The sequence below is a fragment of the Coregonus clupeaformis genome, chromosome 31 (genome assembly GCF_020615455.1).
Source record: "Coregonus clupeaformis isolate EN_2021a chromosome 31, ASM2061545v1, whole genome shotgun sequence".
Taxonomy (NCBI): domain Eukaryota; kingdom Metazoa; phylum Chordata; class Actinopteri; order Salmoniformes; family Salmonidae; genus Coregonus; species Coregonus clupeaformis.
In genome coordinates, this window is record NC_059222.1 from 22,711,481 (window position 1) to 22,783,569 (window position 72,089).

Below are 72,089 nucleotides of genomic sequence, written 5' to 3' on the forward strand. Positions count from 1 at the left end.
CATATCATACTAAATGGAGTGTTTCGGATTTACATACAGAATAATATGAAATGCTCTGAGACCAGGTTGATGTAGGAGAGTGCACTTTTTGTAAAACACATAGGGCCTATAGAAAGACAGCAGTCACACACAGCATGATGTTAAAGCATAAGCAGCCAATTCACTCGACATAAAAGGCCAGTAGGTTCCAACCATAAGAATACAAAAACACAACCATTAGGCTAAGAAAATATATTTGTACAAGCTCAACAATCAAATATAATATTTTTCTTGATGTTGTTAATTATCAGGTATTCCAATTTCACACTCTTAATTGAAACAAGATAGTGGCGCAAGCCTGAACCCCTGTAGCTCAGTTGGTAGAGCATGGCGCTTGCAACGCCAGGGTTGTGGGTTCGTTTCCCACCGGGGGCCAGTATGAAAATGAAAATGTATGCACTCACTAACTGTAAGTCGCTCTGGATAAGAGCGTCTGCTAAATGACTAAAATGTAAATGTAATATATCTTAATGTCAGCATGTTGTTGAAGGCACAAGTTAGTATGCTTTGTAATGTCGAATAGCCCCCAGTTCACTCAGAGGTGAGGATTTCCTATTTTTGTCACAGGGGCATAATGTTTCATTAATATCTGGCCATTTCCATTCACACACATGGGCAGAAATACTGCACACTGGAAACAATTGAATAGAGGAAACCTTTTGACATGATCAAAATTATCCGTAATTCGATGTGTAGATCAAAGGCCCCAGAAGGACCATGGTAATGTAATTTATGCATGGAAATGAAGTCAATCTTTACAAAAACATTCTACAAAAACATTACATTAACAGCATTGCATTACATTATATTACGAAATAATAAAAAATCTCAGTTTGTCATCAATCTCGAAGTGTTCAGTGTTGGGGATTGGGAACGCAGTAAATCACATCACTCAACAGTAGAAGTAAGGCATAACACAAACGTAAACTATCATCAGAGCGTAACGTGTAACATACAGTTCCTGTAGTACAGTGCAGTATGATATGTTTTCTATGGCATATAGTTAATATCATTATGGACTCATTTTTCCCAATTCAATGACGATGTCAATGATGCTATAATTAAGCATTACTGAGCATATCAGTATCTATAAGACGGGTTAGCTGACAACGTCACAAAAACGATGTGCGCATGTTGATGAGGCAGAAGGCCGTGTGGTGTAATGATTCTGGATGGTCAGATAGCTAGCAACAATGAAAAGAAGCTGCCATGTGGGGAATCGTAGGTGGCTCGTTTCAGCTCATTGTATATTGCTATTGATACCATATCTTGTTTTGACTCATGACACATCTATGCTAATATGGCTAAAATTCACTAGCTAGCTAACCAACAACTGTAACTATGTATTTGAGAGACAACAAGTGCTCATTGTATTTACATTTTCAATAAACATTTAGAGACTAAATATAGTTTACATGCTGTCAACAATCCAAGCCAGCCCCATCTGTTTTGCCCCATAGTTGCGCACAGGTCGGTTTTGTTGCTTAACAACCAACCCATCTATAATGCTGATTCAATTTCACATGCAGTTCTACCTTCAGCCACCAGATGTCTTAAATGGCCGGTCAACCGCTGTGAATATACACCTCTCCTGCTCTCTCAATGTGTGTCAGGAGACCTGTTATGCTACATTAGTCCATTATATTGTATAATCATAACGATAAGAGAGTGATCCTGTACTTCTTGGAGGTCAGAGGATGTAGGCAGGGTGGAGGAAGTCTTTAGGGACGATACCGATGGTACCATTTAGCTCTCCGACCCACCAGCCATGGATGTTATATTCCTGGAACACAGAGAGACACAAGCAGGGTGAGGAGGAGGAACACGTACAACTATGCTCAGTAGACTATGTCATCATAGGTTTATAACAGAATTTAGCGTTGCCTCAAAATAGCTCTTGATACCTTGTTTTGTCATTATTGGGGTACAAGCAGATTGCGAATTACCGGGGGCCTATAGGGGTCTCAAAAAAATGCTAATTTAACAATTCTCTTATTTGTTTAAAATGCAATTTGTACTGCTACAGTGGTAAATATTAAAATAAAAGCTTATTCCAAATTAAACAAACACCACCACCTCTGTGTCATGGTAAAAATAAAAAAAATAAAAACATGTGGCTGCACTTGTCATCCCGTGACAGTCCCATATCTCAGCCTCTTTTCAGGTGTCCCAACTTTTCTTACCACAAAAAATATCATTTTGTCAATCAGCAAGGCGCATCAATTAAGTCAGGCTACAAGAGTGTAGACCCAATGACAATTGCCAAATGTCATTACACTTTTTGGTGTTTTGTAACAGATGTCTCTCTCCATTCATCAAATTGCGCGAGACTCCCGAATGTCACGGTATAATTCGCACTCTGGGTACAACATCTGATACCCAAAGGCCATCTCATATCTATCGATCAATCCATTTGTATGGGGTTTACGTGTAGAATGCATGTTTGTAGAACCTTTTCTCCCTCTCCTGGCTGTCTCTCTGGGCACTGCTGTGATAGATCCCACATCCTCAGTCAGCAGCCCATCCTATCATACAGAGAGTTCTGACACCTTACTATAAAGCCAGAGGAATGAAAAACAGACCTACTCCTAATGACTGGTGACTGGACAGAGATAACGTATGAGTTGTGACTGGACAGAGATTACGTATTGGCCGGTTAGAGCTCACAGAGCAGAGTGATGGCCCAGGCCTGAAGTGTTCTTAGAGCAGGTCATGATAAGCAGATCATCCATCTGGATGTGCAGAACAGAGAGAACATTATCATTCTGTCTGCTCGCCTACACAGAGCACTGAGAACTGACTGTTTCAATACAATTACAGAGTGATTGAAGGTGGAATACTCAATACATAAAATGGCAAATTGCTGACTTAAAGACAAGTGAAAAATGTATGCACTCACTAACTGTAAGTCGCTCTGGATAAGAGCGTCTGCTAAATGACTAAAATGTAAATGTAAATGAAGCAAGCACACACATTTTCTTCAGGAAGGTACCTTTTCTAGTCCCTGTGTGGATCTCCAACACATGGCCCTAATATCCGAAGTAATAAAAACCCATGTTTCTGTCTTAAAAACCAAAAACATACAGCGAAAATGTTTTGTTGCGGAAAGCTAGCTTGAATAGTACATTTAAAAAAAGGAGAGAAACAGACGGACTGGGGCATCAGAGAGTAGGAACGAAACAGTTTCTCTCCCCCGGGGCTGTCGCAGCTCCATTCCTCCAACCACAGTGACAGAAAGTTGTATTTATCTCCCCAGCCCATCTGTGCAGCCAGTCCCACGTCCTCCCTGAGAAAGCTCTTTTTGATTATAAACGCCACCATTTTAATACGCTTGCTACATCACCACAGTGTGCCAGTGGCAGCAAAGGTCTGTCAAGCATGCCAACTCCATCTTCCTCGCTGCTTACTACGGGTTCATACAGAGTACACCTGCTGGAAGGGGAGGTCTCGTAGAGAAGCATAGGGAGTAAATGTATTCTAATGACAATGCCTTAACTTCAATCTCTCTTACCTCCTACTGATTTTGCTCCTTTAATTTGGTGTAATGCATATCAGAATTTTGGATATGATGATATTTAAAGACGTCCTCCAGTGATTTTTTTTTTTTCTTTTTCTGTTGAAAAATAATTTAAATACAGTAAACACACTAAAGGGTAAAAAAATAAAATGTTTTGAGCAAAATAGTGTTTTTTCGACACAACTGATGGTTGGTCTGATGGTCACTTTGTGATGTCATCGGCCTCCCCCCTTGCTTGTGGAACAATAGAGGAGCAATAGAGAACAAAAGAGGAAAGGCCCACCCCGCCCCCACTTGTTTCATGTCATGGGGATACCAGTTGACCACCTATTGAGATGTGACTTTTGTTAAGTAAATCAGGTGTTAAATGAGGTGAAAAGGAGCCTGGATTGGGACTTTAAGTCTCAGGAGAAAATACAATGGATAACACCTTTCTGTGGGGGCCAAGGATGCCATGCCATTTCTATACCAAGACGTTCTCCTTCAATAAAAACATTATCAAGTGGCCCTTAGTGGCAGTCTGGAATGTTTTGTGTGGCCTGGATCATTTGTGTGGATCTGGATCATAACTGCTATTGTGTATGTTGGGAGGAGGTGGAATGAGGAGAGAACAGCGCCATGTTGTGGCGGTGCGTTGACTCGTTGACCTCCCCATGACTCCTCCATATAGAGGGTGCAAATGAACGTGAGCGGGGCTGGCACAGAGAAAGAGGGAGTGAGCGAGTTGCCATGACAACACCTGCAGTACACCAGTAGCATCGTTTATTTACCACTCAGGGGGCTGGCTAATGGTGACATTTGGATGGCCTCATCGCTCACTTTGGGCAGGAGGACAGATTGACAGCTAACGATGCCTGAAGAGGGAGGAGGTTGGCTTGACTGTCTCTCATATGGTGAATGACAGGAGCAGGATGCAGGAGAAGGAGCACTTTGTATGCCATGCCAGGTCACTGTGACGGCTGCTTTACCCTATTCCCACTCTCCTCCCCGAGCTATACATTCACTCCTTTTGTAGAACATCAAGTTCTGCTCAAGTTCCATAGTCATTCTTTGTATTTTTGCTTTCACTCTTGATGTATAAGCAATACATACACACGTAAACACATACATTCACACACACAGATGCACACAAAGACACACCTACATACACACACGTACGCACACAAACACACACCTACATACACACACGTACGCAGGAGGAGTGTTAATAAGACTGACCCATAAGGCATCTGCCCTCGGCAACCAGCTGACTAAGGCAGGCCTTGGGCGTGATGGAGCGCAGGAAGTCTCTCATTGCCCTGCCGCTGAACCCGCCGTCTGGGTGTTACAATCTCCTCATCTCCATCTTCCCCTCTTTCTCTCTAGCTACCTCTCCCTCTCTCTCTGTTTCGCTCTCATCCACAAGAGAGTCATCAGACACACACTGCAGCATTGCGTCTCTCTCCACTAGTCTTCCTAACAATGAAACATGGACACCTCTTACAAGCCGCAGCTCCTGGTCTATTTAACCCCAAATCTAGTCAAATAATTTTGCTCACACAGGTGGACTGGACTGCCTTAGCTGTTCTATAATAGTTTTGCACACGAACACATATCCGACCATTGCAAAACAAATGTCTACTTATTTTGCCAGCTATGAATATTTAAAAGAAATCCTAGCAATGCCTATTTAGAGATTTGGACACATTGGTTTCTTTAAATGGTTTAGATCCGTTTAATAAACAGACAATCTTTTAATTGAATCAACGAGATGGATTCAAAGTTGAGAGATGACTGAGAGCGGTCTAAATTATGAAGGAACAAATAAGATGAAAAGAAAAAAACACAATCCGCTTCTCTTTGAAAGCCGCCTTGGGATTATGGATGGTTCTTTAACTTAATAGCAATTTAAAGTGGATTTGTGTATGCCACTGAGTGTCTGTAATGATAGCTGTTTACACCGCCCCTCATTTATAATAATTAGGCAGAATGTTACCCAGGCACAGTTCTAGGCTATTGGCTGGGCCTGAATAATGAACTTACTGTAGCTGACCGGGAGATGACCACTGTCTCCTGGATGACCCCAAATCCCAGACTCACCCCCTACTACTTTGGGTGGTAAATAGGATGTCTTGCCCTGTCTATAGGGTCTTGGTGTCTATAGCCACAAAAGCAGCTTTAAAGGGGTATGTGACAAAGAAAAGGGGTGACAAAGAGGGGGCTAAAGGGTTCACACAAAGAGATAAAGGGATCTCCCTTTGTCTCTCTCTTGCTTGACTTTTCCCATCTGATTGTTCTTCCTCCCTTTCCCTTGTCTTTGGCCACATTCACATGGTGTGACCTATGGCAATGGGCCAAATGGGGTTGTCATGGATTTAAGGCAGTTGAGGACATGAGAATATGACCCTATGGAAATAAGATATATTTTCTATACTAATAAAATACAATTGAATACAAACTACATCTTTTTTTCAGTGACTTTGGCTAATTTTTCAGATGTAAGTGGTATATTTTCAAAAGTCATAGTACAACAGTAAAAACTGCTAACACTTGTAATGGCCCCTGTCTTTTATGTTCAGAACCTTTGATTGAGCGTTCATTGGAGTTCAACACATCTTTCACCCCTGAGTCATTCATGCAAAATCAAAGTTTTTCATGAAATACCATGAGCACATTTAGTTGAGTCAACAATACATCTGATAATGATGGGCTCACCGTTTAGTTTTAACTAAAATGTAATTCTATAGCAAAAAAGACATGATGCAATTTTCAAAACAGATCTTTTTGAAGTGCTGAATAGAAGGAATAATAAAGGTTAAATACAAATCTCCATTCAGTATTTTGCTACATACCAGTATGTACAATTTTTTCAAATTTACTGCAAATCATATTTTAAAAAACAAATGTTTGTTCCAATGTAAGGTTTGGAGCAAAATGTCAGTCTTACAGTTTCAGTATCCTTATAACGTACATACAGTGCATTCGGAAAGTATTCAGACCCCTTGACTTTTTCCACATTTTGTTACGTTAAAGCCTTATTCTAAAATTGATTTTTATATTTTTATAATCTTCATCAATCTACACTCAATACTCCATAATGACAAAGTGAAAACAGGTTTTTATAATTTTTTGCAAATGTATTAAAAATAAAAAACATAAATACCTTATTTACATACGCTACCAGTGAAAAGTTTGGACACACCTACGCATTCAAGGGTTTTTCTTTATTTGTATGATTTTTTACACTGTAGAATAATAGTGAAGACATCAAAACTATGAAATAACACATATGGAATCATGTAGTAACCAAAAAAGTGTTAAACAAATCTTCAAATAGCCACCCTTTGCCTTGATGACAGCTTTGCACACGCTTGGCATTCTCTTAACCAGCTTCATGGAGGTAGTCACCTGGAATGCATTTCAATTAGTTCATTTGTGGAATTTATTTCCTTCTTAATGCGTTTGAGCCAATCAGTTGTGTTGTGACAAGGTAGGGGGAGTATACAGAAGATAGCCCTATTTGGTAAAAGACCAAGTCCATATTATGGCAAGAACAGCTCAAATAAGAAAAGAGAAATGACAGTCCATTATTACTTTAAGACATGAAGGTCAGTCAATACGGAAAATGTCAAGAATTTTGAAAGTTTCTTCAAGTGCAGACGCAAAAACCATCAAGTGCTATGATGAAACTGGCTCTCATGAGAACCGCCACAGGAATGGAAGACCCAGAGTTCCCTCTGCTGCAGAGGATAAGTTCAGTAGAGTTACCAGCCTCAGAAATTGCAGCCCAAATAAATGCTTCACAGAGTTCAAGTAACAGACACATCTCAACATCAACTGTTCAGAGGGGACTGTGTGAATCAGACCTTCATGGTCGAATTGCTGCAAAGAAACCACTACTAAAGGACACCAATAATAAGAAGAGACCTGCTTGGGCCAAGAAACACGCGTAATGGACATTAGATTTTTGGTTCCAACCGCCGTGTCTTTGTGAGATGCAGTATGGGTGAACGGATGATCTCCGCATGTGTATTTCCCACCGTAAAGCATGGAGGAGGAGGTGTTATGGTGTGGGGTTGTTTTGCTGGTGACACTGTCTGTGATTTATTTAGAATTCAAAGCACACTTAACCAGCATTGCTACCACAGCATTCTGCAGCAATACGCCATCCCATCTGGTTTGGGCTTAGTGGGACTATCATTTGTTTTCAACAGGACAATGACCCAACACACCTCCAGGCTGTGTAAAGGGCTATCTACCAAGAAGGAGAGTGATGGAGTGCTGCATCAGATGACCTGGCCTCCACAATCCCCCGACCTCAACCCAATTGAGATGGTTTGGGATGAGTCAGATGGCAGAGTGAAGGAAAAGCAGCCAGCAAGTGCTCCGCATATGTGGGAACTCCCTCAAGACTGTTGGAAAAGCATTCCAGGTGAAGCTGGTTGAGAGAATGCCAAGAGTGTGCAAAGCTGTCATCAAGGCAAAGGGTGGCTATCTGAAGAATCTCAAATATAAAACATATTTTGATTTGTTTAACACTTTTTTGGTTACTACATGATTCCATATGTGATATTTCATAGTTTTAATGTCTTCACTATTATTCTACAATGTAGAAAATAGTAAAAATTAAGAAAAACCCTTGAATGAGTAGGCGTGTCCAAACTTTTGACTGGTACTGTAAGTATTCAGACCCTTTGCTATGAGTCTCAACATTGAGCTCAGGTGCATCCTGTTTCCATTGATCATCCTGGAGATGTTTTTACAACTTGATTGGAGTCCAACTGTGGTAAATTCAATTGATTGGACATGATTTGGAAAGGCACACACCTGTCTATATAAGATCCCACAGTTGACTGTATATGTCAGAGCAAATACCAAGCCATGAGGTTGAAGGAATTGTCCGTAGAGCGCCGAGATAGGATTGTGTCGAGGCACAAATCTGGGGAAGGGTACCAAAACATTTCTGCAGCATTGAAGGTCCCCAAGAACACAGTGGCCTCCATCATTCTTAAATGGAAGAAGTTTGGAACCACCAAGACTCTTCCTAGAGCTGACTGGGGGAGAAGGGCCTTGGTCAGGGAGGTGACAACGAACCCGATGGTCACTCTGACAGAGCTCCAGAGTTCCTCAGTGGAGATAGGAGAACCTTCCAGAAGGACAACCATCTCTGCAGCACTCCACCAATCAGGCCTTTACGGTAGAGTGGCCAGACGGAAGCCACTCCTCAGTTAAAGGCACATGACAGCCCGCTTCGAGTTTGCCAAAAGGCACCTAAAGGACTCTCAGACCATGAGAAACAAGATTCTCTGGTCTGATGAAACCAAGATTGAACTCTTTGGCCTGAATGCCAAGCGTCACGTCTGGAGGAGACCTGGCACCATCTCTACGGTGAAGCATGGTGGTGGCAGCATCATGCTGTGGGGATGTTTTTCAGCGGCAGGGACTGCGAGACTAGTCAGGATTGAGGGAAAGATGAATGGAGCAAAGTACAGAGAGATCCTTGATGAAAACCTGCTCCAGAGCACTCAGGACCTCAGACTGGGGCGACGGTTCACCTTCCAACAGGACAACGACCCTAAGCACACAGCCAAGACAATGCAGGAGTGGCTTCGGGGACAAGTCTCTGAATGTCCCTGAGTGGCCCAGCCAGAGCCCGGACTTGAACCCGATCAAACATCTCTGGCGAGACCTGAGAATAGCTGTGCAGCGACGCTTCCAACCTGACAGAGTTTGAGAGGATCTGCAGAGGTGAATGGGAGAAACTCCCCCAATACAGGTGTGCCAAGCTTGTAGCATCATACTCAAGAAGACTGAGTAAAGGGATATTTCAGTTTTTTAAATGCAAACATTTATAAAAACCTGTTTTTGCTTTGTCATTATGGGGTATTGTGTGTAGATTGATGACGATTCAATTTTAGAATAAGGCTGTAACGTAACAAAATGTGGAACAAATCCAGGGGTCTGAATACTTTTTCAATGCACTGTATGTAGAAGAAATCATCAGACATTGTGGCATGTATTGTAAAGCAGAAGCCTAAAGTAAAAAGGGATTGTGTAGCCTGGTATATGTATTCCATTTCTGCCCCGTGCATGCTACATTGCACAATATCAACTTTTCTATGTGACTTACAGTATTACTATAAACTGCTACAGTTTCATCAGCTAAAATTATCAGCTTACAGTGTATCAATGAAATCCAGATAATGAGTGGAATATATTGTTATATACAACCTAATTATTTCAGCAGTACCTTGCACACTACACTATAATTCCAAATGGTAGCACATATAGTTTCCACTATGTCCTATTGAAGCACACTGACTGATGGAGGATGATGATGTAGTTACAGCCTATATATGATTTGGTTCTACCTTCCAACATAAATTGATGTCAATTGATACATTTATGATGTAAAAATATAGAATGTGACATGTTTATCAGCATAATTTTTGTTGACGCTGTTAATCACGTCTCCATTTCTTCACCGCACGGAACCTTTTAAGCGCACCTTTTAAGTGCAGAACATAACACAGAACACATCTACAGTCAATGCTTGCGCCTCAGAGTGTGTGTGCTGTCAACCATGAAACATTCTCAGTATTAATGACTCAGCTATTGGCTGAGAAAGAATCGCACAGAAGTCAGCCACTAGGTGTCACCAGTGTCCATGTTCTGGAGGCCAGCATGGAACAGCAGTGTCTGGAGTTGGGTCACTGCCTACTTTACAACTGCTGCTGGATTGGTTGACTGGTCTCGCTCTCTGTCTCTGTCTCTCTCTATCACTCACACTCTCTCTCTCTCTCGCTCTCTCTCTATCACTCACACTCTCTTTCTCTCTCTCTTGCTCTCTAGCTCTGAGGTGCAGCCCTGGGTGGACAGAGCAGAGAGGAGATGCGAGATAGAGATAGATAGAGAGAGAGAGAGAGAGAGAGAGAGAGAGAGAGAGGGGGAGCAAAGAGATGGATGTGTTTGCAAGAGTTTAAAGGAGGCTGGATGGGTTGACATCGTAAATCTCTCCCCACTTCATTCCACCATTCTACATGAGTGCCTCTGGGAATATCGGAATGTGGCAGCTAACCTGTGGAACCCTGTCTTTTGATTCCGGCTACATAAATTACAGTCCTGGAATGCAGGACAACCCCACGGATTAGTGAGAACCATGCTTAGGAGTGAATATAAGCAATACAGATGTTAGGAGAGCAAAGATAGCATTTACTCATTTTAGACATTTTGTCAGCAAAAAAGATAGCATTTACTAATTTCAGACATTTTATCAGCAAATTCATATATACAGTGCCTAGTGAAAGTCTACACACCCCTTAGAGTCTTCATATTTTGCTGACCTTTCAAATGAAATCTAAAAATGGATTAAATTATATATTTTTCCGATGTACACAACCTACTCCACATTTCCAAAGTGAAAGAAAAATTACAGAACATGAATACTTGGTGAAAACACCTTTGGCAGCCATTTAGTCGGGAATCATTTTGAATAAGAATCTACCAACCTTGCACAACTCTTAGGGCAACACTTATCCATTGTTTTTGTCAAAATTGGTCAAGCTCAGTAAATTTGGTAGGGAGTCTTATTTTCATTTTCAATGCTAGTGTTTGTTATTTCCCCCATTTTTTTTTTTTTTTTTACATATTATTTATTTACACAGCATGAATATTAACACAGGGTAAGGTTAAAATCACTCCTCAGCACAGCACTTGTTGGCTTTAGCAATGAAGCTCTCCATAATTTCCTTTTAGCTTTAGGAGGCCCGTCTCGTCCTCCTGAAGGGCTTGCCTGTATACTCAAGCCACTATTGAATTGGTCGTCCATTAATTTCTCCACAATGGACAGACAGGTGGTTGACAGTCGTGGTGAGCACACTGGCTAGGTTGTTCGCCAGAGTCCGCCACTCCTCTTTGGTTTCTTGCAGAACAATCTGGTACTGTTGCTTGGCAGCTTTCAGCTCCTCCACGGCGTCGTCATATCCCAAGGTCACCTTCTTCTCCAGCAGCTTGCGGTGGTTCTCCGCATCCTCCATCTCAGCAGCAAACTTCTGATCCTCACCGGCCTTCTCCTGGATGTGGTGTTCAAGCTGCTCCTCCACCCTGCGAATTTGCTCTCTCAGTTGTTTGCCTTTTCTGAAATATTTGAATTAACCTTTTCCACAGACTCTTCCAGACCAAATGTAATGTTTGTTAGCCAAATACACTCTTCTTCCACATCATTGATCATTTTCCTAAGTGGATTTTGAATCTGTGTTCTGTATTGGACCGTAGTCGATGGTTTGTATTCTGTTGTGGTCCTGATATCAAAGTTTGCGGGCCAGCTTGTGGTACTCAGCTACCTTCACTTCAGCTGTCTCTTTGACCTTGGCCAGAGCGATCTCCTCTTTCCACATGTGCTACTCAGTCTGCTCCAGGCTTTTGCTCAGGCTGTTGATGGTCTGCTGCAGCCCACTCTTCTCCCAGTTGATCCTCTCGATGTTTGCTGGGGTGAATTTCTGGGTGGACAGGACGCATTGGACCCTCAACTGCTCCTTTTTCAGGGTCTTCACCTGCAGACCCGATGCTTCCAGCTCCTCAGACAGTCCTGAGGCTTTGTTATCCAAGTTGGCTTTGAACGATGTTAGCTCACTGTGATAGATCTGAAGCTTCTGCAGGTCCATGTGGCTTTTCACTTTCTCCACTCGTTTAGACTTTAAATCGGTCCGTTTGACTTTCTTTCTCCAGCCGCTCAACCGTATCACACAGGATTCCTCTTCTTGGACACCAGAAGAGCTTCGTCCACATTGTACAGTTTCTTTAAATAAGCAAGGCATTATTTGTCCTGCTCTTCAAATGTGTCTGCTCCTTGCATAAATTTGTGGTAGGTTTCAGCAGTGTAGTCTAGAAAGAGCTTATTGAAGTCAACACCATGCTGCCATCAGAAAAATCATAGATTAGCATATCCTGTTGTTCACTCAGCAGGCAAGAATTCTTACAAGTATCAATGAGCCAGGTCAGAGCCCCTAACACCTGTGGCCAGGTATGTGACGCTCCCACGGAGAACATGAAACTTTTAGAGAGTGCAAATGGATATCCCTAGTCTGAGAATCCTGGGGACCTCCTCCTCCACTTTGAACCTGTCAGTTCTGCAAATAAGAACTCGAAACAGTTAGCATTTACGTATGCATAAGTAGGATATAGCCGGTAGTTTATCCAAAAATGATTTTAAAATGGTAGAGAGTAAAATAGTATGATTTATTTATCAGAAGAATCTATTACAGCTAAAAAAAAATGCCATGCTCTAAAATGTCAATGCAAAGCCAAACGCTAAAGAAGACGGTGCAATAAAATGCCAGTACAAAGACATCAGATAGTTGGTATGTGTTTCTTCGTCGAGGGGAGACTGGAAACCAAGTTCAGCATCCGTGATGCCAGCTGCAGGCTCTGCCAGATTCATCTAGTAAAACTAATGGAATGCATACGAGTTGTGGCTTTACTAATTTATTTACTTTGTCAATGATACACACCAGCGCGCTCTCTCTCTCTCTCTCTCTCTCTCTCTCTCTCTCTCTCTCTCTCTCTCTCTCTCTCTCTCTCTCTCTCTCTCTCTCTCTCTCTCTCTCTCTCTCTCTCTCTCTCTCTCTCTCTCTCTCTCTCTCTCTCTCTCTCTCTCTCTCTCTCTCTCTCTCTCTCTCTCTCTCTCTCTCTCTCTCTCTCTCTCTCTCTCTCTCTCTCTCTCTCTCACACACACACACACATACATACATACACACACACACACTTCCCCCTTATATACAAACACAGGAAAAAACCTATCCAATAAAACAAAAAAACACAAATACTGTAAAAATGCTCGTCTTTACAGTAATATCTCGCTAGATCAATAATGATTGATGGGGGCTCTTTGTATAATCGTCATGTACGACTCACTTCACAGCCATACGACACCGTGCCTGTGGCCAGCCCCTAGCCTGGTCTACACTCAGGCAGTCAATCAAATCACAGCTTCAAAATACGGAGTGGCTACGGATACAGAGTTTCTGTATCCCAATTTGGCCAGGAAAAAATGTCTGCGCATGTGCAGGATCTTTTTTCTCGTAGCTGAGTGCCCACTCTGCTGCCTAGGTATCGGCTGTGCTGAATGCTCCACTGCCCCTCCCCCTCCTTCATCGCTTTTGTTGTACACAAAACTGTTCAAACTATTGCATTCCATGCTTCAGTAAGCATAAACGCGATTTCATGTTATTTTTTCAGGAGGGGAGTAGGCTACATGGAGCTTACATATTTTACACAAAATACATTAGCGAAATCTTCATTCAAACTTTGTTGTCAGTATTGCAAACATAAGCACGTCACAAACAGGCAGTCTAACTATTTCATGTTTTTCTTAGCTGCATGTAAATCAGCAGCTAAGAAAAACATGAAATCGTTAGACTGCCTGTTTGTGTCGTGCTTATGTTTGCAATACTGACAACAAAGTTTGTACGAACATTTTGATAATGTATTTTGTGTAAAATATTTACTCGCCCCGATATCAGCATATATGGTATATCAGCATATACAGTGCATTTGGAAAGTATTCAGACCCTTTCCACATTTTGTTACGTTACAGCATTATTCTAAAATGGATTAAATAAAACATGTTCCTCATCAATCTACACACAATACCCCATATTGACAATGCAAAAACATGTTTTTATAAATTTTTGCAAATGTATAAAAAATTATTTAAAAAAAACGTATTTACATAATTATTCAGACCCTTTGCTATGAGACTCAAAATTGAGCTCAGCTGCATCCTGTGGTCCTGATGGTCACTCTGACAGAGAACCTTCCAGAAGGACAACCATCTCTGCAGCACTCTAGAGTGGCCAGGCGGAAGCCACTCCTCAGTAAAAGGCACACGACAGCCCGCTTGGAGTTTGCCAAGATTCTCTGGTCTGATGAAACCAAGATTGAACTCTTTGGCCTGAATGCCAAGTGTCTCGTCTGGAGGAAACCTGGCACCATTCCTACTGTGAAGCATGGTGGTGGCAGCATCATGTTGTGGGGATGTTTTTCAGCGGCAGGGACTGGGAGACTAGTCAGGATCGAGCGAAAGATGAACGGAGCAAAGTACAGAGAGATCCTTGATGAAAACCTGCTCCAGAGCGCTCAGGACCTCAGACTAGGGCGAAGGTTCACCTTCCAACAAGACAATGACCCTAAGCACACAGACAAGACAACATAGGAGTGGCTTCGGGACAAGTCTCTGAATGTCCTTGAGTGGCCCAGCCAGAGCCCGGACTTGAACCCGATCGAACATCTCTGGAGAGACCTGAGAATAGCTGTGCAGCGACGCTCCCCATCCAACCTGACAGCTTGAGAGGATCTGCAGAGAAGAATGGGAGAAACTCCACAAATACAGGTGTGCCAAGCTTGTAACGTCATACCCAGGAAGACTTGAGGCTGTAATCGCTGCCAAATGTGCTTCAACAAAGTACTGATTAAAGGATCTGAATACTTATGTAAATGTGATATTTCAGTTTTTTATTTTTGATAAATTAGCAAAAATATATCCAAACCTGTTTTTGCTCTGTCATTATGGGGTATTGTGTGTAGATTGATGAGGAAAAGAAACAATTGAATCCATATGAAAATAAGGCTGTAACGTAACAAAATGTGGAAAAAGTCAAGTGGTCTGAATACTTTCCGAATGCACTGTATGGTAAAACTATGGCACTGGGAGATGCAAAACAAACTCACTATTTTTACCGATCCGGATACACGCTCAGCTGCCTAGAACATTCAGCTGTAGCCTTCATAATATGTATGTTTTGGAATGTTCGTTCAAATCACCACAGGGTTTTTGATTCAGCTGTTCAGAAATATGAGGCAGAGACATAGGCTACGTCTTCATGGTTTAGAAGAGGGTGAGTAAAGAGCAAAACGTGAAGGGAGGGGGAGTGTGAGCAGCAGCTAAGTTAGAAAAATGAATGTGTGTGTAAAATAACACATGCGCAGAACGTGATCCGGATCTTTAGCTTTAAGAGAGAGGTTTCCGGAGGGGCGGGCAGGGAGTGGGGGAAAACTCAGTATCTGTAGCCTCGGCCTTAAAAATAACAGTTTGTTAGCACCATTGATTTAGCACTTAGAGCGTGTCCTTTATACTTTGTAATTATGGGCAGTGTTGACATAGAGCCCATACACCCAGCCTCCCCCAACACCCCAAGCCTCTGTTCAGGAGAATTGATGGGCCTTAGTTTTATTATGGCCATTTTATGTCTGTGTTCCCCAGTTAGAGTTGCAGCCAAGGGCCTGTATTTCATTCGTAGAGGTCAGGATTCCCAGGAAACCCCTGTTAAACTAAATCGACTGCTCTACTGACACACCAGAGAGGGAACAGGGATTGCCCTCCCTTAAGGCTCGTTAAAACAAACATTGCCACGTAGGGTCCTAAGCATGTAATTCATGTCATTCATGAGGAAAATGTAATACAAGGTTATGACTATGAATGGGACACGGGTGGACTAGTGTCACACTAAGCCAAAGGCTTCCATTCAGAAACAGACAGGAAGGAATCACCTCTAAATGAATTACAATGAGGCCCTCACTTTGAATCCATTAAGGGACTGTTAGAATGCTCTGTTGTAGTCTATTTTGTTATTTTGACGACTAACATTTACATTTTTACATTTTAGTCATTTAGCAGACGCTCTTATCCAGAGCGACTTACAGTTAGTGAATACAAATTTTTTTTTTTTTTTTTTTATACTGGCCCCCCGTGGGAATCAAACCCACAACCCTGGCGTTGCAAACGCCATGCTCTATCAACTGAGCTACATCCCTGCCGGCCATTCCCTCCCCTACCCTGGACGACGCTGGGCCAATTGTGCGCCGCCCATGAGTCTCCCGGTCGCGGCCGGCTGCGACAGAGCCTGGATTCGAACCAGGATCTCTAGTGGCACAGTTAGCACTGCGATGCAGTGCCTTAGACCACTGCGCCACTCAGGAGTAGATGACTAAGTGGAACGGCTTTACAAAACGAGTCATCTGTGTCATTAAAGCTGTGTACCAGACGGTACAGCTACAGCCACTAACAGTTGGTCTGTTACAGTGAAAGGTACAGTTGAAGTCGGAGGTTTACATACACCTTAGCCAAATACATTGACACTCAGTTTTTCACAATTCCTGACATTTAATCCTAGTAAAAATTCCCTGTCTTAGGTCAGTTAGGATCACCACTTTATTTTAAGAATGTGTAATGTCAGAATAATAGTAGAGAGAATGATTTGTTTCAGCTTTTATTTCTTTCATCACATTCCCAGTGGGTCAGAAGTTTACATACACTCAATTAGTATTTGGTAGCATTGCCTTGAAATTGTTTAACTTGGGTCAAATGTTTCGGGTAGCCTTCCACAAGCTTCCCACAATAAGTTGGGTGAATATTGGCCCATTCCTCCTGACAGAGCTAGTGTAACTGAGTCAGGTTTGTAGGCCTCCTTGCTCGCACACGCTTTTTCAGTTATTTTCACACATTTTCTATAGGATTGAGGTCAGGGCTTTGTGATGGCCACTCCAATACCTTGACTTTGTTGTCCTTAAGCCATTTTGCCACAACTTTGGAAGTATGCTTGGGGTCATTGTCCATTTGGAAGATCAATTTGCGACCAAGCTTTAACTTCCTGACTGATGTCTTGAGATGTTGCTTCAATATATCCATATAATTTTCCTTCCTCAAGATGCCATCTATTTTGTGAAGTGCACCAGTCCCTCCAGCAGCAAAGCACCCCCACAGCATGATGCTGCCACCCCCTGTGCCTCAAGGTTGGGATGGTGTTCTTCGTCTTGCAAGCACCCCCTTTTTCCTCCAAACATAACGATGGTCATTATGGCCAAACAGTTCTATTTTGTTTCATCAGACCAGAGGACATTTCTCCAAAAAGTAAGATCTTTGTCCCCATGTGCAGTTGCAAACCATAGTCTGGCTTTTTTATGGCAGTTTTGGAGCAGTGGCTTCTTCCTTGCTGAGCGGCCTTTCAGGTTATGTCGATATAGGACTCGTTTTTACTGTGGATATAGATGTTTTGTACCTGTTTCCTCCAGCATCTTCACAAGGTCCTTTGCTGTTGTTCTGGGATTGATTTGCACTTTTCGCCTTCCTGAGCGGTATGACAGCTGCGTGGTCCCATGGTGTTTATACTTGCGTACTATTGTTTGTACAGATGAACGTGGTACCTTCAGGCGTTTGGAAATTGCTCCCAAGGATGAATCAGACTTGTGGAGGTCTACCATTTTCTTTCTGAGGTCTTGGCTGATTTCTTTTGATTTTCCCATGATGTCAAGCAAAGAGGCACTGAGTTTGAAGGTAGGCCTTGAAATACATCCACAGGTACACCTCCAATTGACTCAAATGATGTCAATTAGCCTATCAGAAGCTTCTAAAGCCATTACATAATTTTCTGAAATTTTCAAAGCTGTTTAAAGGCACAGTCAACTTAGTGTATGTAAACTTCTGACCCACTGGAATTGTGATACAGTGAATTATAAGTGAAATAATCTGTCTGTAAACAATTGTTGGAAAAATTACTTGTGTCATGCACAAAGTAGATGTCCTAACCGACTTGCCAAAACTATAGTTTGTTAACAAGAAATTTGTGGAGTGGTTGAAAAACGAGTTTTAATGACTCCAACCTAAGTGTATGTAAACTTCCGACTTCAACTGTAGGTAAGCCAACACCTACACTGAAAAAGTTGTACTATAGAAATCCTAAAACACTGAAGGCTGGTAACGTCTTCTTGATCCACCTCCAACAGTTTCAGAGCAGGTGGCATTATTATGCTTCTATGAAAAATGGAATGGGTTGTTTTGACATTCCCCTATAAACTAGTACACATAGACACAGTCCTTTATCTGATACTGCAGAGGAAACCACTGTGTTCAACTAAAAGTTCATTAACTCTTCCATTGGAAGACTGGAAATGATTCTAAACTCTTCCTATAAAATGTTACATACTGTAAAAACAGGATATATGATGACACACAAATCCAAGCCTTCCAATATAGCTTCAATCTGCGAACAAGGTCCTGAAAAGCTTAGCGGGCGGAGGTGCCCAAATTACAACACATTGATTTCCACTACAGTGGCTGTAACAAGTAGATAGACTGCATGTTACTACACAATTGCCATAAAACGCAGGGAAATAGATTGAGGGAAAAAAGCTGAGATGCAGGATGCTTCACCTGCAGTTCGTGTTCAATACAGCAGGGTTTCGCATGGCTGCTCTGTCAATTAACCCCCATGATACAGATACAGACTCAATCCCATTACTGAACATCTGATGGGCATTTCCCCCCACTGGCCTTGGAATAGACAATGGATGGGTTGGAGTTTGACTAAAATAAGTGTTACAAAGAGAGATTGAAGCGTTTTTTGGAAAATATCAGAATAGAATAGAATTAGAATAGAATATACTGTATGTAGCATGTTGATAAAGTGTATGAAGGAACTGTAACTGGTGCTGACCTTACTGACGATATAGATGAGGTCACCTCTCTGGAAGGCCAGCTCATCAGGCTCATCTGCCTCACAGTCCCACAAGCCCTGGTAGTAGTTGGCATAGTCCATGGACCAGACTAAGGAAAAACACACAATGCTGTTACCTAAAATATTTCATTTGAACCAAAAGTCTACATATCAAAACACTTTGAATAACTTTAATAGTGACTAATACCCCTATCACTAATGATCTTTATCTCTATAAAAGTCACACCTAAACACCTCCTCTCTAGAACAGCAGCTTGCTGATATCTAATTTCCTTCATGCCCTCATCTATTTTGTATTAACATAAACTGCTGACAAATGCTGACAAAGAGGACCCTGTGGAAGACAAAAAGTTGATACAGATTGTTGAAAGGGTATATAACATTTATACATTCAGATTTTTTTTTTTTTACTTTCCTATTTTGCTGGTCAATGCGTGCTCTGAGTGGGGTTCAGACCTGGTTTGGTGCTCTTCTCACTGATCTCCTCAATGGGTTCTGGAAAGTCATCGTCTGGAAAACAGGATGAAAACAAAAGAGGTGAGAAATTCCAAGACCTTTCCTGAAAAAGATGATGCACTTTCTGTATTGTGGAGATGTGGGTACCACCTGTCTTCCACCACCTCCCTTGGCCCTGGACACCACTACATACTTCCACCAGGGCCGGTCCTTGCCGTTCTGTCGCCCTAGGCGAGACCAAAAAATGCCGCCCCCACGCAAAACTCGAATAGTCCCAGTAAGCAAAATGACGTTGAAAAGATATCAAAAATACATATTTTCCAGATGTTGAAGTTAGGTTCTGAATGAAAGGTGAAAGGGTATTTTCTGTATGTTTAAAATACATATTTTCAGGACGTTGAAATCTTGTTCATTTTTGGTTCTGAATGAAAGTGGAAAATAATGGGGTGTAGCCTACCATGTCGGCCCGCAATGGAATTTTATGAATGCCCATTCATGTGGTAGGCCCACCGTTTGTAAAACAGGCCATTGCGTTGGCTTTATTAGTCAAGATTCCTGTGACTAATCAATTTGGCTATTTAAGCTCTGAATATCAGCTGCCCAACTTTATCAGGAGTTATCGTGAGCCTATTTGCAATTTGTTAACACAGTGGGAAATGCAGAAGTATTTTCTTTTTCGCTATGATCAGCATGTCAAAAACAATTGACGGATACAAACTTGAAACCCCTGATCATGACAATGGGGTGAAACTCCTGGACAACAGTTGTGATTGTCCATTTTACGTTGACCTGTCCTGTTTTTAGGATATGTTGTTTGCTGACATGACAGTGCATTTTTTTATTTGCTTGAGCGCCATTTAGGTTAGGCTATTTGATCGGAGAAACCTACATGATGTAAAAAGTGTCTGTCTCATTACATTGTCATACATTTTATCTCCAGCCTGTAGGCTACAGAAAAGGCCACATACTCTTTCTACCATATCCTATATCTGCTACATTTACATTTACATTTACATTTTAGTCATTTAGCAGACGCTCTTATCCAGAGCGACTTACAGTTAGTGAATACATATTTTTTTATACTGGCCCCCCGTGGGTAACGAACCCACAACCCTGGCGTTGCAAACGCCATGCTCTATCAACTGAGCTACATCCCTGCCGGCCATTCCCTCCCCTACCCTGGACGACGCTGGGCCAATTGTGCGCCGCCCATGAGTCTCCCGGTCACGGCCGGCTGCGACAGAGCCTGGATTCGAACCAGGATCTCTAGTGGCACAGTTAGCACTGCGATGCAGTGCCTTAGACCACTGCACCACTCAGGAGGCCCATGATTTATGTTAGATGATTGTTTTGACGGAACGTTGGTGGAGCACCGCAGTGATGCGTCTCTCCAACAACACCCTGGAGAGGTGCGCTGGGAATGGACAAGCAAAATATTTTGCGTCCCTGCCTTTCACAACATGGGCACTGCTTATCACAGGGGGTCATCAGCGCTCACCTAAAAAGACCATATGCCACTGGTTGGGAGAAATTGTCATTGTTTTTGGGCAGAATTCTGTGATGTTTTATGTGTTGTTGTTGGAGGTGCGTCTTGTTCAGTTTAGCTCAGAAAATGCCGCCCCTGCCTAATGAGCTGGCTGGCCCTGCTTACATGCAGCCAATAGGGCACTTACTCTACCTTACGTTTTAACAGTGCTAATCAATTGCCCAGACAAGCAGGGATGTGCACTTCACCACATTCCAATGAACAACAGAGTTTAACATTTTTACCATATGCTACTGTTAATTTTGAATCACATGAACCAAATGTCTAAAGGGGACATTTCTCAACCTCCTTAGCCTTATAGAGGGAGATGTGACATTGATTACGGGCGTGGCACCTCGTGGTCTGAGAGGTGACAGTGATATCCCTGCTCTCTGTCTCCCACATCCATCGTCACGCTGTCAGTCTGACAGTAAAGCCACCAGCCAGCAACCCTATACACCCTCCAGAACAACCTGCCCTCTGCTTCCAGTAACAGCAGGGAAAAGACACACACACAAAGATGCACATGTGCACGCACACACACACACACACGCACACACGCACACGCACGCACACGCACACGACTGACCAATACACCTACTGCACCAACTTAACAGCCATGGTTACCCATTAAAAAGTTAACTTGTTACAATAATTATAATAATAGGAAAGTATATTTCTTGTCAGTCTTTAAAAGGAATATGTGAAAAGAACAAGGTTTGTAATCAATGCACGATGTCCAGTGCCTTTTAAGAAAATCTGAGAGCGACCAAAGAAGGAAAGAGAGATTGATAGGTGATAGGGTGAGAAAGTGAAAGAAAAAGACTGTCATTCGATACACCATCTGTGGTCAGGGTCTGTACCCAACCCAGATGTCTTTTTATGGTGAAAAGGCAAGACACATATCTCTCCAATCAATGATTTCGGCAAAGGGAAAACAGAATCTTGATGTATCTTAAATGGAGTGATGGATAATGACACTGAGAAGTCGCCCCCTATGGTCATTCTCAGGATCCCTTTAGCCACCCACCTGCCTGTGGGACAGTCCTGTATTTCTTCTGTAACAGCAGCCAGATCTCTGACACTCTTATTAGGATAACATGATTTATAATGTGTAATTAGTCTTTGAGTTACAGTGATAGTGTTGCATCTCTGAGGGGTTATGAGAATGTGTGTGTGTGTGTGTGTGTTCTCATACCTGGGAGCACCTCGTAGATATCATCCTCCTCTTCTTCCTCCTCCCCCTCTTGCCCCCCCTGCCTGGGCCTCCATTCCTCCTGGCTACTGAGAGAGGCTTTGGCCTGCTGGGGCAGGACGGGGACAGGGGCGGGGGTGGGCCGAGTGGGAGGGCTGGCCACCCCGGTCACCCCCTCAATGTCATCATAGGTCTCCTCCTCCTCTTCCTCTTCCTCTTCCTCATCGTCATCAAAGGGGATGAAGCTGGAACTCAAATCTGCATGGGACACAGACACGGCATAAAATAATGAGCAGTGTCTCTAAATCGAGCACAGCATGAGCTATAACCAATTGAGTATCCATAGGACCCAGAGTAGAAGATGGCGTCCACTGACTTCCCCATTTGCTGATATTAAAAAAATATATCTGTGAAACATCTAGCCATTCTATTGGACATTAGTGGACACCTTTGATGAACAGCTGGCGGGAAAAAGGAAAAATCTACCCAGCATAAATCCACAGCAAACAACAGAGAGCAAAATATTTGCCTGGAACTCCATGTATATCTGGGTCTTGTTTAGTAGTAAAAGAGGACAAGACAAATGATGGGGTGTCTGTTACTTCCCGCATCAGCCCCTTTAAGAGCAGCCGGTGCAGCCCGCCTCTCTCAGATGGAGCAGCGCTGTGATTGCTGGCGACTGGGCACTGCAACACAGGGTATCAGGTCCTCTGTGATGCACCATGGGCCAGGCAGAAATCAATGCCGCTAGAGGATAACCAGAACAACCACCAATCAATTTCCCGTAAGGGGGAAATCATTTGGGGGGGACGCATGACATGAATGCCTTGTGACGTGGCGGATGAGGAGGTTCGGAAGGCATCTGATTGGTTGTTTTGGGGATGGATATATTTGGGAATGGATATAAATGGTTTGTTTTCTGCCCTTTCAGGCCAAAAAGTCAGTGAGGCAATACCAATCTAACAGAGGACAAGAAAACGTACACAATTATCACTATATCATACTACTGTGTCTTTGAAATAGCTTTGGAAATATGTTGACATACCTTTCAGGACAAAGTTGATCTGGTCCACCCATTCCCTGGCCTCTCGCGGACTGCTAGCAGTGAACTGGGGAGGATAGTCACCATCATACAGTATGATCATTAGGTCAGACTGGTATGCTATGAAACATTACTGTCATTCAATCCCATTGTTAGGAGTCAGTCGTATCGTTATTGTACTGTACACCCACCTGGAAGGAGCGTCGGTCAGGGGCACTCAGCTCAAAGCAGGCATTCTTCTTAGAGTCTTTACGTAGGTTGGCCACCAGCTCTGCGCTGTAGCCATTGATATAGAAGGAGCCCTTCTGCTGCTTGTCTGAAGGAAGAAGTGTCAACTCAATCCCCTCACCCAAATGTTCACATGTATGAGTTCCAGGCATAAATAACTACATGGATAAATGGTCTGCTTTAGTGTGATGTGAGGGTTTCAAACCAACCTTTGTCACTCCCAAAGTAGTAGAATATTGTGTTATTAAGGACACACCATCGCTTTTGCCATTCTAAGCTGAAGAAGCTGTGATCTAAATGGAAAACGGAATGAAAAGAACAAATCATGTCATTCTTCCTACAAGTCTGTAAATGACTCAACATTCCATATGTCTATTATAATAGTCTAAATCATCTAAGTACCTCGTCGTTTCTTCTCCAGGTAGCCTTGTTTCAAGATGTTACTGAGATCCTGGGCTGCCACCATTTGGATCTCCTCAAAGTCTGTGGAAGATCACAAAGTAGGATACATGTAAGATGGCAGAACATTTTTGGTCTATTATTGTATTTGTCATGGACTCCATGTTGAAGATGGTTCTCTCCTACCCAGAGAGCAGCAACAGGCCACACTGCAGCAGTCCCCCAGGCCCTGGATCAAATACACCACTGCTAGCTTTGGGGAAACTGTGATCAATACATTTACAGTACTTCTGCAGCTGTTGTTGCTGTGCTGCAGATTAGCGATGCAGCAGGTCCAGTACATCTGCTCCCACTGCAATATCAGTGGGGAATGACTAGAAAGGGTTTCTGGATGACTCCCTCCTGGTCTGGAGCTTCAGTCATACAATGACTCTGCACCTCAGAGGCCGTTAGGTGTGTGTCATTAACTGACCCTTACACATGTAGAAGTGTAAAAGAATGGCAAGCTCAGGACCCTGAGACTTGACACCTCCCTCTGCTACTGGATCCTGGACTTCCTGATGGGGCGCCCCCAGGTGGTGAGGGTAGGCAACAACACATTCGCCACGCAGACCGTCAACACCGGGGTCCCTCAAGGGTGTGTGCTTAGTCTCCTCCTGTACTCCCTGTTCATGCATGACTGCATGGCTGCGCACGATTCCAACACCATCATCAAGTTTGCTGTTTGCTGACGACAGTGTTAGGACAGATTACCGATGACGATGAGGCAGACTATAGAGAGGAGGTCAGAGACCTGGCAGTGTCTTGCCAGCACAACAACCTCTCCCTCGACATCAGCAAGACAAAGGAGCTGATAGTGGACTACAGGAAACAGATGGGCTGTAGTGGAGCAGGTCGAGAGCTTCAAGTTCCTCGGAATTAACATGGCCCACACACACCCACACAGTTGTGAAGAGGGCACGACAGCACCTCTTCCCCCTCAGGAGGCTGAAAAGATTTGGCATGGGCCCTCAGATCCTCAAAAGGTTCTACAGCTGCACCATTGAGAGCATCTTGACTGGCTGCATCACCGCTTGGTACGACAACTGCAAGGCACCCGATGGCAAGGCGCTACAGAGGGTGGTGAGTATATCACTGGGGCCAAAGACTCCAACCAACCAAGCCATAGACTGTTCTCTCTGCTACCGCTCGGCAAGCCGGTACCAGTGCACCAAGTTTGGAACCAACAGGACCTTGAACAGCTTCTACCCCCAAGCCATAAGACTGCTAAACAAGACTGCTAAATAGCTAATCAAATGGCTACCCGGACTAACTGCAATGACCCTTCTTTGCACTAACTGTCTTGCACACACACTGGACTCTACTCACACACTCACAGAAAGTGCCTTCAGAAAGTATTCACACCCCTTGACTTTTTCCACATTTTGTTGTGTTACAGACAAAATTTTAAATTGATTACATTTATATTTGTGTCACTGGCCTACACACAATAACTCATAATGTCAAAGTGGAATTATGTTTTTTATTTATTTATTATATACAAATTAATTAAAAATGTAAACCTGAAACGTCTTGAGTCAATAAGTATTCAACCCCTTTTTTATGGCATGCCTAAATAAGTTCAGGAGTACAAATTTGCTTAAGAAGTCACATAATAAGTTGCATGGACTCACTCTGTGTGCAATAATAGTGTTTAACATGATTTTTTAATGACTACCTCATCTCTACACCCCACACATACAATTATCTGTAAGGTCCCTCAGTCGAGCAGAGAGTTTCAAACACAGATTCAACCATAAAGACCAGGGAGGTTTTCCAATACCTCGCAAAGAATAACACCTATTGGTAGATGGGTAGAAATAAAAAAAAGCAGACATTGAATATCCCTTTGAGCATAATGAAGTTATTAATTACACTTTGGATGATGTATCAATACACCCAGTCACTACAATGATACAGGCATCCTTCCTAACTCAGTTACCGGAGAGGAAGGAAACCCCTGAGGGATTTCACCATGAGGCCAATGGTGAATTTAAAACAGTTACAGAGTTTAAAAGGCTGTGATAGGAGAAAACTGAGGATGGATTAACAACATTGTACTTACTCCACAATACTAACCTAATTGACAGAGCGGAAAGAAGGAAGCCTGTACAGAAGAAAAATCCTGTTCGTGACATGGTACTAAAGTAATACTGCAAAAGTAGTCACTTTACCCCTACCTACAGTGAGGGAAAAAAGTATTTGATCCCCTGCTGATTTTGTACATTTGCCCACTGACAAAGACATGATCAGTCTATAATAGGTAGGTTTATAATAGTAGGTTTATTTGAACAGTGAGAGACAGAATAACAACAAAAAAATCCAGAAAAACGCATGTCAAAAATGTTATAAATTGATTTGCATTTTAATGAGGGAAATAAGTATTTGACCCCCTCTCAATCAGAAAGATTTCTGGCTCCCAGGTGTCTTTTATACAGGTAACAAGCTGAGATTAGGAGCACACTCTTAAAGGGAGTGCTCCTAATCTCAGCTTGTTACCTGTATAAAAGACACCTGTCCACAGAAGCAATCAATCAATCAGATTCCAAACTCTCCACCATGGCCAAGACCAAAGAGCTCTCCAAGGATTTTTTTGTTGTTATTCTGTCTCTCACTGTTCAAATAAACCTACCATTAAAATTATAGACTGATCATTTCTTTGTCAGTGGGCAAACGTACAAAATCAGCAGGGGATCAAATACTTTCTTCCCTCACTGTATATGTACAGAGCTACCTCAATTACCTCATACCCCTGCACATCGACTCGGCACTGGTACTCCCTGTATATAGCCATGTTATTTTTTACTCATAATTGTTATTCGTTATTCAATGTGTATTTATTCCTCGTGTCACTATTTATATATATTTTTTAAATCTTTATCTCTGCAATGTTGAAAAAGGACCCGTAAGCATTTTACTGTTTAGCCTACACCTGTTGTTTATGAAGCATGTGACAAATACAAGTTGATTTGATTTAAACATCCACTATGTCTTCATTTTGACTTTAAATGGCCATTATTTGTCTATCTTTACGACTCCATCTAGGATTCCACAGTTGAATGGAATTCAACCAAGGTGCCTGTCATCGGGCTTAAGCCTAGTTACCAAGGGGGGAGGATGGGGAAACAGGTGGACCCCTTTGGTTTGGGGTGCAGGAGTTATTTAAAGCCAATTTATACTAGTCTGGGTGACCTTTAATTCAATTCGGATCACTGATGACAGGGAAAGAGGCCTGGAATCCATCTCCTTTGAACCAGACCTTGACTTTCTACGAACAAAACCAGACACGCTGCGCCACAACTGAGTCTTCTTGTCCAAACAAAGTAGATGAAACCCCCCAACGTTCAGCGGAGTGGAGCCTCTCTCTCATTTATTACAAAATCTAAAGCACGAGAGAGGAAGAGACAGAGCTGGTAGCCTGCCCTAGCTAAAATGTCAGTGGCTATCTGCTCCTGTTGTTTTACTGTATGCAAATTAAATCAGGTCCAGAGTACAATGGAATCAAAGTAATATCTGAACTACATGCCGTATAAGGAACATAACAGAGATTTGCGTTATAAGCCCATCCTATGTGTGTGTGTGACATGGTAACGCTGCACTGTCCGCTGTACCCTCGCAGGTTCTACTGACAGATGAGGCGGTCACTGGCGGTCAGCTCAGAGTGTGGTCCCAGACACCTCATGACACTACCACACTCACATATCACCCTGCTTTGTGGATGACTGACTCGTGTCGCTATAAATACAGCAGCTAGCGCTACGCCGCTACAGACTATTTTGTTAAAGAGAACCTTTTCATAACACAATCCCAGTCATTAGGCTTCCCCCCTCATCCATCCAGTGCTCTGTTCATTTTTCTAGGCCTGCTTCCCTGTCATGGCACCTTTTAATCCCCTCATCCATCTACTTCCTTCCCTCTTCAAAGGTCATGCCCAGTTAATAGTTGAGGAGATATAAAGTCAACAAAGGGATGGTTAGGTCTGCTTGACAACAGAACAATGGCTTCTCATCCTCAAAGGGAGCTCTTTGACCAGGCCTCATGGTATAAACCAGGGAAGTGTTTCATACTGGATTTAAAAGATATCGGAACGGTCAAGGAATTGCTCTTACAGCTTGAGGACAAAATTCACCAACAATTAAGGGGCTGGGGATTTAGAACAATTCTTGATTGTTCCAGGGTTCTATCACAAGGTAGCAGTGTAACCTTAAAGTTCACATACTGTACATTCAGAAATCCTACTCCCCTGACATATTTTAATCCCACCCCTCTGTATGACAGATTCTGATTGGTTGAGAGCAAGCAATACCTTAGCTTATGAAAAAACGTATCAACAGCTATAACAATGTATCTACTCTTGGTTTGAGCCAAAAGTTGTAAATATTTATTAAAAACATGTATGATTCACACAAACCACAAATACAGAATCCAATATGTTTCAATTATGATGTTTCGTAAAACACAGACACATAAAGAAGCAATGAGATGATATTTTCCCCAAACTGAAGAGCACCAACTAATGAAGACTCCTTCCAAATCCCAGATGGAGGCTGTTCTTCTATCAATCGTAAATTGCATTATTAATTATTCAGCGCTATGCATCTACTTCAATTTCATTCTTTTCCTGTTTAAATTAGTGTCTTCATATACTTTATATTGTTATTAATTAAACAGATATACACCTCCAAAAACCCCATTTTAACCCCTAAACCAAAGTGATCTATGATGCATGTGAGCTGCCATAGCTGTGTCATGGCCACTCTCTCTCATTTGGTTATTCACCCTCAGTCTCAGCATGGTGTTATGAGCTCAGCAGTTGATCCAGCAAAAAAACTCTTGATTTATGTGATAATGACCAGAAGGAGTTAATGTATTCTCCCATTAAAATCCACTTTAGTTATGCTGCAAGTCAATCAGAGGCTGGCTAGAGAGTGAATCATAATGAAGGCAAATGGTAGGTGGGAGGACGAACACATTATATTATATCTATATTGCCATAATGCAACAAAGATGTTATAAAAACAATAAATGGTGTAAAGAGGCTGTCAGTTATTTACGTTGAGTAACATTAAAATCTGGAGGTGGCCTTGCCTGGTGTGCAGGGTGATGCCCAGACTCAGTGTGTTGGCTCAATTTGAAACTACCCTGGGTAGGTGTCAACATAACCTGGGTTAAATTACTCATCGCTACCTGGAGGGCCTTGCCATATACAGCTGCTAACCATCCTATCCAGGAATGGACTTTCTCCTAATCAGTTTTAGGTGAGCCAAAATGGGTGTGTCCTGGAACGGTTCAAGCTGGTTCAGGTGGGTTAGTAGAGCAGGTGAATTGATGAGACACCTCTTACAGGGGGAGGATTAGGATAGGAACCACACTGTTTCTCCTCAGTAGTCCTTGGATCCCTAGCACTAGCCTCTTCCCTGTGCCTTTTGCTGAGAAAGATACTGCACTGAGTCGGAGTAGAGATAAAACAGGGCCAAGACCTGACCTCTGTGTGAACCCTGGTGATGAGGTGAACCAGAAGGCAGAGGGTGGCTCCCCAGGCCTGGGGGACGGAGTGAGAGGGAGGAATGCTGCTTTGGAAGACAGAGCGACAGTGTGACCCCCTCCGACACTGTCCTTAATTAGGAAAAAGGATCCACTCAGTGCACCCTCACCCTGCCCAGCACTCCATCTGCACACAGTCCAGGCTAAATGGAGACATTTCTCCTCATTACAGTAGGAGAGCCTCCTTCCCTGTGTGTGTATCCCTCCACAAAGCCACCGTCAGTGGGAGGAGGAGAGACACAGAGAGGCTCTGAGGTTAAAGACCAAATGTCCTCCCTGCCCCCAACTCCAACCACTGATCTGATTAGGATTTCACTCATCGATATGCAGAGCATATAGAATCAATCTGGTAATGTACGCATCTGAGCAAAAGCATACATTACATTAGTAGAGGTCCATGTTTTAATTATGTAAATAGAATGTACAGTATGTTATGTATCGGTATTGTGATAGCAACAAGAGGTCAAATAATACAAAGCAGAAAAAAAATATTAGCCTCTGTGTAGGCCAATGGCTATGTAAGGGAGCAGATCTCTTGCCTTTCTGTGCCTCTGTGCAGGAGAAAAATATTGTGTCAGTCCTGCCAGGCTCTGCTGCTTTCACATTCCATGTGCCAGTGTTCAGGGGTAGAGGGAAAAATCTTACTGCGATGTGACATGGGGTTCCCACTGGGCAGCCATAAGGAGTGACTCCAGCGCCCTAAATGCCCTCTCATAGATTTAGAACCACTATTCAAATGCTTAACTGCAGATAAAATTATCCTCTAATCACAGGGGATGGCTTTCAGCTGCCTCACTGACACTTGGAAAAACTACAGTCGGGATATAAATACCAACAATGGAGGAGCACAGCCCACAGGAGAGTTTGTCCATCTGTGATAAAACACTGAATACAATAGCAAATCAATGAGGGAGTTTTGGGTGAAAATGTATAAATCTAGGTCACATTGAGTGGGAATAAATACAAAAATAGGGATTCAGATGGCATACATATTGGCAGTTGCCTCATTTACATCAGGAAGCAAAGTGCAATTGTTTTGCGCTAACATTGTGGGTAGCTGAGAAGTAGTAACAAAAAATTCAAAGTAAGCTAAACCTGGGATTAACGTATAATTGACCATAAAAAAATTACAATTAAAGCCATTTTGGATAAGATAATAATTGCCTTACTAATTGTATGTTTTGATAGAGGCTATTATAGCGAAATTGATTGAGTGATCTTATATATAAGACATAACCTACAGTCACTGCTTCCGAATGCAATACAATGTTTTTCTATGGAAATATAAAATAATATATTTTTTGTTGTTGTTTACATACAAATCTAAATTAAGATTTATCAGCCAGCCAATATGGGGGGACATGTCTAGAACTTTAATATTTCCTTGATCATGTCATCTGTCTAATGAAAACCTCAGTGATTCTTAAATTTGTGGGGAAATATTGATCATTATTAGCCATGATAATGTACCAATAAATGTTATTTGATGAGAAACAAGGGCTAAAACTAGTAGAAGATAATGTACATTGTTCTACATTAAATAAATAGCAAATAAACAATTGTTTTTTTTCACCAACAAGGAAAGGATGACCTTGCATTTAGACCGATTGATTAAAATCAATATCATAATTTGAAAACAAAATCGGCATTATATTATATTGAATCTAACATGTCAGTTTGTAAGTAGATTGTTGTAGTAGGCCAATACTGTATAAATTCAGAATGAGGGAATATTTATAGCATTTGCCAAAGGAAAATGTAATTAAAATATAGTAAAATAAAATCAAGATGTGTCCACTGTCAGAAATATGTAAATTATGGCCTAAACAATCATTCTTACCACAGAGCTGAAACCAGAGCCATATATACTGCTTTCAGAAAGCATAGATTTTTTCCACATTTTGTTGTGTTACAGCCTGAATTTAAAATGGATTAAAAATATATGTTTTAGTCACTGGCCTACACACAATACCCCATAATGTCAAAGTGGAATTATGTTTTTAGAAATGTTTGCAAATGAAAAACTGAAATGTCTTGAATCAATAAGTATTCAACCCCTTTTTTATGGCAAGCCTAAATAAGTTCAGGAGTCAAATGTGTTTAACAAGTCACATAATACGTTGCATGGACTCACTCTGTGTAATAACAGTGTTTAACATGATTTTTGAATGACTACCTCATCTCTGTACCCCACACATTCATTTAATCTGTAAGGTCCCTCAGCCAAGCAGGGAATTTCAAACACAGATTCAACCACAAAAGACCAGGGAGGTTTTCCAATGCCTCGCAAAGATCACCTATTGGTAGATGGGTAAACATGTAAAAAGCAGACATTAAATATCCCTTTGAGCATGTTGAAGTTATTAATTACACTTTGGATGGTGTATCAATACACCCAGTCACTACAAAGATACAGGCTTCCTTCCTAACTCAGTTGTCGGAGAAGAAGGAAACCGCTCAGGGATTTCACCATGAGGCCAATGGTGACTTTAAAACAGTTACAGAGTTTAATGGCTGTGATAGGAGAAAACTGAGGATGGATCAACAACATTGTATTTACTCCACAATACTAACCTAAATGACAGAGTGAAAAGAAGGAAGTCTGTACAGAAAAAAATATAATACTGCTGCCTTGCGGTTATGGTGGGTGATCAGTGACAGTTCGAAAATGTAATGTTTAAAGGATTTAGGGAATACTTTGCCACAGATGGAAACCACTGGCCTATCTTTGACTTCCCCATCTATTGTTATCTTCCATAAATTGCGAATCCGCCATAGAAATAATTAGAAAGAATAAGATGAAGCTCTGGTAATATGGATAACTATTGAAAGATAGCTGATATGAGTTTTTCTATATTGTAATGGACATGATGCAACCTTTGGTAGGTAGGCTACTTGCAGGCTTCGGCTGGAGTACAGCAAAGCCAAGTCATCCGCGCTCATGGTTCTCACAGGGGAAGTGAAAAGATTGGTTAAAATGACTTTGCTCATGATCATGCATGCCGCAAGACATGTAACTATAAGTTCCTTTAATTTTCTTTCGCGGGTGCCTTTTCATTATCTGGATAGACACTTGTGGTGTCTAGCTAACGTTACACCAATCAAAGCAGTAGAGTGTGTAGATAAACAAAACGTTAGTTGTCAAAACCATTCAACAAATTTGCACCACCTATTTTAATTTGCTCCATGGCTCAGGCGGCCAAGTGGACACAAGGCTGTTTGGCTCATCTCAGTCGCGAAGAAGAACAGCTTTGCAGCTGTTTCTGATTAATAAACAATGCTTGTGGGTGGTAACATTCAAATAAAACCCAGCCCTGAAACGAAACGTAGGCTGAAAATAATTTGGTTTGGGCGTTTAAATGCTAAATAGGAATGTGAAAATAATCAATGCATTTTATTTTCATGTCAGTGCAAATGATTCATGCCACAATTAAATTGCAAAGTTAAAATGAACATAGAAAATGGTTAAATTGGAAATGGTCAACAATTTTTTAATAAAAATAATAAATGGTAAAAGGAAAAAGAGAAATGCATTTTCTCTTTCAATTTCCATTTTAATGTTCAAAGTGTATGCAAATCTGTACATTGATTTTAAATTAGTGTAACCAACACACAGGGTGCGAACCGACCCAGGTCTCCTGCGCACTAGAAAAGCATAGACCTGCTAAGCTGAAGCCTAGCATTGATTCGGGGAGCGAATGCAACTCTTCAGATCTCAGGCAAGGTTAGGCCTACTAATCATGCATGTGTGGTCACTGAACCACCTCAGTTACAATTCACCATCCTTTGACCTCCTCCTCACAGAGACCCATCTGAGCCACATGACAAATATAACAAACAGGGTTTGAGCAACGGTCTTCTGCACATCAGAAGAGCACATTAGTCCACTAAACCAAAGCCTATAGCCAATGCAACTCTTCAGGTATGAGGCAAGGTTACTCATCATGCAAACAACTAACCAGGAAGAAGAGGTTCGGTGACTACCCACAACCCACATGTGATGAGTAACTTTGCCTTGTGTTGAGTAACTTTGCCTGAGACCAGAAAAATTGTATTGACTCCCCAAACTAAATTGTCTAGGCTTTGGCTTAGCAGGCTAATATGTTCTTCTGGTGTACAAAACACCAGATTCAACCCTGATGGTTACACTAGCCTAAAATCAATGCACAGCGAGCATGACATGGCTGGGATGTACAATTACATGGTGGTGTGGTGTTTCTCTCCTGGTTCACGCCTCCAGGAAGCAATTTGTATACACTTTGAAAGTGAAAATAGAAAAATTGGACAGTTGGAAAATGAAAACAGCCACTTTCCATTTCACTTTGCTCATTACATTTACGATTTTCTGTTAACATTTGCCATTTTCTGTTTACCATTAACGATTTTCGATTTTCATTTTAACGTTGCAATTTCATTGTGGCATGAATCATGTGCAGTTATATGAAAATATAAATGCATTTATAATTTTGAGCATTTCAATTCAACATATACAGTGAGGGAAAAAAGTATTTGATCCCCTGCTGATTTTGTACGTTTGCCCACTGATTGAGAGAATGCCAAGAGTTTGCAAAGCTGTCATCAAGGCAAAGGGTGGCTATTTGAAGAATCTCAAATATGCTGATTTTGTACATTTGCCCACTGACAAAGACATGATCAGTCTATACTTTTAATGGTAGGTTTATTTGAACAGTGAGAGACAGAATAACAACAAAAAAATCCAGAAAAACGCATGTCAAAAATGTTATAAATTGATTTGCATTTTAATGAGGGAAATAAGTATTTGACCCCTCTGCAAAACATTACTTAGTACTTGGTGGCAAAACCCTTGTTGGCAATCACAGAGGTCAGACGTTTCTTGTAGTTGGCCACCAGGTTTGCACACATCTCAGGAGGGATTTTGTTCCACTCCTCTTTGCAGATCTTCTCCAAGTCATTAAGGTTTTGATGCTGACGTTTGGCAACTCGAACCTTCAGCTCCCTCCACAGATTTTCTATGGGCTTAAGGTCTGGAGACTGGCTAGGAGACTGTGCTTCTTCTTGAGCCACTCCTTTGTTGCCTTGGCCGTGTGTTTTGGGTCATTGTCATGCTGGAATACCCATCCACGAGCCATTTTCAATGCCCTGGATGAGGGAAGGAGGTTCTCACCCAAGATTTGACGGTAAATGGCCCCATCCATCGTCCCTTTGATACAGTGAAGTTGTCCTGTCCCCTTAGCAGAAAAACACCCCCAAAGCATAATGTTTCCACCTCTATGTTTGACAGTGGGGATGGTGTTCTTGGGGTCATAGGCAGCATTCCTCCTCCTCCAAACACGGCGAGTTGAGTTGATGCCAAAGAGCTCGATTTGTATACAGTTGAAGTCAGAAGTTTACATACATTTAGGTTGGAGTCATTAAAACTTGTTTTTCAACCACTCCACAAATGTCTTGTTAACAAATTATAGTTTTGGCAAGTCTGTTAGGACATCTACTTTGTGCATGACACAAGTAATTTTTCCAACAATTGTTTACAGACAGATTATTTCACTTATAATTCACTGTATCACAATTCCATTGGGTCCGAAGTTTACATACACTAAGTTGACTGTGCCTTTTAAACAGCTTGGAAAATTCCAGAAAATGATGTCATGGCTTTAGAAGCTTCTGATAGGCTAATTGACATCATTTGAGTCAATTGGAGGTGTACCTGTGGATGTATTTCTAGGCCTACCTTCAAACTCAGTGCCTCTTTGCTTGACATCATGGGAAAATCAAAAGAAATCAGCCAAGACCTCAGAAAACAAATTGTAGACCTCCACAAGTCTGGTTCATCCTTGGGAGCAATTTCCAAATGCCTGAAGGTACCACGTTCATCTGTACAAACAATAGTATGCAAGTATAAACACCATGGGACCACGAAGCCGTCATACCGCTCAGGAAGGAGACGCGTTCTGTCTCCTAGAGATGAACGTACTTTGGTGCGAAAAGTGCAAATCAATCCAAGAACAACAGCAAAGGACCTTGTGAAGATGCTGGAAGAAACCGGTACAAAAGTATCTATATCCACAGTAAAACGAGTCCTATATCGACATAACCTGAATGGCCGCTCAGCAAGGAAGAAGCCACTGCTCCAAAACCGCCATAAAAAAGCCAGACTACAGTTTGCAACTGCACATGGGGACAAATATCTTACTTTTTGGAGAAATGTCCTCTGGTCTGATGAAACAAAAATAGAACTGTTTGGCCATAATGACCATCGTTATGTTTGGAGGAAAAAGGGGATGCTTGCAAGCAGAAGAACACCATACCAACCGTGAAGCACAGGGGTGGCATCATCATGCTGTGGGGGTGCTTTGCTGCAGGAGGGACTGGTGCACTTCACAAAATAGATGGCATCATGAGGAAGGAAAATTATGTGGATATATTGAAGCAACATCTCAAGACATCAGTCAGGAAGTTAAAGCTTGGTCGCAAATGGGTCTTCCAAATGGACAATGACCCCAAGCATACTTCCAAAGTTGTGGCAAAGTGGCTTAAGGACAACAAAGTCAAGGTTTTGGAGTGGCCATCACAAAGCTGTCACACCCTGACCTTAGATATCCCTTTTATTCTCTATTTAGTTAGGTCAGGGTGTGATTTGGGTGGGCATTCTAGTTTTTCTATTTCTTTGTTGGCTGGGTATGGTTCCCAATCAGAGGCAGCTGTCTATCGTTGTCTCTGATTGGGGATCATACTTAGGCAGCCTTTTTCCCACCTTAGTTTGTGGGATCTTGTTTTTGTATGGTTGCTTTGTAGCCTGCAGAACTTTACGTTTGTGTGTATTTTGTTGTTTTGTGTGTTTCATTTAATAAATTAATATGTTCGCCTACCACGCTGCACCTTGGTCCGAGCCTTCAATCAACAAACGTGACAAAAGCCCTGACCTCATTCCTATAGAAGATGAAAACAGAACTGAAAAAGTGTGTGCGAGCAAGGAGGCCTACCAACCTGACTGAGTTACACCAGCTCTGTCAGGAGGAATGGGCCAAAATTCACCCAACTTATTGTGGGAAGCTTGTGGAAGGATACCTGAAACGTTTGACCCAAGTTAAACAATTTCAAGGCAATGCTACCAAATACTAATTGAGTGTATGTAAACTTCTGACCCACTGGGAATGTGATGAAATAAATAAAAGCTAAAATAAATAATTATCTCTACTATTATTCTGACATTTCACATTCTTAAAATAAAGTGGTGATCCTAACTGACCTAAGACAGCAAAGTTTTACTAGGATTAAATGTCAGGAATTGTGAAAAACTGAGTTTAAATGTATTTGGCTATGGTGTATGTAAACTTCCGACTTCAACTGTATGTATGTATGTATGTATGTATGTATGTATGTATGTATGTATTAAAAATATATATATATATATTAACCACTGTGTTGTTCCAGGATTGGGTGTGTTCTTTTCCACACAGAGTGATCACACACTTTTTCCCTGAGATAAGGCTAAGTTACAATACAGGCTACAATAAATCATTGGAGATCATTTCCATTGGAGATAAGCAATCTGCTCACAAAGTACAGGCACATGTACAGGCAACCCTGTCACGCTGGCACACACAGTGCGATTGGCGATTGGTATCCCTGATGAACAAGAGGGATGCATCCAACTCAGCATCCTCAAATAACTCCACAAGGGCATGTTAATGACCTCAAAGTGCTACATTAAAGCTACAATTAAACAAAGTAATCCCAGAGGCCTTGGAAGCTGTCGTGTCACTGTCTTTGCACAGGCCAACACATCTCTCTACTCTCCATTTATTACCCTAAGAAATCAGCAGGCCACCTGGGCTTGGCATCAAAACTTGATTCATCTCCAGAAATGGATTCAAGTGGAGAGAAAAATCAAATTCTAATTTGCAAGACAGGAGGGGGGAGAGGCAAGGGGGTGAATGCAGGAGGTACCTGGGAAGGCTAACCTCTGGGTGAACCCAGCGCATGTGATTGCTTTTAATGTCACAGACAAATAGCAAAACTAAGGGGGAGATTAGAACCACCCAGCCCGCGCTTCCCACTCTGCATGCTGTCTATGTAGACCAGGGGTGTCAAACATATGGCCCGCGGCCCGGATCTGGCCCATGATGGGGTCCAAATCAGCCCACGGGGGGTTTGAGTAAAAAAATTAAAAACATGTGAGAGAAAAAAATTGCTGGGGGAAAACGAACTCAATATACTTTAAAATGACTAAAACCAAATCAAAACTGTGCAAAAATTATAATGGACCTACATTCATACAGTTTTTTTTACTGTGTCCAGTTCGCAAAAAAATCACTAAACAGTCAGGGAGCATGAAAAATTCCCAAAACTATGTATTTTGCTAATTTTGACAGCGAGGAAATATAACACATTTTCAGTGCTGCCTTCAGGACCTCGTCGAAGATTGAATGCGGCCCCCGGGGAAGAATGTGTTTGACACCCCTAATGTAGACTGTTACATGTCGACATTCTCACTGCCCTGTTTTCTCTGTGTGTTTTACCAAAGACTTACACCAGAAAAACATCTAAACAAAGGAAATTAAGGAGAAATCTGAAACAAAATAGCTTTTTACAGAAGGTGCCAGAAAACAACATGGCAGAGCTTGTAGTGTGGGCGAGGAGTGATGGATGCCCCTCAGTTAAAGACGTCCAAATCCCCCCTTCAAGCAGTCCTTTCCTCTTGCCAGGCAGCGTGAGTGAGAGAGAGTGTTGGAGATTAATAGTCAAAACAGGGAGAGACGGCGCAGAAGGAGAGCGAGTGAGAGAAAAGGAGCAGGGAGAGAAAGAAAAAACAATCAGCATCTGCAGCAGCACAGTAGCCCCAGGGGAATAGTGTGAACTTTTGAACCCTGATGGCAGGGCCAGCATCATGCCGAGCCTGTTCCAGTCTTGTAATGTGTCTCTTGACTACAGCAGAGGAGAAGAGCGAGGGAAAAGGAGAGAGTGAAGGAGAAAGGAAAAAATTAACATGTTCTGTGCATCCTGCAAATGAGTAGCATGAGTGGCTTGAAATCCATGCACCAATGAACACTGGAAAAGGAATCTCCCGGCAGCTCTGTATTCTGAAGGGTGGGTATTTCCAAGTCAAAAGAAACTTAGATCTGTGGAGTTACTATTGGCAGCCAGGTCAATATTATAGACGAGGCTAATGGTTTCTGACAGGTCACAGGTTGACCAGCCAAGAGGCCAGGGGTCAGAAGTTCATTGAGTGGATTGACAACATGACCACTCACACGGAGAGCCAGGTCTGTTTCTCACATAATTGCTAAGTACTGTAGCTGATTCAGTGAAGATAATCTGTATCTGAGGTATTTTTGTATTTGCATTTATTAGGGATCCCCATTAGCTGCTACTCTTCCTGGGGTCCAAACACATTAAGGCACTTACATTACACATAAACAAAAGATAAAACAGTACATCATATTACATTATTACACCACTACATATCTACAATACAAAATGTATAATACCACCATACAACAATATTACAATGTACGTGTGTAGAGTGTGTCTGCTAGCGTGTGTGTGCGTGTATGCGTGTCTGTACCTGTGTGTGTGTGTCTCTTTTCACAGTCCCCGCTATTCCATAAGATTTGTATCTGGGTTTTTTCAATCTGATTCTACTGCTTGCATCAGTTACCTGATGTGGAATAGAGTTCCATGTAGTCATGGCTCTATATAGTATTGTGCGACTCCCATAGTCTGTTCTGGACTTGGGGATTGTGAAGAGACCTCTGGTGGCTTGTCTTGTGGGGTATGCATGGGTGTCCAAGCTGTGTGCTAGTAGTTTAAACAGACAGTTCGGTGCATTCAACACTTCTTACAAAAACAAGTAGTGATGAAGTCAATCTCTCCTCCACTTTGAGCCATGAGAGATTGACATGCATATCATTCATGTTAGCTCCCCGTGTACATTTGTTCTGAGCCAATTGTCATTCTCCTAAATCCCTCTTTGTGGAACCTGACCACACGACTGAACAGTAGTCCAGGTGCGACAGAACTAGGGCCTGTAGGACCTGCCTTGTTGATAATGTTGTTAAGAAGGCAGAGCAGCGCTTTATGGACAGACTTCTCCCCATTTTAGCTACTGTTGTATCAATATGTTTTGACCATGACAGTTTACAATCCAGGGTTACTCCAAGCAGTTTAGTCACCTCAACTTGCTCAATTTCCACATTATTCATTGCAAGATTTAGTTGAGGTTTAGTGAATGATTTGTCCCAAATACAATGCTTTTAGTTTTAGAAATATCTTAGGACTAACTTATTCCTTGCCACCCATTCTAAAACTAACTGCAGCTCTTTGTTAAGTGTTGCAGTCATTTCAGTTGCTGTAGTAGCTGACGTGTATAGTGTTGAGTCATCCGCATACACAGACACACTGGCTTTACTCAAAGCGTTAGTAAAGATTGAAAAAAGTAAGGGGCCTAGACAGCTGCCCTGGAGAATTCCTGATTCTACCTGGATTATGTTGTAGAGGCTTCCATTAAAGAACACCCTCTGTGTTCTGATAGACAGGTAACTCTTTATCCACAATATAGCAGGGGGTGTAAAGCCATAACACATACGTTTTTCCAGCAGCAGAATATGATCGAATATGTCAAAAGCCGCACTGAATTCTAACAAAACAGCCCCCACAAACTTTTTATCATCAATTTCTCTAAGCCAATCATCAGTCATTTGTGTAAATGCTGTGCTTGTTGAATGTCCTTCCCTATAAGCCTGCTGAAAGTCTGTTGTCAATTTGTTTACTGTAAAATAGCATTGTATCTGGTCAACACTATTTTTTCCCCAAAGTTTACTAAGGGTTGGTAACAGGCTGATTGGTCGGCTATTTGAGCCAATAAAGGGGGCTTTACTATTCTTAGGTAGCGGAAGGACTTTTGCTTCCCTCCAGGCCTGAGGGCACATACTTTCTAGTAGGCTTAAATTGAAGACATGGCAAAAATGAGTGGCAATATCATCCACTATTATCCTCAGTAATTTTCCATCCAAGTTTAGGTTTAACAGCTTCCTCCACTAAAAGCACTTAGTACACAGAGGCCATTCAAGGTCTAGCCACAACCCCACAAATCTCTTTATTTATTTAGTCCTGCGTTATCTTTGACTGGGGCAGGTGCATCTTTAGATACTGTATACTACCCACTAACCTTTTTCCTCCATGTAATTTTGTTCTCGATAGCATAGTTATAATTGATAGCATAATATCATTGAAAGCACACCTTTTGAACTCTTTCCGAACTAAATTATACCAATCAAAACACAAAAATTTTACTTTAGCACACTCTTTGGCAATTCAAATTCTAGATTTACATTATATTGACCCAATGTAAGAAACATTTGATACAATTGAACTAAAATGACTATTTCAAATCCAAAATGTTTATCTTGGCCTTTTTCCTATTGGCCGAAAATTGATGCAGGAAATAGTGTTGGCACTGGCAGAGCTGTGGCCTGCTGCCCATTGTCTCTGATATCTATCAGTCAGCAGACACAAGGGCCCAGGCCACCTACATTATCTGATACTACACAGTAGCGCTGCCTACCCCTGCTTCTAACGAACAGACCTTTCTCACCACTCAGACATGTTCGTCAATAGATCATATCAATCAATGGGATCAATAAACAGACACTAATCATTATGTGAGATATCAGTTTGAGAGTTGGAGTTCATTTCGGCTTGAACAGGTCAAGTATGCCTTCAATAACAAATATGTGCACTATGAAACATAATAATATACTAATATGCCATTTAGCAGACGCTTTTATCCAAAGCGACTTACAGTGATGCGTGCATACATTTTTGTGTATGGGTGGTCCCGGGGATCGAACCCACTACCCTGGCGTTACAAGCGCCGTGCTCTACCAGCTGAGCTACAGAGGACCACTATGTTTGATTTTTTACTAAATTAATAATCACATATTTTCTACCCACCTGAACAAATATAGGAGATAACAATATATGAACACAATCATTATGACTACAAAAACGTTGTGGAAGCAGAGATACAGTATCAAAACCCAATCTCCTCTGGCCGCTCCTGATACAATGGTCTGATACAAATACTGTCATCACCTCAGCTACCACCCAATCACCACAAAACAAACACGCCATCCCTATACTTCTTTTAAGACAGATCGTAAACTTGACCCTGCAAAACGGCATGCCAAGACTCATAGTACTTCGACCCCCATCTCCTACTTCCCTCCCTCCGCTTCCCAAGTCCTCCTCACACTGGAGGAGTGCTGGGTGGTGATGGGGGCTGTTGTCAACCAGACTGGGGCTGGGGTGAGGCTGCAGGCACGGTCAGGTCATCTGTGTGGTCGACGGGTGAAACGCAGTTCACATTACCATGCAGACATGGAGGCAAACAATAGAGGGTCCATCTGTTCCTGTCAGCCATTACAAATCTGGTGTCAGCCAGTCCACTGGAGACAACAGGCCAGGCCATTTAGTGAAACAACACTGGGCGCTGTGTCGGCGACTACACCGAATACACTTATTCAACACTCAGGTTAGGGAGCAGAGAAATAGAGGCAGTCAATTCCCATGTCAAATACCTACTGAGTGTCATGGGTCTCCTCTACATAGCGGAACAAACTGAACCCATAACATCAATTTTCCTATACTTACTTCCTGCTGTTCTTTCAATCCCTGTACTTTGTTCTATTGTATATAGGTTATCTTTTGCAATTATATTGTTTATTATTCTCATAAGGCTAAAATCCATTAGAAAAATCTGGGATTTTTACTGAGTTGAGAAAAAATATGCATTGAACGGATGTGGGTGGAGCAATGTCTACATAAGGGTGCAAATTAAAAACACTCACAAAAGCTCTAACGAAGGCCTTGAGGCCGATACGTAAAGCTTAATAAAGAGCAGTGATACTAGCAAGAGCAGTGTGCTGGTTTCTTCTTTTTTCTCATCTTATTCAACTGTTTCCATGCACCTGCAACAAAGATAGCTCAGATGTGCGATTGCCTTTTGGATTTTTACTGAGTTAAAAGTTGACCTAATATAGGCCTTTGTGGTTTGGGTGACTGGAAGGTCCATACTACTAAAATCAGTGACGCATATCCAGTGTTGGGGAATCTACCCTGAAAAGATAGTTTACGAAACTACCAATTACTTCACACCGAAAGTAGTTAAGCTACACTAAAGCTACCCTGACGAAAAATATAGTTTTCTTAACTAAAGTTACTTTGAAGAAGTAGTTCACTACATCCAAACCACTTCGCGAAAAGTTATCATATGTAAATCTGAAATGTCATAGACCATAAATTGCAAGAACTGCAAGAACTTTGGGGTCATATGTTAAGAGAATGTGTAATTTAGCCTACTAAACATAAAAACAATGTTTCAAGTGAGAATTAGGCAGGTCTGATGCTGAAAAAGAAAGGAAATTATAGCCTACTTCACCCATATTTTATTTATATTAAAAAGTTGTTGTTCCAGTAGTTAGCTAAACACCCCTACATGGCAAAAAAGTAATTAACTACTGAAAACACTACCTAGATTTGAATTTAGTTGAACTACCACCAAGCTACTGCAAAATGTAGTTAAATTACTAGTTGAACTACATGTAGTTCACTACTCTCCAACACTGCGCATATCCAGCTTCTGTAATTAAACAATGAATACATGTTCTAAAATGTCATTGATTCCATTGGCTCATCATTTCATTATTTTCACACACACCCTCTTCCTTAGAAATGGACTGCCCTGCAAAGCGAGTAAAGCCATATCTGTCATTTACTCTGGGTAGTGAACAGACAGTGAACTATGAACTCCAGCTGCCCTTTGGTGAGGACACAGTTCATTCAGGAAACAAATGAGGAAAAAGCACAGGCCTGCATAGCTTTGCATTTGTTACATAATGGTGTATCTTTATATTTTAATAATCATTCAATGTGTCAAACAGACATTTGAAAATAGATATTGCAACATGCTAAATTCACAAAGTGGAGAAGTTATACATAGGAAGTTACAGAAACTGATGCCCATCATCTATGTCATGGCATGACACCCACTGAGTGCATGGGACACCCAAGGCTCTAGGTGAGCCACTGTGCCACTTTTGAATAACCAGTCAAGTACTACCATGTCTCATATAACTAAAGATAGAGAGAGAGAGAGAGAGAGAGAGAGAGACAGACAGACTGATAAAGGGAGAGAGATGGAACACACATGGCCTCTCAGGTACAGTGTTGTATTTCAAACTGAGTTGGGAATGGAGAGCAGGGTAAGGGTTAATCAATCACCTCATTAGCCTCGAGCTACAGAGCACACTCTGTGTGGGCTGATCTAAGATAAACTGACTAACACCTCTGCCTCTCCCGGTACACACGGATGGATACACTGTGGGCTCCAGACTACTCTCACCACTAGAGAGAGCTCTTGGTCACTTATCAGTTCTGTGTGAACAATCCCCCCAGCCTCACCCCTAGTATTCCCACCAACACTCCCTTCGTGCAGCAGAGCCAACCACTAGAGGGCAAGCTGTTACTTGACAGCCCTTGTATGTACTAACATCATTCAGGTAAAGTGCACAGCAAGAGTCCCTATCTTCCCTTTACAAACCCCAAATATTATGTAGCAAACACCCACTTGACATGCTTAAAGGCCCAATGCAGCTGTTTTTATCTCAATATCAAATCATTTGTGGGTAACAATTAATTACCTTGCTGTAATAGTTTCCCATTAAAATGGTCAAAATGAAACAAAAATAGATTTTTTAGCAAAAATCTATTTCTCAAGCAAGATTTTTGCTAGGACTGTCTGGGAGTGGTCTGAGTGAGGGACCTAATTGGAGGGGCCTAATGGGATGGATATGTAACCTGGAAACTAGCTGATATTAGCAGAGGGGTTTGAAATTGTATTTGTTAATGTTCTATTAACTTATAGCGACTGGTGATGTCACCAGGCAAGCAAACACTCCACCCCTGCAAAACCTATTGATTGGAAGGTCCTGTGTAAATTGTATTTTCAACCAGCAACTATCAGGAAATAACACTAATCACATTGTTTCACACTTTTACAGTGTTAGTTTCATCAGCTGTTGAACAATATTATTTGAAAACACAGGAAAATCTGAATTTTGACTGCACTGGGCCTTTAACACATATGCACGTTGCATTGAACACACACACACAAACCAAGCCTTTACTCACACTCAGGAGAGCCCTCGTCCTGGTAGTCAGAGGCCACTGACAGGTCGTCTGAGGGGGCCGAGCGGCCCAGACTTGAGCTCTGGTTGTCATCTGAACTGTCCTCCTGTCTGGACTCAACTAGAAGGGCAACAACACAACATCAGGGTTGGGAGGCCAGGGGGGAGGACTTTCAAAAGCAAACAGGAAAAGTATTAGATGCACACAAAATAGCCTAAGTTACACCTCAAGTAAGGATTCAACCATTTTATGATGTAAAATATGCAGTCACTTACATCTGAAGGGAAACTCCTGAGGATTTCTGCAAAATAAAAGTGAACATGAGTTAAATTTAGACTGCAAATTAATTATAACACAAGTAGGTTCTAAGGTTTTTCGGTGTTTATAGTTCTGCCAATTTCTTCAAACACCCTACTTTGGCTTCCTGCTTCACAGACCACAAGACAACCTCTTGCAAACAAGTGCACCCTTTACCATGCACATAGTAGAGAGTCGAAGGCTTAGTTTCTGGTGCAGATATCTCAGATCACAGTTATCTATTCATTTCATCTCGTGCTTCCTTACACGTTTTCGTTTCACAATCCACATTTCCGTCCACAGTTTTTATGCGAGTAAAGTCCTACCATATAAAAACAAATCACAACAGCTGTGATGGAAACAGGATGTTTAGTTACAAATGTATCAATGTGGACGAATCATTTGTTCGTTTGTCATGGTGGGATCTTTTTGTGTCAGTAAAAATGAATTATGCGAGAAATGGCGGTGGAAGCCTTTATGCGCAAATATTGATGTAATAACCATCATATCAAAGTAAACCTGGAGTCACACGATGATATGGTGTGTGGTCCTCCCACTACAGGAAACCATGCAGTTTATTAGGCTACAGATTAATTTATAATGAACTTCACAGGGTGATGAAAGTGCACAGTGACCTTGATGCTACTTTCTGATTCTGGTGACATGATGATCGATGCTTGACTGCCGTTTGAAAAATAAAAATATTCTCGCTCTTATCCATAATAATCTCATCATATAGACTGTATCGAGTAGGGTACAATTGCAGCCCGCAATTCGGTGGCGTCCCTGCATGTGGGCATTCCTGCATCTGCAGGAACCCCTCTTTACACTTATGTTGATAATTTTTTAAGTTAGGACTCCAGCACAGTAGGTGGTGTTAATGCACAATAATGTTGGATGCCAGCCGCCAATAAAGTTAATGCAGGAACCAATGGGATGCTCGAAGGGGAACGCCCCGAATTACGGGCTGCAGGTGCACACTATTGACTGTATCTGCAAACTGTTGGCTAGAGCGCACATGCCAAAACCAAAGTATACGGAGTAGATTTGCTATTTAACGCAACAGTTTTTGTGACAAAACTATCGTTATATTTGAAAATGTGATGGAAACACATTGAACTTAAGCTAAAAAGTACATTTTCTGTGCACTACATCATCACACACTGATTTTTATCCTCAACAAGTCTGTTTGGTGGTAACACACCACTGGTGGGAAAATGTGAATTTTTTCTTTATGCCGATTTTAGAATATTCATATGAAAATATGTCGCCAATTGGACGGAAACCTAGCTACAAATAAGCCTCTAAAATCAAAATGTTCTATCATCCAAAAAGCCTCAGGAAATGTGAACATCTAATGTAAGATTTAAGTGACACAAGTTTCTTATTGGGAGGTAAAGGGGGCCAACTGGGAGGAACAGCACTTCCACGTACCTGGAGTGGACCACCCTGAAGTTATTAAGTAGGACGTCCCGTGTTTCTTTGGCATGTTTACTGAGGTTCTCGTCCTGTAGGATATCTGATACAAACAGCTCACAGTCTGAAAGACAAGTCAGGCAAGTCACACATTTAATAAGAGGAAGAAAGATGTTATACCTGCACATCACAATCCTGAGAAGACATCATATAAAATATCATCATATACATATACATTTAGGATATTTTGTGTCTCATTACAATTTTAAGTGCCTCAAAACCATTCAATTATCTTTTGTGTTACAATTTCCACCAGGACATTTAATCACAAACTGTATTCCAAGTCACGAGCATTTCAGAAACAATGTTATCTTTCATGTTGGCACAGGAAAAACAAGTTGAACTACAGCGCTTGTTTAGATTTCTTTATTCCTTTAATTGTAATACTACCTAAAGGCGTTAACATATGCAAATGTTGGTCAGAGGGCCAAGGTTGCTAGTACATGCAAATATGACAAACGCCAGTGTTCATGTTTGGGAACATTGACAGTTGTCACTACAGGGTGAATCTGATTGCAATCTATGATGGATATCCATAAGGCACTTGCAACAGTAAGGTACATGTATAGTAGTTCACAGCGCCACTGTGCCAATCCAGATTGTTTGATGAGTTTTAACATAGATCACTGAATTCTACAGGCATTGTTTTAACAATTCAAAAGAATCAGTAGGCCTAAATATAGCAGTAATGTTATACAAGATGTTCTCTTATGAACAATGATACTAGTTATACGGAAGAAGGTCAAATATATCAAAAAGCTCACTAAGTATATGATTGAGTACTACATCTTTATGACAATGTTAGTACATTAACTAATACTGCTTAAAATAAACAGACTATATATATATATATATACATTACCCTCCAAAAGCCTCCTAATGTCATCAGAGACTGTCCCCATCCTACTCTCAAAGTTCCAGAAGAATTTTCAGACAATTAAAATTTTGATACGGTAAATCAGATCTATACTTTTGTGAAAGGTTATAGTATCTGTGTAGACCTGACCCCTGTCATATCGTAACAGCTCACTGCTTGAAATGAAAGCCTGTGTATACTCACACACTACACTCATACACTCACACAGCATCTGTAACCCTACTGTTCTCAAACCAAAACTATTTCCGTGCGTGCATCCAATGCAAAGCCATATTTGCTAAAATGGGGCGGAGCATGAGGTGACTAAAAGCTTCCTTTGAATGCTGTTCTTCAGTTGTTATATCATATGTCACATCCGCTTATTCAAAGTCCCTGGCTGTATGCATCCAACCTCAAGTATGACTATTAGAGTCCAGTTAATATGGTAATACCGGGTAGCATGGGTGGAAGTATCTGGTTTAGACAACTCCTTTGTTATTGTCATACATACACCTTGTTTTCTGGACCACAATAAAAAACTTGATGTTTTGGTAACAGTTGACTCTATTTAATTGCTCAGGTCTACTCTTTAGCTAACTGAGATGAATGCATGCTCATCACATTAGTAAAATACGTGGATAACAAGTTCTATACTCATGACAGCCACTTGCAGAGATGATTTTCTTAGAGTAAATAGGCTACGCTACATAAAATTGAGAAAAATGTCACTATGTTTCAGATAGAATGTTTTATCCAACATTGTTTAGGCCTACTATCGGCCTGCCTACCTGCTGTAGAACTAATGAGTGGACATCCGTCCACCAAACCATGTACTGTAGGCTAATGTGTAGGTTACTAGTGCTCAATACAACACATTTTCACCCAGAAATCGCTATGTCCGGAGATGACATGATAAAATCTGTTTGGCCTACCTGCAGTGGAGGTTATGTACACCTAGTGCAGCACAGGTCAGGTGATAACTTGGAGTGCAAACTGCTGGATCTCAACGTAAAATAAGAGATGTTCGCCATACTACACAATGGAGGCAAAGTAAGTGCAGCTTTTTAAATCAGTAAGTAAATTGCTGAACAGTTTCACGTGTCTTCCGACCAAATGTTAATTATCCTTTATTTATGAGAAAACACCAACCAAAAAATGATCACTGAAACTTCCTCGATTTGCATAAGGTCCCTTTTCGGTCTGTAATACATATTGCCAGTAGGGGGCCATCAACATTACATAGCCAGTGATAGCTCTGCTATGGAGAGATTATGATAAAGGCCTACTGTGGGCTAGTTGCCTGGCTACCGATCTACATCCAATTATTTATATATACACTAGAGGACTGATAGAGTGCGCTGTGTTGAAGCCACTGAGGTATAATTAAGCAATAAGGCCCGATGAGGTGTGGTATATGGCCAATATACTACGGCTAAGGGCTGTTCTTACGCACGACGCAATGCAGAGTGCCTGGATACAGCCCTTAGCCGTGGTATATTGGCCATCTACCACAAACCCAAGAGGTGCCTTATTGCTATTATAAACTGCTTACCAAAGTAACTAGACCAGTAAAAAGTTTTTTTTTTGTCATACCCATGGTATGCGATCTGATATACCACGGCTTTCAGCCAATCAGCATTCAGGGCTCGAACACTGGCTATCAATAAGTGCATTGAATACGTCGTCCCCACAGTGACCATACGTACATACCCCAACTAGAAGCCATGGATTACAAGCAACATCCGCACTGAGCTAAAGGGTAGAGCTGCCGCTTTCAAGGAGCGGGACTCTAACCCGGACGCTTATAAGAAATCCCGCTATGCCCTCCGACGAACCATCAAACAGGCAAAGTCAATAAAGGACTAAGATTGAATCGTACTACACTGGCTCTGACGCTCGTCGGATATGGCAGGGCTTGAAACCGATTACAGATCTACAAAGGGAAGCACAGCCGCGAGCTGCCCAGTGACACAAGCCTACCAGACGAGCTAAATCACTTCTATGCTCGCTTTGAGGCAAGCAACACTGAAGCATGCATGAGAGCATCAGCTGTTCCAGATGACTATGTGATCACTCTCTCCGTAGCCGATGTGAGTAAGACTTTTAAGCAGGTCAACATTCACAAGGCCGCAAGGCCAGACGGATTACCAGGACGTGTACTCCGAGCATGGGCTGACCAACTCGCAAGTGTCTTCACTGACATTTTCAACATGTGCCTGACTGAGTCTGTAATACCAACATGTTTCAAGCAGACCACCATAGTCCCTGTGCCGAAGAACACCAAGATAACCTGCCTAAATGACTACCGACCCGTAGCACTCATGTCTGTAGCCATGAAGTGCTTTGAAAGGCTGGTCATGGCTCACATCAACACCATTATCCCAGAAACCCTAGACCCACTCCAATTTGCATACTGCCCCAACAGATCCACAGATGATGCAATCTCTATTGCACTCCACACTGCCCTTTCTCACCTGGACAAGAGGAACACCTACGTGAGAATGCTATTCATTGACTACAGCTCAGCGTTCAACACCATAGTGCCCTCAAAGCTCATCACTAAGCTAAGGACCGTGGGACTAAACACCTCCCTCTGCAACTGGATCCTGGACTTCCTGACGGGCCGCCCCCAGATGGTATGGGTAGGTAACAACACATCTGCCACGCTGGTCCTCAACACGGAGGCCCCTCAGGGGTGCATGCTCAGTCCCCTCCTGTACTCCCTGTTCACCCATGACTGCATGGCCAGGCACGACTCCAACACCATCATTAAGTTTGCCGACGACACAACAGTGGTAGGCCTGATCACCGACAACGATGAGACAGCCTATGGGGAGGTCAGAGACCTGGCCGTGTGGTGCCAGGATAACAACCTCTCCCTCAACGTGACCAAGACAAAGGAGATGATTGTGGACTACAGGAAAAAAAAAAGAAGACTGAGCACACCCCCATTCTCATCGATGGGGCTGTAGTGGAACAGGTTGAGAGCTTCAAGTTCCTTGGTGTCCACATCACCAACAAACTATCATGGTCCAAACACACCAAGACAGTCATGAAGAGGGCACGACAAAGCCTATTCCCCCTCAGGAGACTGAAAAGATTTGGCATGGGTCCTCAGATCCTCAAAAGTTCTACAGCTGCACCATCGAGAGCATCCTGACTGGTTGCATCACCGCCTGGTATGGCAACTGCTCGGCCTCCGACCGCAAGACACTACAGAGGGTAGTGTGTACGGCCCAGTACATCACTGGGGCCAAGCTTCCTGCCATCCAGGACCTCTATACCAGGCGGTGTCAGAGGAAGGCCCTAAAAATTAGACTCCAGCCACCCTAGTCATAGAGTGTTCTCTCTGCTTCTGCACAGCAAGCGGTACCGGAGCGCCAAGTCTAGGTCCAAAAGGCTTCTTAACAGCTTCTACCCCCAAGCCATAAGACTCCTGAACAGTTAATCATGGCTACTCTGACTATTTGCATTGTAAGTAAGCATTTCACTGTAATGTCTACACCTGTTGTATTCGGCGCATGTGGCAAATACAATTTGATTTGATTTGATTTGAACCACACGGTTTATAATAAGAACTAGAGACTGCCTCCAAGATGGCCGACCTTTGTTTTCAATGTAATCTACTCACGTTCGCATACGCCGTTTTGTGGTTGCTGCCATCTTTCATACTGGAATTACTTCACCTAAGCACTAGCACTCAGTGCGCACTGGACAGAGAGCAGTATCGCGCAAACATGCTCCGCGAACTCTGTCAGAGCACATGGACAGCTAAACAAGCCAACCGGCACTTCCCCTGGCTAGGTGGGTCATGACCTCAGAGCAAGAATATATGTTAATATCTTCGGCTGTGAGTGATGGAAAAATAATCGGCCTCAACTACAATAATTTGAATAATTCAGTGGATGTTTTGTGCACAAAGGTGATGACTAAAGTGAATTTTCAAATTTGACTTCTCTATGGGGCCATCAATGGGAATCGTCTTTCTGGGCCATGATTCACTTAACCTGCAGTACCGAAGCAATACTGTAGGTACAGTCAAAAGCAGTCAAAAGCAAAGATTTTCCTTAAAGTATCATTTTTTTTGAGATTACCAATTTTATTGTCCCCACTACAACAAATAAATACATGTAATTTTGTCATTGAAACATTTCATTGAAATACTGTAGAATTCCATTAATTCCTATGGAGGACTGCTCCTACTGGGGAGTGCTAATATGTCTGACCGGTGGCTTCAAAGCCTCTCAATGCCCAATACATAGCGTCAGCAATCCAGGGTTTATATACATCATTGTCCACATCTCTCCGGCCAAACGCCACGCCCACTAACGTTTCTTCTTGTACCTTACTGTGATTATATTTTGCTTTTCGTGTATTGATGTGTACAGTCGTGGTCAAAAGTTTTGAGAATGACACAAGTATTGGTCTTCACAAAGTTCGCTGCTTCAGTGTTATGAGATATTTTTGTCAGATGTTACTATGGTATACTGAAGTATAATTACAAGCATTCCATAAGTGTCGAAGGTTTTTATTGACAATTACATTAAGTTTATGCAAAGAGTCAATATTTGCAGTGTTGACCCTTCTTTTTCAAGACCTCTGCAATCCGCCCTAGCATGCTGTCAATTAACTTCTGGGCCACATCCTGACTGATGGCAGCCCATTCTTGCATAATCAATGCTTGGAGTTTGTCAGAATTTGTGGTTTTTTGTTTGTCCACCCGCCTCTTGAGGATTGACCACAAGTTCTCAATGAGATTAAGGTCTGGGGAGTTTCCTGGCAATGGATCCAAAATGTAGATGTTTTGTTCCCCGAGCCACTTAGTTATCACTTTTGCCTTATGGCAAGGTGCTACATCATGCTGGAAAAGGCATTGGTCGTCACCAAACTGTTCTTGGATGGTTGGGAGAAGTTGCTCTCGGAGGATGTGTTGGTACCATTCTTTATTCATGGCTGTGTTCTTAGGCAAAATTATGAGTGAGCCCACTCCCTTGGCTGAGAAGCAACCCCACACATGAATGGTCTCAGGATGCTTTACTGTTGGCATGACACAGGACTGATAGCGCTCACCTTGTCTTCTCCGGACAAGGTGTTTTCCAGATGCCCCAAACAATCGGAAAGGGGATTCATCAGAGAAAATGACTTTACCCCAGTCCTCAGCAGTCCAATCTCTGTACCTTTTGCAGAATATCAGTCTGTCCCTGATGTTTTTCCTGGAGAGAAGTGGCTTCTTTGCTGCCCTTCTTGATACCAGGCCATCCTCCAAAAGTCTTCGCCTCAGTGTGCGTGTAGATGCACTCACACCTGCCTGCTGCCATTCCTGAGCAAGCTCTGCACTGGTGGTGCCCCGATCCCGCAGCTGAATCAACTTTAGGAGACGGTCCGGGCGCTTGCTGGACTTTCTTGAGCGCCCTGACGCCTTCTTCACAACAATTGAACCCCTCTCCTTGAAGTTCTTGATGATCTGAAAAATGGTTGATTTAGGTGCAATCTTACTAGCAGCAATATCCTTGCATGTGAAGCCCTTTTTGTGCAAAGCAATGATGACGGCACGTGTTTCCTTGCAGGTAACCATGGTTAACAGAGGAAGCACAATGATTTCAAGCACCACCCTCCTTTTAAAGCTTCCAGTCTGTTATTCTAACTCACCGTTGTTTTTGTTGTTGTTGTTTTTTCCAGAGATCCATTCTACTGTATCCTAGTCTTTTAGCTTGATATCCCAGTAACCCTGCAGCCTACACAGGGAGACAGAGGAGGTCAGGGGGAGAGGATTTCCAGTGATGTAATTGTCCCTTTGATCTATGTTTCATTGTCACCCCAGCCATGCTCCTGTGAGGGCTAGAGGAACCGGCCTTCCTTCCATCATCACCTGTCTGTAATCCGGTAGGTATTACACCACCCAACAATGCAGTGCTAAAAGATTGACAAAAGCCCTGTATCAAACGTAACCCTAGGCTGCTGAGGGGAACCTGCTATTATCTCCCACTACCAAAACTGCTATGACCACCTCTCATCTCCCCAAGAGAGCCCTTTAGCATTCACTCCCCCTGTCTTTTTCCCTCTCATCTGTAGCATCAGGCTTCTTTATCTGTGCATTCCTTTTTATTTACATTGCAGTGAGGGAGGGACAGTGGGTCTCTCTGATCTGATAGAGCCAGGAGAGAGAGTCAGGAGAAACCTGAGGGCAAATCTGAGTCCCCCACCCCCTCCTCCCTCCCACTTCACACTCAAAACATACATTCTCAGTTGGTAGAGCATGGCGCTTGCAACGCCAGGGTTGTGGGTTCGTTTCCCACGGGGGGCCAGTATGAAAAATGTATGCACTCTCTAACTGTAAGTCGCTCTGGATAAGAGCGTCTGCTAAATGACTAAAATGTAAATTCTCAAGACATGCGCTGGTGCCTGCCTGCCTAAGGGTAAAATGGGCGGATAGTATTGGGATCATGATGGTTTTACTATCTCTTCGAAACGCAGTGCTCTAACTAGTTGAGGAGACATGGGCAGTTTCACCGTCAACATGGTCATTTGAACACTAAAACACTTCACAACTTATGTAAAAGCACTCACTATTGAAAGGACATTTGGGTTGATTCTTAAGAGTGCAAATGTTTAAATTACTAAAGGGAATGAAAAGAGGTAGTTTGCTTTAGGGATTTCCTGGGAAATCATTGTATTCCTCTCCCACCCTATAGTCAAAAATATGAGAGAGAGGAGAGGGATAGAATTTGGTCTTGGAAGGTAAAATGTGATGATAGATGGAGAACACCAGAGGCAGGTGTGTAACTTACTCTAGATCTAGACAACCTGCATGCATTCAGTCAGTCAGTTAGTCACTCTTACAAACTAAGATCTAAGAAAATCATGCCAAACCATATTCCAAACTGTGGTGTTTTTGTCTTTGTATGACTTGATTTACCACAGTGTGTACTATGCTGGAGAACGTTGTCTTTTACGGAACAATTCCCCACCTCTGGAAAGTTTCACTGCTCAGACATTGTCCCTTGAGAAATTGAGAAAAGAAGAATCTGTGCAATTTCCACCCGGAACAGTTAGCTTTAGTCAAAGAAAAAACACAATAGTATTGATATACTATTACAGTGGCTTGCGAAAGTATTCACCCCCCTTGGCATTTGTCCTATTTTGTTGCCTTACAACCTGGAATTAAAATGGATTTATTTTCTTTAAGCAATGGCTTTTTTCAGGCCACTCTTCTGTAAAGCCCAGCTCTGTGGAGTGTACGGCTTAAAGTGGTCCTATGGACAGATACTCCAATCTACGCTGTGGAGCTTTGCAGCTCCTTCAGGGTTATTTTTGGTCTCTTTGTTGCCTCTCTGATTAATGCCATCCTTGCCTGGTCCGTGAGATTTGGTGGGGAGCCCTCTCTTGGCAGGTTTGTTGTGGTGCCATATTCTTTCAATTTTTTAATAATGGATTTAATGGTGCTGCGTGGGGTGTTCAAAGTTTCTGATATTTTTTTATAACCCTGATCTGTACTTCTCCACAACTTTGTCCCTGACCTATTTGGAGAGCTCCTTGGTCTTCATGGTGCCGCTTGCTTGGTGGTGCCCCTTGCTTAGTGTTGTTGCAGACTCTGGGGCCTTTCAGAACAGGTGTATATACAGTTGAAGCCGGAGGTTTACATACACTTAGGTTGGAGTCATTAAAAGTTGTTTTTCAACCATTCCACACATTTCTTGTTAACAAACTATAGTTTTGGCAAAACGGTTAGGACATCTACTTTGACGCGACGCTGATCGAGCTCTCCTGTCTCTATTTGGAACAATACAGCATATTTTTAAATGTATGCAAAGAGACACTGCAGGTAAATGAGGGTAGGTGTTCTGTGACAGCATTTTAACCTTATTCTACTCGACCTGCCATCTTGTCTCACCACCCCTCATTATTTCCATAGTGCTGCTTCGTTACTCTGCTTTTCTGCAGCTCCTGTTTTTCTTACGCCAAAAAGCCGTGGTGAACTGACAGACACAAAATGGGGTGGCCATTTGGATCCTGGAGGCAATTCTAGCAAGTATCAAGAAGTTAACCCTGGCCTAGCCACTTGTCCCTCCTGGGTAGAGAATGGATGCAGTTGCTGGAGGTCTCAGGAGGGTTGGCCTGCGGGTTGGCTTGGGGATGCAGATAGAAAAGAGCCTCCCAAGGAGGGGGATGGTTTTGGAGACACCTTGGCTCAAAGGAGCCACTGTCACAACAAAGGAATCATGCAGAAGCAGGACACATGTGCCATTGTCTTTGAGGCCTACTGAACACCTGTAAAGAGATTTTATCCTCGTTCTAAAATGTTTAGGATACCACCCTGATTTCTGCATTGATAATCAACAAAAGTGACCTCTGTGCTGCCCCTGAAATCCCCAACCCCCTATTATATGAATACTGTATCCAGTTCAGGTCCTTTGAAGCCTGCTGTCCCTGCCTTGGTGGTTGGTGTCCCTGCAGAGAACAGGAGATTGGTGGCACCTTAATTGGGGAGAAAAGGCTTGTGGTAAAGGCTGGAGCGGAATCGGTGGAATGGTATCAAATACATCAAACAAATTGTTTGAAATGAAATGCCTTAGTGGAACCAAAGACCAATGAAGTGAGCCAGGCATTCAACTTGTAAAAGAGCTTGCAACAACTGCAACCAGCCTGTTAATTATTTATGCATAGTCACTTTAACTCTACCCACATGTACATATTACTTCAACTACCTCAACTAGCCGGTGCCCCCGCACATTGATTCTGCACCGGTACCCCCCCCCCCCCCCGTATATATAGCCTCCCTACTGTTATTTTATTTGACTTCTGCTCTTTTTTTCTCAACACTTTTTTGTTGTTGTTTTATTTTACTTTTTTATAAAAAAATAAATGTACTGTTGTTTAAGGGATGTAAGTAAGCATTTCACTGTAATGTCTACACCTGTTGTATTCAGCACATGTGGCCAATAAAATTGTATTTTATTTTCTTTGATGTGGCTCACTGTTCATCTGCCTCAGAAAATGTTAGCATGAAGAGATAAGGATGTTCAAAATATTGCAAAACGTTGGTTTGTTGCTGTGCATTATCTGTCTTTATGTTTCTGCTGGCATTCAGGCTATAGCTTATGGCATGGTTCCCCAACTGGCGGCCCACGGGCCGAATGTAGTCCGCGGGTGGTTTTATTTGGCCCCCGAAGTTTTCCAAAAAAACAAAACACATGAAAATATATATATATATTGTTGGACATAAAACACTGGAAAAACACCAGGAAATCAGCTCCAAGTGATTTTTATTTAAGAAATCTGTTCCCAACTATTCCCTCGTACAATAGAGAGATAAATGATCGTATACAAATGTAAGCAACGTTTGAAATAATTATGTTTTAGTCTAACATTATATCTGTTTGGGCTTCTTCCGGTCAGGTCAATTTGCAGTCTACAAATTATTTGTAATTATGTTCCGACCCCCACAACCATCCACTCAAGAAAAAATCATCCCGTGGCTGAATCTAGTTGACGATCCCTGGCTTATGGTATTACCATTGTGCCTTGTAGTACTCTCAGCCTGTGATTCTGCCAATGACTGTATACATGAATGGACAAAGCCATCGATCACGTGACACCAGTCATTCCTATGTGAAGACTCAATAGCGAATTAAAGCCAAATGAAGCCGGTTAAGATGGCATCTCATTGAGACATAACATGCGCCGTTTGAGCTACTCCAGGAAGTGACGTTGCAGGCTAGCTCAGTGCTGCCCCCTCTCATTGAGTATCTCAAGTTGAAGGCCAACCGGGGTACTGCAGGTTGCCATTAGCAACTAAATTATCCTTATTTACATTTACATTTTAGTCATTTAGCAGACAACTTCTTCTTGTGTGCGATTTTAAAATAATCGGTTCAAGGACATACAGTGCCGTGAAGAAGTACAGTGCCTTCAGAAAGTATTCATACCCCTTGCCTTATTCCACATTTTGCTGTGTTACAGCCTGAATTCAAAATGGATAAAACAATAATTTTTTCTCTCACCCATCTACACACAATACCCCATAATGACAAAATGAAAACATGTTTAAATTTTTTGCAATTTAAAAATAGGTTAATACAGAAATATCTCATTTACATAAGTATTCACACCCCTGAGTCAATACTTTGTATTGTTGTCCTCTGTAGCTCAATTGGTAGAGCATGGCGCTTGTAACGCCAGGGTAGTGGGTTCGATCCCCGGGACCACCCATACGTTAAAAAAAAGTATGCGCACATGACTGTAAGTCGCTTTGGATAAAAGCGTCTGCTAAATGGCATATTATTGTAGAATAACTTTTGGCAGCGATTACAGCTGTGAGTCTTTCTGGGTGAATCTATAAGAGCTTCCCACACCTGAATTGGGCAACATTTACCCATTATTCTTTTCAAATTTCTTCAAGCTCTGTCAAATTGGTTTTGAGCATTGCTAGACAACCATTTTCAGGTCTTCCCATCGATTTTCAAGTGGATTTAAGTTTTTTAAAATGTAACTCAAGAACATTCACTTGGTAAGTAACTCCAGTGTAGATTTGGCCTTGTGTTTTGGGTTATTATCCTGCTGAAAGGTGAATTCAACTTTTAGTGTCTTGTGGAAGCAGACTGAACCAGACTTTCCTCTAGGATTTTGCCTGTGCTTAGCTCCATTCAGTTTCTTTTTTATCCTGAGAAATTCCCTATTTCTTAACGATTACAAGCATACCCATAACATGATGCAGCCACCACTATGCTTGAAAATATGGAGAGTGTTACTCAGTAATGTGTTGTATTGGATTTGCCCAAAAACATAACACTTTGTATACAGGACAAAAAGTGAATTGCTTTGCCACATGTTTTGCAGTATTGCTTTAGTGCCTTGTTGCAAACAGGATGCCTGTTTTGGAATATTTTTTATTCTGTACAGACTTCCTTTTTTTCACTCTGTCAATTAGGTTAGTATTGTGGAGTAACTACAATGTTGATGATCCATCCTCAGTTTTCTCCTATCACAGCCATTAAACTCTGTAACTGTTTTAAAGTCACCATTGGCCTCATGGTGAAATCCCTGAGCGGTTTGCTTCCTCACCGGCAACTGAGTTAGGAAGGACGCCTGTATCTTTGTAGTGACTGGGACCTTACAGATAATTGTATGTGTGGGGTACACCATTATTGCACACAAAGTGAGTCCATGCAACTTATTATGTGACTTGTTAAGCACATTTTTACTCCTGAACTTATTTAGGCTTGCTATGACAAAGGGGTTGAATATTTATTGACTCAAGACATTTCACCTTTTCATTTTTTATTAACATAGTTCCACTTTGACCTTATGGGGTATTGTATGTAGGCCAGTGACACAAAGTCTCAATTTAATCCATTTTAAATTCAGGCTGTAACATATTTTTTTTAAGTGAAGGGGTGTGAATGCTTTCTGAAGGCACTGTATTTGCCCCCTTTCTGATTTCCCCCATTTCTGTATATTTCTGACACTGTATGTTATCAGATCTTCAACTTAAACCTAATATTAGATAACCTGAGTGAATAAATAACACAAAATGTTGATACTTCTTTCACTTATTTAATTAAAGGTTATTCAACACCCAATGCCCCTGTGTGAAAAAGTAATTGCCCCCTTACACTCAATAAATAAATAAATAAAAATAAAAATATTAGTCACATGGGCCGAATACAACAGGTGTAAACATTACCATGAAATGCTTACTTACGAGCCATTAAACAACAATGCAGAGTTTTTAAAAAGTACGAACAAATATCTAAATAAACAAAAGGAAAAATAGTAAACCAATAAAAATAACTATAACGAGGCTATATACAAGGGGTACCGGTACCGAGTCAATGTGCAGGGGTACAGGGTAGTCAAGGTAATTGAGGTAATACACTACATGACCAAGAGTATGTGGACACCAGCTCATCGAACATCTCATTTCAAAATCATTGGCATTAATATGGAGTTGGTCCCCCCTTTGCTGCTATAACAGCCTCCACTCTTCTGGAAGGCTTTCCACTGGATGTTGGAACATTGCTGCGGGGACTTGCTTCCATTCAGCCACAAGAGCATTAGTGAGGTCGGGCACTGATGTTGTGCGATTAGGCCTGGCTCGCAGTCAACATTCCAATTCATTCCAAAGGTGTTCGATGGGGTTGAGGTCAGGGCTCTGTGCAGGCAAGTCAAGTTATTCTACACCGATCTCAACAAATCATTTCTGTATGGACCTCACTTTGTGCACGAGGGTATTGTCATGCTAAAACAGGAAAGGGCCTTCCCCAAACTGTTGCCACAAAGTTGGAAGCACAGAATCGTCTAGAATGTCATTGTATGCTGTAACATTAAGATTTCCTTTCACTGGAACTAAGGGGCCTAGCCCGAACCATGAAAAACAGCCCCAGACCATTATTCCTCCTCCACCAAACTTTACAGTTGGCACTATGCATTGGGGCAGGTAGCGTTCTCCTGGCATCCGCCAAACACAGATTTATCAGTCAGACTGCCAGATTGTGAAGTGTGATTCATCACTCCAGAGAACATGTTTCCACTGCTCCAGAGTCCAATGGCGGCGAGCTTTACACCACTCCAGCCGACGCTTGGCATTGTGTGTAGCTGCTCGGCCATGGAAACCTATTTCATGAAGCTCCCGACTAACAGTTATTGTGCTGACGTTGCTTCCAGAGGCAGTTTGGAACTTGGTAGTGAGTGTTGCAACCGAGGACAGACGATTTTTACGCGCTACGCGCTTCAGCACTTGGTGGTCCCGTTCTGTGAGCTTGGGTGGCCTACCACTTCTTGGCTGAGTTGTTCTTGCTCCTAGACGTTTCCACTTCACAATACATTCCACGAACTGACTTGGAAAGGTGGCATCCTATGACGGTGCCACGTTGAAAGTCACTGAGCTCTTCAGTAAGGCCATTCTACTGCCAATGTTTGTCTATGGAGATTGCATGGCTGTGTGTTCGATTTTATACACCTGTCAGCAACGGGTGTGGCTGAAATAGACGAATCCAGTAATTTGAAGGGGTGTTCACATACTTTTGTATATATAGTGTATGTACATGTAGGTAGGGGTAAAGTGACTATGCATAGATAATAAACAGAGAGTAGCAGCAGCGAATGTGAAGAGTGTGAAGGAATGTGTGTGTGTGTGTGTGTGTGTGTGTGTGTGTGTGTGTGTGTGTTGGAGTGTCAGTGTAGAATGTGTGTGTGTGTGTGTGTGTGTGTGTGTGTTGGAGTGTCAGTGTAGAATGTGTGAGTGTGTGGTTAGAGTCCAGTGAGTGTACATCGAGCATGTGCAAGAGAGTCAGTGCAAAAAATAAGAATAAATACAAATAAAATAAGGGGGTCAATGTAAATAGTCTGGGTAGCCATTTGATTAACTGTTCAGCAGTCTTATGGCTTGGAGGGTAGAAGCTATTAAGGAGCTTTTTGGTCCCAGACTTGGCGCTCCGGTACCGCTTGCCGTGCGGTAGCGGAGAGAAAAGTCTATGACTTGGGTGGCCGGAGTCTTTGACAATTTTTAGGGCCTTGCTCTAACACCGCCTGGTATAAAGGTCCTGGATGGCAGGGAGCTCGGCCCAGTGAGTTGCCATACCAAGTGGTGATGCAGACAGTCAAGATGCTGTCAATGGTGGACGATGTGAATGGGGGCGTGCTCGGCCCTCTTTCTCCTATAGTCCACGATCAGCTCCTTTGTCTTGCTCACGTTGAGGGAGAGGTTGTTGTCTTAGTCCTGTATTGACGCTTTTGCCTGTTTTATGGTTCGTAGGTGGGCGTAGTGGGATTTCTTATAATTGTCCGGATTAGTGTCCCGCTCCTTTAAAGCCTTTAGCTCAGTGCGGATTTGGCCTGTAATCCATGGCTTCTGGTTGGGTTATGTATGTACGGTCACTGTGGGGACGACGTCGCCGGTGACTGATGTGGTAAACTCCTAAATGCCATCGGATGAATCCTGGAACATTTTCCAGTCTGTGCTAGAGAAAGAGTCCTGTAGCTTAGCATCCGCTTCATCGGACCACTTCCATATTGAGCGTGTCACTGGTACTTCCTGTTGGAGATTTTGCTTTTAAGCAGGAATCAGGAAGATAGAGTTATGGTCAGATTTGCCAAATAGAGGGTGAAGGAGAGCTTTGTATGTGTCTCTGTGTGTGGAGTAAAGGTGGTCTATAGTTGTTTTGCCTCTAGATGCACAGGTGACATGCTGGTAGAAATGAGGTAAAACGGATTCAGTTTTCCTGTATTAAACTCACCGGCCACTAGGAGTGCCGCCTCTGGATGACATCATTACATTTACATTTTAGTCATTTAGCAGACGCTCTTATCCAGAGCGACTTACAGGAGCGACCATTTTCTTGTTTGCTTATGGCCCTTTACAGCTCGTTAAGTGCGGACTTAGTTACAGTATCGGTTTGGGATGGTAAAAAGACAGCTACGAAAACTTAATTGGTAAATAGTATGGTCTACAGCCACAGGTATTCTAACTCAGGCAAGCAGAACCTTGAGACTTCCTTAATATTAGAGATTGCGCACCAGCTGTTGTTAACAAAGAAACACACCACCACCTTACCGGACTCTGCCTGCCGCTCTGTCCTACTGATGCATAGAAAAACCAGCCAGATGTATATTATCCATGTCCTTGTTCAGCCATGACTCCGAGAAGCATAGTATATTATGCAACAAAAAAATAAAGGGGGTCAATGTAAATAGTCCGGGTAGCCATTTGATTAACTGTTCAGAAGTCTTATGGCTTGGGGGTAGAAGCTGTTTAGGGGCATTTTGGTCCCCGTCTTGGTGCTCCAGTACCGCTTGCTGTACAGAGAACAGTCTATGACTTGGGTTATGTCTGGCGAAAACCAACACTGCATTCCACAGTAAAAACCTCATACCAACGGTCAAGCATGGTGGTGGTGGTGTGATGGTTTGGGGATGCTTTGCTGCCTCAGGACCTGGATGACTTGCCATTATTGAAAGATCCCTGAATTCTGCTCTGTATCAGAGAATTCTAAAGGAGAATGTCAGGCTCATCCATCCATGAGCTGAAGCTGAAGCGCAGCTGGGTCATGCAGCAAGACGATTATCCAAAACACACAAGCAAGTCTCCATCAGAATGGCGGAAAAGCAACAAATGTAAAGTTCTGGAATGGCCTGGTCAAAGTCCAGACCTAAACCCGATTGAGATGTTGTTGTAGCAGGACCTGAAGCGAGCAGTTTATGCTCAAAAACCAACAAATTACGCTGAGTTAAAGCAGTTTTGCATGGGAAGAGTGGGCCAAAATTCCTCCACAGGGATATGAGAGACTGATCAACAACTACAAGAAGCGTTTGGTTGCAGTTATTGCAGCTAAAAGGTGGCACAACCAGTTATTGAGTGTAAGGTGTCAATTACTTTTTCACACAGGGGCACTGGGTGTTGCATAACTTTGTTTATTATTCACTCATGTTCCCTTTATCTAATATTAGGTTTTGGTTGAAGATCTGATAACATTCAGTGTCCAAAATATGCAGAAATAGAGAAATTCAGAAAGGGGGCAAATACATTTTTATGGCACTGTACATCTGGTGTATTAAAAGCAATTATTTCAATTGTCGTCGAAACATTGTCTTATTTACACGAAGATTGACCATGAAGATTGTGGGATTTTTGGGAGATCCAGTTTTCAGCTAAAAATGCCTGCAGTACCGCAGTCGGCCTTGAATGTCCATAGCTTCAATGAGATGGGACAGTCGTTCTCCCCTGGTTAAATCCCTGGCCCTGGCCCTGCTTGCTCTATATTTTCCAGTTAGAGTTGTAGTGCCACAATGACAGGCTGGTAAAAAAAACATCCTCCATCTCCCTGGTTGAACATCTGTCTCCATGGTGCTGACTCCTCCATTGCTGGCTATGACACCTCCAGATGGAGAGCCCGGTGGGAGCTCTGAGGTATTACCTAGCAAGAGGACAGGAATCACACCTCTGGGTCTCTCACTTGTATTCCCTTCCCTGTTCCCTGGATCTGTCTCTATATCTACTGCCATCCCCTCCAAAGGCCCCATTGTGACTGTCAGGGTAGAGAAAATATACATGTCAACTAACCTGACATATTCTCTTTTTTAACATTGACGCTCAGTGTAAAGTTTACACTGAAACAGTAATTGGTTGAAAATCTACAACCCAATCTCCAAATAAAACGCCAACCTGTGGCGTAACTGCAGCAACAAAATTACCATGTGGTGCCGTATCTTAGCTGTTTGTCAAACTCTGCAAAAGTTAAACTAAAATGTAAGATTAGGCATTCATTCTGAATGGTTAAGGTTAGGGTTAAGGTTAGGGATAGGGTTAAACGTAAGACTCGCACACATCCCACCGAATGTGGAGCTAGCTTTCATCTGCTGATCATTCAGCGCGCAGTATTTTAGGGACCACCCACTGTAGACGCCTGACTGCTGATTCTACATGTAAAACCGGTTCGCACTCGGTTCACAAATTAAGTTCAGCGGTGCTAAGTACTGTCGACCAGCAAACACTAGTGGTGTATCTGATCCCGTAAGTTTAGGCATTAATTCTGAGTGGTTAAGTTAAGGGTTAAAGTTTGAGAAAGGCTTGAGGAGCGACTGCCCCGAAAAACCAACTAATCCCTTTGAAAACGGCCTATGTGGCATTGATATGATTCAGAACCTAGAGCTGCCCGCCTGGCCAAACTGAGCAATCGGGGGAGAAGGGCCTTGGTCAGGGAGGTGAGCAAGAACCTGATGGTCACTCTGACAGAGCTCCAGAGTTCCTCTGTGGAGATGGGAGAATCTTCCAGAAGGACAACCATCTCTGCAGCACTCCACCAATCAGGCCTTTATGGTAGAGTGGCCAGATGGAAGCCACTCCTCAGTAAAAGGCACATAACAGCCCGCTTGGGGTTTGCCAAAGGGCACCTAAAGGACTCTCAGACCATGAGAAACAATATTCTCTGGTCTGATGAAACCAAGATTGAACTCTTTGGCCTGAATGCCAAGTGTCTCGTCTGGAGGAAACCTGCCACCATCCCTACGGTGAAGCATGGTGGTGGCAGCATCATGCTGTGGGGATGTTTTTCAGCGGCAGGGACTGGGAGACTAGTCAGGATCGAGGGAAAGATGAACGGAGCAAAGTACAGAGAGATCCTTGATGAAAACCTGCTCCAGAGCGCTCAGGACCTCTGACTGGGACCTTCCAACAGGACAACGACCCTAAGCACACAGCCAAGACAACGCAGGAGTGGCTTCGGGACAAGTCTCTGAATGTCCTTGAGTGGCCCAGCCAGAGCCCGGACTTGAACTCGGTCTAACATCTCTGGAGAGAATGGGAGAATGTCCCCAAATACAGGTGTGCCAAGCTTGTAGCGTCATACCCAAGATGTCGAGGCTGTAATCGCTGCCGAAGGTTCTTCAACAAAGTACTTAGTAAAGGGTCTGAATACTTATGTAAATGTGATATTACAGTTGTTGTTTTTATAAATTAGCAAATTTTTCTAAAAACCTGTTTTTGCTTTTGTCATTATGGGGTATTGTGTGTAGATTGATGAGGGGGGGAAACAATGTAATTCGTTTTAGAATAAGGCTGTAACGTAACAGCTGAAAAGTCAAGGGGTCTGAATACTTTCCAAATGCACTGTATGTCAACAAATCATGCCCACTTTTGCCAAGCTCCAAATGCAAATCACCCTTCCGCCCATTTTGCTTCCCTTCATGGAATGGGGCCCTGTCGTTTCATCACCCTCAACGCGTTCAAAGGATCACGGCCTGAGACTGAAAAGCCTTATACGGATTGACCATGCAATGCAGGCTTCCAGCAGGATGCACAGCCAACAACTATGGTTTGCATGCGCTGCCGAAGGACCCGATCATGCGGAATAGGTGGTTGGAGTTCGTTGGTCCCAAGTGGTGGTGAGTATACCGGTAGCTAGACCATAGACTGCTTGTTATGTATCTGGTTATGTATATTTTGATTATCATTACCACTAACATCACTAGCATAGCTGACGCTAGCTAGCTAGCTACCAATTTGCTAGCTAGCTGGTTAATGTTAGCCTACCTCAATAGAACTCGGATATGGCTTGGAAACACGATAACATTTCAAAAGAAGGCAAATAATTAGTAGGAAAACCTTTTGTCATGCAGTATAACTTTAGCCAGCTATCTAAGATTGAGGGGACTGCCGTATTAGCATTGCTAGCAATTTTTTTAACAAACTTTGATAGTAACAGTAATGGCAACATTGCCATCTCTCTAAAGTAAATTTGACGACATCATAATATGTCAAAGTTGTTTCCTACTAATTATTTGCCTACTTTAGCAATGTCATCGTATTTCCATGGCACTCTATGTTAGGGTCATTTAGATTAAACAGCCACATTAGCCTGTGAAGTGCAACCCATGTCTAGGGCACAAATAAATATTGGATTCAGCTATGGTGGTACTATCGAACTCATGTCTGACTACAACACTGTACTAACTAGCAGCAACAAACTCAAACCAACCCAGGGACATAGCAAAATATGTCACAGTTGGTTGTATATTACTGGCCTGAATCTAATCCAATCTGGAGTCAGCCAGTCTACATCCGTAAAGCACAGAATTAGCTTCCAACTGAGATTATGTTATTTGTCTAGTTATGTTTATAATTGAGGGATGATGACAATCCTTTGTTTTTCTGTTAGACAAAATGCACAGTTGGGTGCCAGACTGATCCCGAGGTTATGAACAGATGCCGGGACCTACCAGAAGGAGCAAAAGTGGGTATCGTAACATGTCCAGCAATGTGATTGCAATGGTTTAGCAACCTCCAAAAATAATTTATTTCGCTGTTCACTTGATATTTTCACAGAATGTCAGGCAAGACCTCCGAATAAAAGTGTGTCATGCGACACAAGTACCCTTGTGACACCTCCTCCGATGTTGCCAGAGTCTCCCTCGACTCCTATGAAAAGGACAGGCCATCATGAGGCCTCTGATAGTGTCCCGAGTTACTGCCCTGATGACACAGACAGCTTCATCAACAATGACAGGTAATGTGTGTTATGTGAAAAGTTGTATTAAAAAATACCCGGCTTGATAAAGTAAACTAATTCCCCGGCCAAGCAGATACAACTAGTAGTAATTTTGGTTGTGAAGTGCATTTAGAACAAAATGCAATTTACTACTTGCCTGTCTATTGTATCACCCTGTCACAGGCCTTCCCCAGTCAACACCACCTAATAAGGTTGCCTGCTGCGTTTGTTCGAGAGAGCAGCTTAGAGAAGACCAGCAGGGGACCCTCATCGGCATCATGCAGACATGCCCTCGCTATTGGCACGTATCCGGCCAACAACCTTCACCTGTCAGCGGCAACAGCTTTCACAGGCTAATCATAACCACCATTGGTAATGTAATCAGTGCTCTCTGTGTGTGTAAGTGTTCATTTTGGCACTCTTTTTTTTTATTTAGTCCAGTCAGTCATTTTGACAAAAATATAATTGCCTTTTTTCACATTCCTAATTCCTAAGTCGCATCATTGCCATTGTTATCAACATTCCACAGATGCTGCAGCCACATTGATGTCCAAAAGTAGAACGGAGGTGTAGTCGAGTCCAAATCGAGTCCCAAGTCCCCTGTGCTCGAGTCCAAGTCACCAATGGTCGAGTCACGAGTTGAGTCACGAGTCCATATGGCTGAAGTCCGAGTCCCAGTGCTCGAGTCCTGGTCCAAGTGCTCAAGTCTGAGTCCCTGGGTCCACATTAACTCAGAATAAAGTTATTTACCTAATCAGATATAGCGTAGTGGCAAGAGGAATTTAGTCAATCAATTGATTTCTATCCCTTTTCCTTTCTGTGCCACCAAATGTTTGCATAGACGCTACTGGTAATGTTACCAGGACCACGTGCAGTTGAAAAACGTTCTCGAAACGTTGCTGATAGAAATCCATGAATAGAGCCGACGTTATTCCTTATTCAACATGTCAGAGAGGCATGTTTGTTCTACATAGCATATTTCTATCTGAACGTTCCAAAAGGTTGTGTCCTGCACCCCAAGTTGTTAGCTATAGCTAACTAATGAGGTAACATGACTGAACAGGGTGTAGCCTAAACAAATGGTTAACGGTCCGGTCCGCAAGTAGCCTAGTTTTAGAATGGCCCGCAATGTGCTTTATCAATGTAAAATACGGTCCACCAATGCACGATAGAAAGAAAAAAACGTACCGCCGGTATTAGGCCTATAATGTATTTTGAACGGTAGCCTTACGGCTAGAGTCAAGCCATTTTCTCTGAGGACAAAAGGGAGACTTGGCTACAGAAACTGTAGGCCTACATGAAATGCAGTGGGAAACGTGGGAGGGTTGAGCGAGACTACAAATTCGAAGACAGACAATTTTTCTATAGCCTACTCAAGGGAGAGAAAAACATATAGCTAGACTGTTGTTTTAGTATTAAGCTCAATGCTACGATTGTAATACATTTCGTAAAGCATCTTGTGTTTCTTAAGTAGGCAAAGGGTAGCTAATTAGAAGGCTGGTGGTGACTGATTAGCTAAGGTGAAGCAAGGGGGTCGTCTGCACGATGTTGTCATGACGTGCCTTTCATTATTATGATGACTATTATTTATTGAATAATTACCTACTATGATTAATTGTTACTAGATTAAATTAATCATGTAACAATTAACTCATTAGGAATTTGAGGCACCACGGGAAAAGTTGTTTAACAAGTTACCGATTCCCAAATTAACTCTAAAGATATCTAGATATCTCTTATCATTTAAGTCATTTATTAATCATTTACCTCATATCAGTCTGATTCTGAAAGTCGTAGGCTCTTTAAGTCTGCACGAACCCGGGTCTTACTGATCATTCCGTACCACACAAATTGATGTAATTATTTATTTACTAACTAATTAAAAATGATAACACAAGATACAAACACATACACGGTATAGGTAGGGATTAGAAACTTAATACAATATGACACTTGTTACAAAAGATGGCGAGTTAGAGAGAGAGAAACACTTGGATACACATGGACATAAGCTCATAGTAATCCTAATACTGCAGCCCGTTTGGTAAGAAGTAATGCATGTATTTACGTGTTTGTCTTCGTCGTTTTCGGATGGCCTTTTAGATGTAAGGCTCAGATTGTCCACAAGAGGTCACAATGTCTTTCTTCTTAGTCGATTGTTTACTTTCACTCGTTCTGGAAGTGGTCTTCTGAGGACGGCTAATCAGCCGTGTCGATGATCCCCTGTGGGGTGATGAGAGCAGTGTAGTAGACGATGGTTTGAAAATATTAACAGGATGGTCCCACTTAAATTCACCTTCTTAGATACAGTACTTAGAACAGATACTCAGCCGTAACATTGATTGTTAGTGGAGGCAACTTTGTCGTCTTCACCTCGTGTTGATTTTCAGGGTCGGAACCAATATGGACAAAAGCTGCAGCTTGAGGGCCGTCTAGTCTGATCTGATCATTCTTATCTCAGTCTTTTATGCACTCTGGTAAAGAGAGGCGTTTCCGTCATACTGACACACTCTCTGAGCTCCCTCGGGCGTGGCTAGTTACGAGGCAAAAGTATTATCATCACTATGATTTTGTTAGAAAGCTAAAATCACATTCCTATCTTCACGAAAACATTGTCTTCCTCCTTGATATTTTCTACCCAAAGTAAAGGAAGTAATCCTGATATCCACAGTGTAAAAGCTCTTCAAGTCAAAATGTTTTCCTTATAACGCCTTTATACTATTTGTAATGACATCACAAAATAGACATTAATTTTCCATATTCCATTACTCATCATTCCCAATGTTTGGATGTTGAAATATATTGTCCCAAAGTTCATTGTTGGATGTTGAAGTTTTGGGGGCGGCAAAAGTCTCTGAAACAAAGGACATTCCTTTCACCATACTAGAGGGCCAGAGATAGGAGAATCTATCTCTAATTTATGGCAGTATTAAGGTGTCAAGCCGGCACAGCCCCCCGTGGGTAAGTGGGTCTGGTTGTTGTCGGCTATTTGCCAAGCTGATATGAGGCCTTTGATCCTCACCCAGGGAGACTCATGACAATGTGTATAATCGGAGGCGGAGCCCATCTGCCTGTCTGTCCACACTCATCGCTTGCTCCCAGCAGCTCACCAGGTGATGTAGGCTGTGTTTGCCGGTTGTGACGCGTCCTTCCCTCTGCTGAACAGAACTGTGGTGCGCATCTGTGCTGCTAATATTAATTGTGCTTATCACTGAAAAGCTCTCAATCTCTCCAAAAAACGTTTGTCCACTTAGTTGTCAGATTTTAGTCACAGAGATAATGTTGTCTCGTCTTGTTTTAGTCAACTGAAATGAAACTTAATTTTTGTTTTTAGTTATCATTTTTTCTGGGTCTATTTAGTTAGTTATAATCTCGTCAGTTGCCACTGAAAAATAGGTGTTTGATGACTATTTTAGTCACTATTGTTGTTGACGAAATTAACACTGGTGTGTGTGTCCGACCAGTATCTTTGATGATGGGCCAGGAGCTGATCTACGCTGCTATGCCCATCATTGGGGCTCTGGCAAAGACCTAACCTCCAGCCTCACCTCTTGCCTACTCACCAACGGTTGTCGATAGGGAGAACAGAATTAGGTAGGTTTAGTCTGACTTGTTCAAACTTATATATAGTATATGTTTGTGTGTCAGATATCACCTATCCCTAACTGCCATTGGTAATAGAACAGTGGCTGTGGGTATGTGTTCACAGATGCATGAGATGCAGAGAGACCTGTCACTCAACACATCCACAATGAGGTGATTACTAATAATACAGTACAGCACATGGCAACACCCTTAGCAACACCCTTTTCATCCCATGTGTCACTGATGAACTCTGCCTCAACTCTGCCTATTTCTACAGATGGCCTGGAGATGCTTTTGCCAGACGGCAGCCTGGAGAGACCATAATTGAATAAGTTTATCTGACCTGTTCAAACTTCAACATAGTACCCGTTTGTGTGTCAGATACTACATATCCTAACTGCCATTGGTAACAGAACAGTGACTGTGTGTATGTGTTCACAGAAACATATATGAAGCCAGCACATGGAGACTTGCAAGATGGTGATGTCCAGACTGACAGACGGGATTGATACTGATGTCTCTGAATGGAGAGAGACTTGGCATTAAAACTTTACTAGACACAGTAATTGTTATTGAATTGAATGGTATCAGTCAATATGGGGAGGGAGAAACCCTGTGTATTCTGCACCAGGATCAGGGAACTCCTGCTGTATATACGGGACACCACACAGGAAGGTATGACAGATCTGACGTTTGCCAAGGTAGTTCCATTTCCACCAGACAAAATGCCGATGGGCACAGTATCTGTATCGGCTGGGAATGACAATGAAAGGTGAAAGGTGCATATTGTTATCTTAGCAGAACACTGCTTCTATGGCGTTATGTAAAGTGTTATTTTTTCTACGTGGACCTGTTACTACATTTGAAAGTTATCAAAACACATAATTTCAGCAATTGCATTCTTCTCATATTACTCTGTAGGTTACTGACCTATTCAAAGCTTCCTCCGGCATCTCACCATACATCTGCCTGTAGTTATTGAACTCAACCTGCAGAAGGTTTGTTTGTTATGATTGAGTGGGGGGAAACAGCTGCGGACAAGGTTCTGACAGATGGGTGTGTCTTGGTGGTGGCAAGGACACACCCAAGAAACACCCACATCAAACCACACCCCCAAGCCAACTCACGTTTGGTTTCTGTCATGGCTGCCAGCATTTCTTCAGGAGCAAGTAAAAAAAAGTAGGCCAAATCTGCGGGTGCAATTCCCCTTTAAAACAAACAACAACAAAAAATATAGTACCTAGCACTGGGATTGAACATGCAACCCTATGAGCCGGAGTCTGAGGCTGGTCCGGGATTAAGGGTTAAAACCTCAAAGTCTAAGCCTTTGCAGGGGTTCTACTAAGCTAACATATGGAATTATTTTAAGATGGTCATAGTAGGGATCATTTAGCTATTTGATTTTTAAATGTAGAGCAAAACGAAAACCATCATGTTCGTGAGAATCTAATCTTTCCATAAAGTGGTCATATTAGTTTGTAGGCCAAACCGTTCGGACGCTACATACATTTGTGAGAATACCGATTTTCGGGATGTCTCATGGTCTGACAAACACCGCTGCAGCTCGGCCACCTTCCACCACAGATGCGGTAGGCCGCCATAGGCGGAGGTGGTGGATTGAGGTGCAGCCCATTTCTCTATTTTAAACAGGGATTTTTATATTATGTTAGGGGTGCGTCAATAGACTCTTAAGGATTAAGGTTTGGGAAAGGCTTAAAACAACAACAAAAAAGATGCAGAAATTGCTGTGCCATTTCCTGGTTGCAAAAATTAAAATATTTGGCTTTTTTTCAGTTTGTGGCAGTAGTGTGGAGAATCATTGTACCATCTAAACAGCTGTGAAATATATTTTCCATAACCAAAAATATTGTATTTTCAGCTGTTTGAAGCTGGTGCACAAAACCAAAGTAAAAGATGCAAAAACTAAACTTAAGGAAAGGAAGCATAGAAATAGCACACCTAGAACATATCTACCTCTTCTTGGACTTGCTTTCAATGAGAATGACAGATGTATAACAATTATTTCTATGTGAATTTGGTCAGGTCGCCAAGAAAGTTACATATTGCAGCTTTAAGGGTTACGGTTTGGAAAAGGCTTAAAACAAAAACCAGTGCCTAGCACTGGGCTTAAACACCCCTCCACCATCCCCATCCACAATACCCTAGCAAGCCTCAAGAATACTATATAGTAATATGCGCTCACGTTGCCTCTAGGGGATGGAATAGCTTCCACATTTTGCCTGGTCCAAACGTGA

The 72,089-nt window shown here is 42.3% G+C and overlaps 1 protein-coding gene across 1 annotated transcript; it reads right to left on the minus strand.

The window, feature by feature from the left end:
- Positions 1-430: 430 nt before the first annotated feature.
- Positions 431-47,428, minus strand: LOC121547274 (src kinase-associated phosphoprotein 1). Its single transcript, XM_041858449.1, has 12 exons — positions 47,276-47,428; positions 46,372-46,477; positions 44,916-44,941; positions 44,644-44,760; positions 23,893-23,973; positions 23,700-23,783; positions 23,454-23,578; positions 23,266-23,329; positions 22,224-22,478; positions 19,501-19,554; positions 19,024-19,133; positions 431-1,822 (listed from the first exon to the last, which is right to left on the minus strand). Exons 1-12 carry the CDS (start codon positions 47,313-47,315, stop codon positions 1,730-1,732), a joined length of 1,155 nt encoding a protein of 384 aa, XP_041714383.1. The 5' UTR covers positions 47,316-47,428; the 3' UTR covers positions 431-1,729.
- Between the last annotated feature and the right edge of the window lie 24,661 nt (positions 47,429-72,089).

Excerpts from the sequence above, each read along its gene's own strand:
- LOC121547274 (XM_041858449.1), bottom strand. The coding sequence starts at position 47,315 with ATGGGGACAGTCTCTGATGACATTAGGAGGCTTTTGGAGG. Across the intron at positions 44,761-44,915 it reads TCAGGAGTTTCCCTTCAGAT|TTGAGTCCAGACAGGAGGAC; the intron begins GTAAGTGACTGC and ends TTGCCCTTCTAG. Across the intron at positions 23,579-23,699 it reads CTACTTTGGGAGTGACAAAG|ACAAGCAGCAGAAGGGCTCC; the intron begins GTTGGTTTGAAA and ends TTCTTCCTTCAG.